This window comes from Sapajus apella, unplaced genomic scaffold, assembly GCF_009761245.1.
Source record: "Sapajus apella isolate SASKATOON/1434 unplaced genomic scaffold, GSC_monkey_1.0 scaffold15, whole genome shotgun sequence".
NCBI lineage: Eukaryota > Metazoa > Chordata > Mammalia > Primates > Cebidae > Sapajus > Sapajus apella.
In genome coordinates, this window is record NW_022436955.1 from 5,262,813 (window position 1) to 5,334,901 (window position 72,089).

The following is a 72,089-nucleotide window of genomic DNA, read 5'->3' on the forward strand; positions in this document are numbered from 1 at the left end:
GACTCATGAAAATAAGTTTCTACCTGTTCCATTTACAGAGCTTTTAAAACATTTTGGGGCATATATATATATATATATATATATCTCAAATATATGTTATTTAATATATACAATATATATTTTTAAATATTAAATATATATATTAAATATATTATATGTAATAACTTAATAAAGATTTCAGATATGACATCATCTACATTTTATTGTGATATGTTTTGATTATCTAGTATTGCCTAGAAAATTTCCTAAAGTTTAGGTGCTGAAAACAACATTAATTATCTCCGCTAAAAGACCAAGGCTGGAATTCTGCAACATAGAAGTCATGAAGCGTCATGCAAGAAGTCCAGCTATCCTGAAGCCATAAAGTTGGAGAGTTCACATGGAGATGTTTTTTAGAGACAGTGGAAAGTGCCCAAGGGGCAGCAGCTATTCCAGTTTCAGTCAACTGAGTCTTTTTGCACTGGCAGCACAAATATGAATGAGCTATTCTTCTGATAATTCTATCTCCAGCCTTCAAGCTACCTCAGACAATATCTAATGCAGCAGAGACTAACTAATCTCTACTAATTCCTGTCCAATTTATAGATTCCTTGACAAAATACATGTTGTTTTGAGCCACCACACCTTGTGGTGATTTGTTACACAATATTAAATGTTAGAAAGATTTTTTTGTACCTGGAACTAAGGTGGTGCCATAATAAAATCCAAAATGTGTGGTTTAAGCTCTGAGCGGTAAACAGAAACTAGAGGAATCTTAAAGACAGTTAATACAAGTGTAAAAGTCTTGAAAAAGACTGTCAATGAAAGCCCAAATGTCCCCCTAGAAGGCCTAGGAGTGGAGGAGGAGCAATTACTTAATCAAAAACTTGATAGTAAGTGCCAAGGCATGTGTCCATTGACTCTTGACCAGATAAAATTAATAGGGCTTAATTAAGAATACAGATTTTATTCTAAGTTCAGCATGTAATCATGAACTAGTCCAAAGAATGAAGTCACATGATGTGATTTGTATGCTAGATAAGATGACTCTAGCTTCATGCAGAAAATATGTTTAAGTGATTCAAATTGAAATAGACCAGTTAGGGGACGTGTGGTAGTCCAGTTGTGCAGTGAGGGAGCCTGGAGCTAAGACGGTATTCATGGAGACAGAAAGTGGATAGGCTTAGGATGTTGTCTGCAGATAAAGAACAAGAGCCAGAACTTGATGATAAAATGAAATAAATGTGTAGCAGAAATAAGTTTCCACTTTATTTGGGGATTCTTAAGGTCACATGAAATGAGTCTGTAAGTGTTTTATAAATATAAAGCTTTTAAAATTTTTTCATGACATTTTATGTCTATCAGTATATCAAGAACTCTAAGCAGGTTTGCTTGACTTGGTTTCAACTCCGTCCTCTACAGCACAATGCATCTTGTTCAGTAGTCTTCATGCACACATGAATACCATATGATGCTTTGCCCGCTTTATGAATGAACGCTGACTGTATCTAAATGGTATCTATATTTCCTTTGAATACTGTAAACTGGTATTTGATCATTTCATTTTCCTACAGAAGATGAAACATTATGATTTTCGGTAATCCATAAAGACAGACATTTGTTTCCTTTGTGAAACTGTACCCTTCAATGATTATTCTTCACATTAATCATAGTAAAAGCAATGCTTAAGGTAATCTCTCTCCTCTTGCAGATAATAAATGTCTGCTGTTGACAGAAAAAGTGTGGAAAGGTGAAAGGCAGGGTGAGCTCTGTGTGTTTGTGAGATAAACAACTGTCATAGTCTTCTAAGAGCACTGTGATCATGCAAGGCCAAAGTTGCCTCTTTACATAATATTGAAAATAAAACTAATTTTTCTCTAACTGATGAATCAGAAGATTTCACTGAGGATATCTAAGCTATAATTTCTATCCAGAAGTCTAACTTTATAAAGTGTTTATAAATTCATGGTTTATATTGTTAAACACTGAAGAAATTAGCATCTGAAATTGCATTCACAGCCACTCTCCTCTCTAAAATTGTTGGTGACTTATTGGTCCACAGAAACATAAGATAACCTAGTGATTTCCTGCTCAGAAATGATCAAGACCATAACTGGATGTGAGATCTTGAATGTGAATCTAATCAAGGACATAAATGGTATGAAGCACAATCGAATAAGAAAAATTACAAAAAGAAAAGTAACAAACAATAGCACTTATTTTCAAGCAAAGTTCCTAAGGATACATTTCCAAGGGTGTATAGCCATGAATTTTACTTGACAGTGGTGCAGGCAATGAAGACAAGGGAATGACATTTATTTAATACCCATTTTGACATTGCGCTTTATGAATGGTTTCCTTAGATTGCCTCATTTAATTCTGGTGAAATCCAAGCAAGTAAGGTGTCACTACAAAGCCTATTGCCAGATTTTTACAAATGAGGCTCAGATAGGGAAAATGTGACTCATGTAGGTCAAAAACATTTCTCAAGTTTTTATAAATGCTACTATCACGAAAGGTAGCTATGTCTGACTCCAGGCTTATGCTTTCTCTTTTATGTAAAGCTAGATATGCAGGGTGATTTCAAATTATTTTAAATGATGTCTTAAAGTGATGTGAAGTTTTAAAAATAATGTTTTCTTCAAGTACCATACCAAGCCACAACATTCCTAAACTCTATGACGTTTTTATGTGTAATCTCCTTTTTAAGAATATTTTGCCTGTCTAGAAAACTCTCATGCATTTAAGACTCAATTCTTGTGCTCTAGGCCAAACATGCTCCCTTTGCAGATGACTTCCCAGATCATGACAAGAAGAGATTATTACCGTTCCACCCACACACCCACCGCAGGCACTTAACACACTGCATTCAATTAGCTAATTGTATGACAACCTGTTTTTATCCCCAGGAATCCTGGGAGACACTTCACAGAAATACCCATGTATTACTCAACTTTGAATCTTCAGTTCCAATTAAGGTGCCAGGCCCATAGTTTTCATTAAATTAACATTTTCTTAATTAATAAACAAGCACATACTAAAAGTAAAATATCATATAGTGTTTATTATAAACCTCATATAAATATATTTATATATCTGCATCTCTAGTTGAGAAAAAAAGACAATTCAATCATAACCAAAGAGAAAATGTCAATTTTCAAATAATTAATGTACATAATATGAAGTTTATATGCATTATGTATTTCACCATAGTGCTGTCATTAGTATGTTGACTTAGCTCCTTTTATAGCCAAAGGATATGGATATTTTAGTACTTTAAAAATATGTCTGTAAGTCAAAATATTAATTACAGTATTTTACCCTGCCAAAATACAGGAATTCCTTTTGATATATATGAGTGAATGATGGATGGATAGATGAATAAATAAAAAATGAATGAATGAATTTCACAAATATGGCAAAATAAGTAGCTTAGTTCTAGTGACCTCAGATATTAGACTTACATAAGGTATATCACTCTTTTCTTTGAAAAAAGTGAATAATATACAAGGGTCAAGTACTATGACTTGATTAATCACTACTGCTTAATATATGCTTAACTACAGCCAGGAGGAAGGCCATGTTTCTTTTACAATATGCGAAATATTAAAACTAAAACTTTCCTAAATTTTAAATTCTTTCAGGAGATATGAATAGTTAAATGCTTGTATGATTTTGGAGGTAAAATGAGTTTCAAGGGAGACCTAGAGGAATTCAATAATAATGGCTAATCTTTAATTCACCAGAATTCCACACTAATAAATGATCTCTCTATATCACGGATGCCTTGCTTGATGGTTAAATGCACAATCTATGATCCTTAAATAAATTAAGCCAAATTAAACTAAGTGACTCGCTTATATCTACACAACTAATAAAAGACAGAAGTCTGTGTAGATATAACAATAAAGACAAGAAAGATAGATACATAAAGAGGCAAATAAGAGAGAAAGAAAATGAGAGATTTATGTCTGTGTTCAACACAGCAAAATACTTCACAGTGGACAAGCATTTTGCATGGGGTGAATTCTCAAGGATAAGAAGGAATTCAAAAGGCAAACAAGAGAATTCAAGGCAGAAAAATTATCCTGTGAAAAGTCATGAAAGCTTAAGAACAAGGACAGCTGAGAAACTTCTGGAGTTCTGTCACCTTGTCCCTAGATGGGGCTAATAAATGATGTGGAATGAGGCTGGAGAGGTAGCCTAGAGTTTAGTCTCCAAGAAAGCCTTTGATGCCATGTTAATCTTCTCATGTTTTACTCCGTTAGCAAAGAAGAGTCAGTGAAAGATTTTGAGCTAATTTTATTGATATATAAGAAAGCCTACTCTGGTTGCCTGGTGGCCTAGATGGAGGAGTGGTCGTGAATTCGGCTATAAGCAGATCAGCTATGAGGATATTTTAGAAGACGAGGTAAAAACATTAAAAGGAGAGGATAATGGCGATCTGTACTAGGAAAGTGACTGTGGGATAAAGGAGGACAAATGAAAAATATCTTTAGGCAGCAAATTAAATATGAAATAATAATCTCTTTTATGTGGTTATGTAACGGAAAGAGAAATTTAGTATGTACTCTGAGTTCTCACATGAGAACAGTGAACCCTCGTTATCAGGGCATGAATCAGTATAAAAAGTACCTAAGTTAAGAGTTAAAATGTCTCTGCATTCAGACAAAGTTTCAAAGTGCACATTTATTTTAGTTTTAAAACGTGTAAGATAGTCCATGCAATTTTGTCAGTGTGCTTCGGCATCTCTACAGAAGAGGAATGATAAACTGAAACTCTTTCTAATTCTTGTCTTTTATTCTGAAACTTAAATGCTATAGTTCTTTGAATTTTGTTTTCAAAAATAAATTTTTATGTTTAACTCATATGAGTTGATAGTCTGAATTGTGCACATGAGAGATGATTTCGATCTTCCAGCATTGTTCTCGTGATTGTGCCCCTTAATTTATAACTCACGGGCTACTAATTATTTTCTCTAATTTAATCCATCCTATCTTTAAAACATCCTCCTCCTTCTATCAACTCGATAGTGTATTCAAGTCTAGACACAAAATAAGTATTTTGCAAGTTAAATTTAAGTGTTGAACGGACAACACTTTGATTATGTTTGAAGAATTTTCAATGAGAAAAGGAAGAGATGAGAAAAAGAGGTATGGCTTCTATAATCTCATGGAGCAGTTACCAGAAATTTATACCATGAGCTTTATTAATACCTTTTGTTATGTGACCTCATTTTTTAAATTATATATCAACCAATAAGCGTTGACTGGGAAATGATATATTTGGACGCAATTATACCCTTTACTTCTTTTTTTAATTTTTGGTGATAGGTACACCTGGTTGCTTGATTGGAGTTTTTAGTGAGATTATTGCCTTGGGTTTAGGTTGGTTGGCTTGTGTCTCTATAATGAACAATTTGCTTGCTGGAAGACACTATTTGTTGTTAAGTTATATGGAACTTGATGGATAGAGATTTGCAAGATTGCTTGAAACACATTTATGCTACACTTCATGAAACAGTGTGGGCCATTAATTGAAAATCTAACTCATTTCACTTTATTTATTTGAAAATATACCAATGTTCTTTACAATTTGACATTTTAGTAATCACTTAGAAAAAAAATCTTGGGCAAATCGTACGGGAAGATAGTTATCTTCTGTCCTTAACAAATTTGACTGCTTTGGAAATAATCAACTCATAAACATTTAGCTAATATACACCCAGAGCAATAGATTGCACAAAATTAAATGCCTCATTGAAACAATTAATTTCAAATGCTACGATTTATTGAGCATACTTTACTGGAAATTTAATAGAAATATGGACTCAAAGTAATTTGAGCAGAGGATGTTTGCACTGTCTTTGGTTTCTGGCCAACATATATTCTTTCTTACCCTGCAGGTGAACCTCATGAAAGAGCAAACTTCCAGGAAAGCTCTCTAATTGAATTTGTGGGTCAGAGTTTGATGAGAGGAGGTGATGACCACAGATTGTAAAAAGACTAAATAAATAAATAAACAAAATGAAGTAATCCTTTTACATTTCACATACCTCCTGCAGTTAAGCCCTCCGGGAAGAAAATGCCACTTCACTAAAAGCTGTTGTCATCATCTGTCCATTTCAAAAGAATACAGCTCATGCTTCTCAGAGCATCAATAACCAAATATATCCTCGAGGCATCTGAAACATTCAGTCCTGCAATTTCCCGTAAGCGAACTTGTACTTGGGTTTTAAGCAAGTTTCACGCAGCAGTAGAAGGCAGCATGAATAACCAAAAGGGTGGGATGGGAAGTTGAAGAGGTGATAATGGAGTGGAGGTGGTGAAGGAGAGGAGGGTGATGAAAAAAATACCAACTTAGAGTCTTGGGTTAATTGAGTCTATCTGCATTTGTAGCAGAAAGGACACTGAAGTAGAACTCTGAAGACCTAGATTCTAGATCCAATCTGTTAATGTCCTCAAGAAAATCACTCTGTTGTTTGTTAGACTAATTTTCTTACCTGTAGAGTGAAATCAGACAAATAGGCAAGATAAATGCTAAGATTTCTTTCAATTTAGGCATTCATTAACTTTTAAACTTTATCTTATAGGTTTCTTTCTTTGATTTTGCAGAAGTCAGATATCTTCCAAAAACAATTAAGCTTGAACACTGCTGAATTTTAATTTCCAAATACTTACTAATGATCAGTGAAGAACCAGGTGTGTGTTGTTTTAGATAAATGTCTCTTTGTGTTCATAATTCAAAATGTTTCCTAATTAAACCAAGCTTTTTTATTTTTATTATAATTTCTAAAATGTGTTATAATATATCATTTCCCAAGACATTTTAAATCACACTTTCAAAACTAAACTTGGGCTTCTAGGTGGGTATGAATTTTGTTGTCATTTAGTATTTTTATTCTCTCTAAAATATTCTGTATCTAGGGAGAAACCCATTCTTGTCTTTTTTCAGCCCAATAACCTAAGTATAATACATAATACAATCTATCTTATTTGATATTTAATGACTACCTTCTTTCCAGCTGTGGGATAGATGGTCTGGCCACGCTGATTTCAGAATGTATGCTTGGATTTGAACAGAAGATTATTTCCAGTGACCTCTGAACTTCCAAAAAGTTAGTAAACATAAACTAAATCTGGGCTCCTTCATGTTTTAATGATTCTTTCATGACTTAATGATGCTATAGTCTCATCTTTTTTTAGCTCAACAACTTAATGATTCCTTCATGACTTAATGATTTCCTCATGACGTAATGGTTCCTTCATGACTTAATGATACAACATTTAGGCTGGTCATGTTGACTCATGCCTGTAATCCTAGCACTTTGGGATGCCGAGGTGGGTTGATCACCTGAGGTTAGGAGTTCAAGATCAGCCTGGCCAACATGGCGAAACCCATCTCTGCTAAAATTACAAAAATTATGTGGGTATGGTGGTCCAGCTACTCAAGAGGCTGAGGCAGGAGAATCGCTTGAACTCGGGAGGTAAAGGTTGCAGTGAGCCAAGACCATGCCACTGCACTCCAGCCTGCATGACAGAGCAAGACCCCATCTCAATTAAAAAAAAAAGAAAGAAAGAAAGAAAAAAGAAAATGATAGTACATTTCAACATACTCAAGAAGAAACTTATATTTTTAATGCCACCCTTTCAGCATATGGAAAAATAACTCATTCCAATCACAATGTAAGATAGAAAATATACAAATAATTACACGAATCAGAGTGAAAAATGGAAAACATGCTTTTTTAAAAAACCACTGGCTTACTAGTTGTGTGTGTGTGTGTGTGCATGCACACGTGTTTTCAGTTTTGTATGACACTTAATATAGGCTCTTTCGCGAGTACCCATACCTTGAGTTCCTCAGTTTTCTTTCATTAGGAAAGCATAAAAGACTTCATAATATAAGCATGAGACATTGCACTATTGCCATCAGCAATGTCACAGCATCTTGCTGGTAGTTCACTGTTCAAGACACTTCAGTGAGCTGAATTCTAATATGGTGAAAAGACAATGGTAAAGCTTTGTTTTCTTTGTTTGTTTTAGTGTTTATTTTGTTTGTTTAATTTTCCACAAAGATTCTTGAGGTAATGATCTTTGTACAGGTAGATTTTATTTGAGAAGTGGTTCCAAGGAACAATGGGAGAGGAAAAGAATGAGATAACAGATGAGGAAAATCTAATCCAAAGATGTTTTATTAAGCTGGCCCACGCTATGGGCAAATAGGGCTCAGTTTTGAGGTTGAAATTCTTTGCATCTGAGCAGAATATGCTTCCAATTGTCTGCCCAAGAGACTGACTAATAATTTTACTCCTTATAATTCAAAGTCTGTTCAACGGTTGTTTAAATCTTTTGCACTTTCAGGCTGCTACATGCAGCTGGCTGTAGCCAAGACTTGAATTAAAAGGCTCACTGAGAGGATGTGAGCCAGGAATAAGTCGTGTTCAATACACAGGCCACATTAAATGGCATAAGGTAAGCGCTCAATAAGTGTTCATTATTTTGTGTGCCAGAAACTATGGTATGATTTGTAGTGATGATCTCAGGACTGAATATTACTATTTTCATTTAGTAGACCATGATTTCATGAAAAGAAGAAGAAAAGAGGAGAAGGGCAAGGAGAGGGAGAAAAACTTAGATAACTTGTTCTAACTTTTTCTGTGAACAGAACTTTTTCTGTGAACATGAACTTTTTTTGTGACGTTGGAAGTCACAAAACTACGAAGTAGCTGAGTCAGGTGTTATACTCAAATCATCTGATTCCAGAAATCACCTGGTTTGTTGATTAAGAGAAGTGGTATATCACAATGAAAAAATATTACTATCAGTCAGAAGTAGTGTGTGTGCACGCACATGTGCTGCATCACAGATAAAATATAAGTTGTTAAGCCAGAAAATGGGCTCCAGTGATGACTCTATAATTTATCTGCTTGTCTTTGGTCAAATCAAACTATTTATTTTGATGTCATACATTTTTCTGAATTATATTTCTGCACTCCAATTTTTTAATTTATATTATATTCTGTATAATTTTTTTTTTTTTTTGAAATAGAGTCTTGCTCTGTTGCCCAGGCTGGCATGCAGTGACATGATCTTTGCTCACTGAAACCTCCACCTCCCAGGTTCAGGTGATTCTGCTGCCTCAGCCTCCTGAGTAGCTGGGATTATAGGTGTGTGCCACCACACCCAGCTAGTTTTTGTATTTTTAGTAGAGACGGGGTTTCACCATGTTGGCCAGGCTGGTCTTGAACTCCTGAGCTTAGGTGATCTGTCCACCTCAGTCTCCTAAAGTGCTGGGATTACGGGCTTGTGCCTGTACCATATTTTAAATTAGATCACAGTACCTTAGACTCAGAACTGGGGAAGGCTATCCTGTGCATTGTAGAATATTTTAGCAATATTCTTGGTTTCTATCTACTGAAGACCAGTACAACTTCACCCTCAGTTGTTACTACCAAAAATGTTTCCAGACATCATCATACGTCTCTTCGGGGAGTGGGGGGTGTAAATACCACCCTCCCATTCCCATTAAGAACTGCTAACCATTGAACTGGGTGATTGTTGGAAATAGATGCTTGGTGCCACAAAGAAAATTTATCACTGAGACAAGGGCTCTTTCAGCAATGCAATTTTTACATCCTGGGCTGCAGGAAGGGTACTCTCGCTAGCCATTTTGCCACTAGAGTACAATGAATAAAGGCAAACACAGAAATTTATCCCTTACACGTTTGGGTTTGTCCTTACTTCTGTGTCTAATCTCTGTTGGTTGGAGTCAGACCTCACAATCTAATAAAACTTGACTGGCTAAGAACTTAAAACTTTTCTAAGCAGGTAAAAGCGATGGAGAGCTGGGACATGCCTGTGAACATGTCCAGCAAAGATATTTTAGTTAACGTACAAGGACATAGAATGTACTATGTGCCTGTAAGCATGGCATGTCTAACAGCTACATAAGATAAGGCTTAATGAAGTTATTAGTACACTTACTCTTTAACAAGAAAGGAAGCTTTAGAAACGGACTTTTCTACTTCTCACAGCGATACTGGAGACATAGGTATGATTTACATGTGTTTCATGAATCTTATTCCCAAGAAGATTAATAAAATTTTTTGGAATATAGTCTACAATCAAAGTTTTGTATAAAATTTTATCTCATAAGATATTAAAAATCAGATGTCTCTTTTTGGATCTCAGAAACTGTTACCACAGAGTATTTTGTGCTGAAGGAGACAGGAGGGCCTCAGAAGCAAGAAGATTTCTCTGACCTCCTCTTGCCTTTCTGTCTCCTGCTGCTCTTTCTCCCCCAAATCTAGCCATAGAAACCAGAATTCCTCTCTACCAAGGTGGGTCATAAAAACTAGAATTCCTCTCCCAGTGCAAGCCATAAAACACAGAAAGGTCACTCTCTGACTTTTTCCCTTCACCTTTGAAGAACTTCAGGTGTTTTTACCTATACCTGGAGGAAAGAAATGCACAAAGAGGCCAAGAAGAATCTGAAAATGAAAACCATCCTTGCTAAGCTCTCCCCAGTTTATTACCATGGATCATAACTTTTTTGTTCAATCATGTTTCTCCACAATTATTCACTTCTTTCTTCATAATTAGCATAAAAACAGTTTTCTCTGGTTCTTAAGGTCTTCGTCTCTGAAAGCTCCTGCATCATGTAAAACATTGTTAAACTATGTTCTATGCTTTTCCCTTGTTAATTTGTCTTTTGTTACAGGGATGTCAGATGGGACCTAACTGTAAGTGAGGAAAATATGTTACTTTTGGCCATACATTTTCAAGAGGTTTGAAATAATACCAACTATTGATCTGTCAAGCTAGTGAAATTTCCTTTGATGCACTCAGATTTTGACCATTTTATTATTTAACTTTTCAAATTAAGCAAGATCCTGACTGTGTCATTTCACTTTGATTTTTAACAAGTAGCAAAAATAATAACATTTCTCTCAATAAACTAACAATAAAACCCTATCATATAAAACACCTGTGTTTAACATACTGCTTAGTAAATAATGGCTATTAATACTCATAATCACTATGCTTCTTAAGAGAATCAAGTATGTTTCAAAACCATGTCTTTTGCAGAAGAATTTTCGATATTTTCTGCCTTTTCTACCATTTTGATGGGTTGCTTGCAGTTTGCTTTTATCCCATGACAAACTCAAGAGAAATCAATTTAATTTGAAACAAGTAGTCATTAGTCATTTTCTGTTGTAAAGATAAAATGAGCTTGCATCAAACTCTGTGCTGAATAAAGCTTTGCATACACTAAGTAAATCTGGACAAAATAGCAATGATTATTTGCCTGCTTCTCCATGCTTTCCCCTTCCATCACAGGTCAGACATTTGATAAGCATTTTTGGAGATTCATAGTTAGATTTTTTACCTGAAAGAGTTGATAGTATAGAAAAGTAATACTTCTCAAACTCTAATCTGCATATGGATCAACTAGGACACTGATAAAATGCAGATTCTGATTTTGTAGATCTAAGTTGGGGTCTGAGACTCTGAATTTCTATCAGTTTCAAAATGATGCCAATCATTCTGATACAAGGACAGCTCTTTGAGTTGTGAGGTAAGAGGGGATGGTTGTCACTTTATGAGAATAGATGTCAATTCTTTCTAGCTGAAGAGATTTAAGAATGACTTGGTTGGTAATCTATTTTCCCTGAGGCTATAGGCCAAACTCAGTGTCTGGCACAGAGTAAAATCTCAGTAAATACTAGACAGATGCGTGAAGGAAGCATTTTAATGTGTGTCAGTCCATGTGTTTATTTGAAAGTGTTTAAACGGAGTTCAAAGGTATTTCAGATGGGGAGCATAAGTTGCAGAGGCAATAGAGGTCAAAACAGTGGTTCTCAAAATGCAGTCCCCTGGACCAGCAGCATTCGCATCTTCTAGAAATTTGTGAGAAATAAAATCTGAGATCCCACCCAAGTGTACTGAAGAAGAACATCTGGGGGAAAGGCCCAGCAATCTGTATTTTAGCAAACCCACCTGGTGATTCTGATGCACATTTGAGAACCACTGACTGAAAATGCAGATGCACATTCAGAGTACTTGGAGTGTAGGATCTATGAAGAAGAATGACAGAAAACCTAAATAGATTACATCAAGGATGTGATTGGTATATCTAGCATTTCATTGATTATAATCACAAGACTGACAGGGCCAAAAACCATTCCTCCCACTCAACCCATTCTCAATACCCAAAGCAATTAACATATGGATACATCTTGCCTCATCACAGAAGTACAGGAGTAAGGATGACTAGGAGGGAAAGGGAATTTAGAAAGAGCAGAAGCTGCAGAAAAGAGAAGGCAAGAATAGGCTTAGAGGAAATACTGTGAGCCAGCTATGATTTAGAGGTGAGGGAAGGTCGAATGAACCAAAAAATTTGTGTTGGAGAGAGAGAATGCAAATATTAGCCCAAATCAAGGAAACTAAATAAAACATTAGAGAAGGGCTAAAATGAGAAGAGACTGAAGCTCTGCAATAATTGAAAGGGACAGAGTGGCCATGAGAAGAGGACTCTTCCTGATCTTAAAGAGACTTTAAGTTATGGAGGCACAAGTTGAACATCGTAATTCTGCACACCAATGCCAGAATTGCCTCTCCCAATGACAAATTTGTCAGCTGAGCACACAGAGTCTTTTTGTAATAGATGATAAAACACCTGTTAACTACTTTTTAAAGTATAAATGGGGTTTTCTTGTTGTTTTTGTTGAATTCTGAATAATTTCTTTAATAAAAGCCAAGACAACAGAGTCTTACTACTTAAACTATTTAAATTTGTGGAAACAAAATATTTCTCAAACTCAGCAGATGGCCAAAATTGACACTTTCCAAAGAACTTGGGAGGAAGCGGGAGGAAAGGCCCAGCAATGGTGAAGGGAAAAGAGCCCCATTTTAAATAAAAGAAATTCAGAGTTGTAGCCCCAAGTGCTGCCACTATATCTGTGACTTTTGGTGAGTTGCTTTCCCACTGTCTGTTTCTGTTTCCTTATTTACTGCAGAACAAGTCCTTACCTTTCCTACCAAACCTTAGTGTTAAATGTAATAATCCTTGAGAAAATTATTTTAAGATTGCAAAGGACTATGTACAATATCGACAAAACTTACCAATAGCAAATCTTGCCTCTTTTCTCTCTCCTGGCCCTTCAGGCCTCTGATTCTCTGAATTCTTGCAAAAATTCATGAATTAGCCATGTGTATATACATGCTTATAAATTATCATTTGTTTTACAGTTATTCCTTTTGAAATATCTAACTGCAATTTTCTCCCAAATTTTCAGAATATGAGAATCATCAATATCATCAAATAAAAAATAAATTTTTGCCAACCTGGGAAAAATGTATCATTTATTAATGAAACTGCAGGCTCTCAATTATTCATATTTTTTATTTCTTTGCTTATCCTATGCATTTATTATTTATTGATAAATAAAAGGACAGGCACTTTATCTTTGCTATACACTATTTGCATTGGAAAAAGTCACTGAGCCTTTGTTTTTGAATCTACATTATTAGCAAAGTGTTCATCATAATAAAAACTGATTATATGAGCATTGACATGTGTAATTATTTAAATAAATAAAAATATAATACTTTCTAAAATCATCAGATGGTTGAGTCCGGCACTTTCCAAATAGCTTGTGTAAATACGTAATCCAGGTGGTTTACCTGAATTGTTTTATTTGTTCCTCATAGTGCCCCTAAGTGCTCTTCTGCTTTCACTTTTGATGAAGAATTTCAGCTTCTTTTTCAGAAGTATGATTCCAGAGTCTTTGCTCTTGGCCACTACCCTGTGGTCTGTATGGAATTAACCTTATCATGATTCTTGCATGTGAAGTTGGGCGTTGTTTCCTTTCTAAAACATGATGCATGTTTTCTCCAGCATCTGGCACACATAGTTTGTAGTAATCCATAGGTACTTAGTAAATGATTATTACATAAATTTATTAAACTTTTATATACGGTCCTTTGTAGGGACATGGATGAACCTGGAAACCATCATTCTCAGCAAGCTGACAGAAGAGCAGAAGATCAAACACCGCATGTTCTCACTCATAGGTGGGTGTTGAACAATGAGAACACATGGGCACAGGGAGGGGAGCACTACACACTGGGGTCAGTTGGGGGGAAATAGGGGAGGGACAGTGGGGGGTGGGGAGCTGGGGAGAGATAGCAAGGGGAGAAATGCCAGATGTAGGTGATGGGGAGGAAGGCAGCAAATCACACTGCCACGTGTGTACCTATGCAACAATTTTGCATGCTCTTCACATGTACCCCAAAACCTAAAATGCAATAAAATAAATAAATGGGAAAAAAAAAAACTTTTATATGGAAGTTTCTGAGTTTAAGGGGAGTGACCAATTAGGTAACAGGTCAACAACACCCATTAAAACAAACAAACAAACAAACAAACAAAAATCACATAGACTTGGCAGTACACATACACTTGGCATTCGGTAATTCAAGGTGAACACAAATGTCTTTTCTTCATTCAATCAACGTACATTTGAGTTTTGAGACATGAGTTAGAATTAGCCAGAATAGGGAAGGGAAGTCTAAGCAGACAGAAGCACTGGTGCATAGGTGGGAGTTTTCTGTAACAGTTAAGTTTTGAAAGTAATGGGAACAAAAGTGAAGAATGAGATTGCAGTTTTAAGCAAGATGTAACATGTCATTGTAAAACATTTGGAAAATATTCTGGCATTCCAGAAGAAGAGTAACAAATTCATGAGTCCACAAGTGGAAGATCATTCTAGTGTCTGTATGGGAAATGGATGGAAGAAGGCTAGACTTGCTATGTGATATACAAGAAAAAGGCCATTAAATCTGTCCAGGGGAGAGAGGATGGGCTTAGAATGAAGGCAGCGACCTCAGGGGGAAGGGAGAAAAGGTGTGAGAATGAATAAAAATATATACATTATTTTAAAAAGAAAAAAAATAGACATGGTCAGAGGTAGGAAGAAAATTGGTTTACCAAACAGCCAGCTATGCCCCCCAAAATGCTGAAGAATCACTGCTTAGTAGCACACTACTTGGCTTGTCTCCAAATTAAATTTTGTAGTCTTTCTTATTGCCTTATTAATTGCCCCTGCTCTTTTCTTAGCAGCATAAGGCAACATGAATTTCAGACACTAAAATTCAAAATCCAGATGTGTAGAAGAAATATCACCAACTAGAGCTTCAACAAGTATTAAACTCCTACTAAACATATTTAATTTAGAATTAATAAGGTGATAGTATGGAAATTAAATCCCCTATGATTGTCAGGGAAGAGCACCTATTGAGGTATAAATATATGAAAGATAAATCTACTTGCAATGTAATTAATTCAAATCTGCAGAACCAATAAGTGTGTGATGGTGTTCTTATTATTACATTACACTTGTGAGAAATGCTCAGGAATTTAATTACCATTTACCCATACAACTAAAGAAAATGAGATATTAAGCATGCTATCTAATTAACTAGCTATAGATTGCTTGTTAAATAAATATTAAATGTATAAACACTTGAGACTAGCTTGAAAGTGTTGCCCTAAGTAGATATCCATTTACTTATGAGTTTTCCCACCCAAAATAATGTAATTTTACACAGTAAAAATACACAGATGCTTCCAATGGAGGTTACAGTGTTTCCCATATGACTGTTTTCCTTTTCGGCTCAATTAGGCCTTTGTCCTCACCTTTTCGAAATTTAAGCTGTAGTTTAAACTATGAGATCACATGTATTATTCAAGTCAGTTTTTACAACACTCTGGTCAGTTATCTTAGGGTGTCAATATCTCCATTTTTACAGATATGGCTACTGAAATGTGGACATGTTAATTTGTTCCTATGTCACACAGCAAGTCAATGTTGCATGCTTTATTATTGCAGCATTTCTAATACCCTCTATCCCTACGAAGCAGTCATAATGATCTTGATGTAAATCAAACATAATTCCTCTATTCAAGACTCCTCAATGACCTTCCATATCATGAAGAGCAAGTGCTTTAGCTTTTAAGGCTCTTCATGAGGTGCCAAATGCTACCATTCTCTCCAACTTCAGATCCATCACACATTTGGCCTCGTCTCCTACCAGCTCTCCCCTTTACTTTATCTATGCCTGATGCCCATGTTTTCACTGTTCCTGGACCATTGTAGGCGTGCTCCAGCATCGAGACATTCATTCATGCTGTTTTTTCTTATTCCCTCAGTTGCTTCCTATCTCTGCTCAAATATGACCTTATCAATAAAAGGGAGTTCAAAAAAGTGGGGTCTTATTTTTACCATCCCCCTCCCTCTAACTTGCTTTATTCTTCTTTGATCATAGCATCTATTACAAATTTGGCATATTTATTTGTCACTTGTGTGGCACCCCCACTGAGCTATAAATCCACAAGAGGAGAAATTCACATTTGTTCATTTCTATATCCCTAGCACATAAAGTAATGATGCCCAGATATGGCTTATTTAATGAAAAATAAAAGAACACTTCGTTAACAATGGCATCTATGCCACACGAGAAGGTTCCAATTTGGTCACAATATCCCAATTTCTACATTTTTCAAAGTTCATGTTGAGCATGAAATGGGACTGGCTCTTTGCTTAATCTTTTTCTTGGATCTTCACATAGACCCTGATGCACATTAATGATAATTTATATATTCCTCGAATCAAGTTTTTGTGCATTCTGTTAACCAACTATTTTTTGAGATTTTCATTACATACTCTCTCCAATTCAAGAGAGTACAAATTCAACCAATTACTTTAAATACCATCTGAGATTGCTTAAAAAGAAATTCTACTAGTCTAGGATTTATTTATGATGTACCACTATGTTTTTGACTCTGAAAATTTATGTCATCTTTTTAGGATAGATCTCAGAATCTTTCTTGTTAAGATGGAGAATTGGAATGTGTGATCACTAAGATCACTTCCAGGAAATGGACAGATAATTTGCAAACCAATATTTAACTTCATGGATGTTTCTAAAGTATTGCCTAATATCTTAAAACATCTAATATCTTATTAATATGTTTCCCATTCTGTAAAATAGAGGTGATTAATCCTCTAGGAAAAAAGTGACAAGGTCTATAAAAATGCAGGGTTTTGTTTTGTTTGTTTTGTCTTATCTCAGTGTGTTGATTAGCATCTTTGAATGATATGGGTTGGTAGCAGCAGGATAGTCTTGAAGGCTTAAATAAAAAGGAATTCAAGATGTTAAAGAGATTAAATCAAGTGTTAGACATTTTTGTGGTAATTAGATTAAAAGCGAATGTAAATGGGACTAACAGTTGTTTCCATATATCTGAAAGGCTGTCTTAGTTAAGAAAGTTGTGTTTGTTTTTGTTTTTTTCTTCATTCCAAGACAGTAGAAGAAGTACCAATGAGAACTCAGATGGCATATGGAGAGTCTACCTTGGCATAAATACAATAAACATATTTGTCTGTATATAACAGTTTAAACATAAAACTGAATTAATTCTACTTAAAACTTAGACAATAAGGTAAGAACAAAAAGGCTCACCATTTTCTAAAGATGTAGAAAAACACATGGATGGAAATATAACAAGAATTTGTAATTATGTTGCAGAGTTAACAATGAGAAACAAAAGCAGACCATAAATAGGAAATTGTTTATAAATAATTATAACATGTAGAACCACAGGCAGATGAAGTGAGAGATGAATCAAGCCTTAGTGAATTTCACATATCTAGAGGATATTTAAATGAAAGTTGAATGATATTTACTTGTGATTCTGTGAAGATTATTTGAGCCGAAAACAAGATTTATTGCCTATAAAGTTTCATCTAGCCCTGGTTTTCAATGAAATTACAATTACAATTGATTTTACTTGAGAAATAATGAATGCCTAAAATTTACTCTCAAATAGTGTAGCAAATAAATATGAACATGAGGATAAATAAAAATAGACATATAACTTCTTTTTAATAATCTCAGATGATATTTGAAGTAATTTGGTTACATTTAAACTATCTTGAATTGGAGAGAGTATGTAATGAAAATCTTAAAAGTAGTTGGGTGATAGAATGCACAGTAAACTTCATTCAAGGAATACATAAATTATCATTAATATGTATGAGGGACTATGTTAAGATCCAAGAAAAGAAAATAAGCAAAGATCTAGATGCATTTCTAACCATGTATTATGTTATACTATTCAACATAAACTTTGAAAAATGTACAAATTGTGGTTATTGTGATCAATTGGAACCTTCCAGTGTGGTATGGGTGCCATTTTTGACAGAGCATTAATTTATTTGTTCACTAAATAAGCCATGTGCCAGCCATTGTTACTTTATTTGTTGGTGATATAGTAATGAACAAATGTGAATAGAAAGAGAAGATAGGGATACAATAACAATACAGTAAAATTTTAATTGGCCTATCTAGGTGAAGTGTGTAAAGATAGTCACTGCACTATTCTTTCAACTTTTCTCTAGTAGAAGTTTCCTTATAATTTTTGCAAAATAAATAATAAATTAAAACAGTGTGTTTAGGGATGGCCTTCCTAGATAGCAATAGAGAAGGAAACATGGGGATATTGAGCATCTATTAATTCTCAGTGTATTTTTACTGAAATTTAAACAAACTTTATATTGATAATTAATGTCCCTTTCCCTCAAAGATCCCCAGAACTTGTTTAGTTTCTATTTTTTTCTCAAAACAGGACTTCTCTATTAGTTCCACATGTACATTTTCCATATTTTTCCAACTCTGTCATTAAGAATCCTAAAGAATTGTTTCCTTTTTAGTTCATTTTTAAATTGTGAACAATGTAAATTTTGGTTGAAAAAATAAAAAAAACTGATTGACTCGGGGCTTCACTCTTGTAAATAAGAATATAACAAAGAAGGAATAAATAACATCATGTTCATACAGCATACTGAGGGTAAAGTTAGTTGGAACTTAGGATCATTCCAAGGTGACACAATGAGGTCTTTCAGTAGCTAAACTATGTAAGACAGTATAGGGAGATTATATTTAAATTTCTCTACCTTCGGTTGTATGATTGTGGCCTTCATTCTTTATCGACTTGGTTAACTAAAACTGTCATCTCAGAATCATTTTCTCTGTGTAGTTTCAAGTTAAGGTTGGTAAGAAGAGAAATTTATAAAAATGATTTTGTCATTTTTTGAAACTTTTTATTTTAGAATAACTTTGGATTTGCAGAAAAGTTGCGAAGATACTATAGCGGGTCATCATATACTTTTTACCTGGCTTTTTCCTATTGTTATCATCTTATAAAGCCATGGTACATATGTCAAATCTAAGAATGAATACTTGGTATAATACTATTAACTATTTGGTGCAATAATCTTCACTAACCTATAAGCTTTTTTTTTTTTTTTTTTCGATGGGGGAGATCAGTTTTTTGTCCCTGTTCCAACTTGCCACCCAAGATACCATATTACATTTAGTTGGCATATCTCCTTAGACTCCTGTGATCTGTAACAGTGTCTCAATTTTTCTTGTTTTTTATGAACTTAATAGTTTTGAGGAGTAGTAGTCAGGTGTTTTGTAGAACACCCCCCAAACCGAGTTGATGTTTTCTTATTATTTGACTTGGGTTATAATTTTTTGCGAACAAGAAACATAGAGGCAGGGTGCCTTTCTTATTATATTATAGCAAGGGGTATATGCTTATTACTGATATTTTGAAATGTTTCATCTGTTTAAAATGGTGTTGGAAAGTTTTTTTACACCAAAAAGTAATTATTTGTCTCTTTTCATACTCTGTTCTGCGCATGTGAGTCAACAATCCCAACCCACACTCAAGAGGAAGGAAACTAAGCTCTGCTTCATAGAATAGGAAGAACTACATATTACTTGGAAATTTTCTGATAAAAAAGACTTTTACTTTCTCATTAATTTGTTTATTTATTTAATCATTTATTTCTATGAGCATGGACTTATGAATATTTATCTTAATTTTGGATTTAAATTCAATATTTTCATAACATTTTATTCCTTGGATATCCCAGAATTCACCATTGGTGACTCCTCTGTTTGGTTTCTCTCTCTTTTTGACAAACTACTATCTGTTTGTTGTTGTTGTTGTGTTTTTGTCATTTTGGCACCTCTTTGCTTTCTAGTAGTCCAAGATGTTGCAGGTTTGTCTTGCTTGTATCTTTCCAGTTCCCAGTCTAGAGTCAGCCATTTTTCTAAGAATCTCTGGTTCCTCTTATTTTATTTTAGAGAGCATACCATTTTGAATGCTAAAATGAAACAGAGGCCATTATTTTCTGAAATTCATTGTAGTCAGATGCAATAATGCACAGATCTCAAGAGGTGGACAAAAAGTTCCAGATTATTCTTCTTCTCCTCTCTCCTAATTTTTTTTTTTTTCTGACTGATTATCCTGTTGCACAACAGCAGCTTCAGGACCAACAAATCCCCACAGATCTTCCAGCAAGATTTCCGTTTGCTGTCCCACCTCAGAAACTGAACATAGCCAATGACTCTTTCTCTGATTCAATTCCCTTTTTGACCTTTCACTTCTCCAGTTCCTTTCCCAGCTGGAAAATATTCTATTTTTGTGATAATAAAACCTATTCCATAATACTCATAATGATCCTGCTCCTAGAAAGAGTTCAGGCTAGAGAAGCGAAAGTTTATCTAAAGTTGTTTCTCTCATCTGACTAAATATAAAGGTATTGATTACCCTGAAGCCAATATAACATTGGACACTAGTAGTACATAGAATGTGGTGGAAAAACAGGTACTTAAATTGCCGTCTGTAGTCACGTGCATTTGAATGCTAATAAAATATTTTAGTGGAAATAAATAGTATCATAGGATTGGTTGATTTCCTCTATGTGTGCGTAGAAAGCTTGAAAGAAGAAAATGATGATTTTAAATGGCCAGGTCAACATCTAAATAAGGAACAAGAAATTTTCTGTGTTTGCCCTAAATGCAACTCTTATATTCTATAGCAAATGGTTTAGAATTTCAGGAAATTAAACCCAAATTCTAATCATTCGAGGACCAAATTTACAACATAAATTAAAATTACAACTTGATGGAGTCTCATGCTAAAATTATGGCATTGATTGTCTGATACCTTGAACACTGGAATGGACATGATATAAAATTTTAAAGAAACTAAGGACTTTGCCTCCCATGTTTTGATTAGTGTTCCCCTGTTTAAGAAATTAGTTCACCGTTTTCTAAAGGAATAAAGCAATTTTTCTGCAGGCAGGGGACTCTGGCTCTTCCTTAAAATCAGTGCTTACCAGATCTCCTTGCTTCCAAAAATACAAATAGGCTCAATTTCCATCAGGCCCTAAGGGTTTGTACACAAAGTATGACTCACGGGACAGCAGCATACCTACCAAAATAATTGCATAATTTTGTCTATTCATCTATGAAGAAACTTGGGGTTTCCTCAGTTCTGAAATGCATAGTTGAAATGCCACTAGCTAATTCTCCACATTGATGTCTCTGAAATGCAAGATATTATAGCAGAAAAGGGTAAGTTGAAGTCTTTAGAACTATCTTTTTTCTATTTTAATATTAAAGCAAAAGCAAACACGCATTTCTGGAAGGATTGCAGAGATTAGAGCCACACACACACACACACACACACACACACACACACGCACAAATACCCACAAACACAAACTTGAAGACTCCTGCCATGTCTATTCACCATGACTATTTGGCCTGCGTAGACCACAGATGGATCTTACAAACTAACAACAGATGACCCTAAAACTTATCAGGTGGTTATTCTCACCCTAGCTGCTTTTAAAGCTGGCTTCTTTGCTGGAGTCAATGTCATTCTATGTCTCAAAGTTTTAACCATACCAGTCTTCATCTTCATGAGATCAAGCTCTCATTTCAGTCTGCTTTACCAACTGTTCACCCTTCCTAGAAAATGTCTCCAGATGTTATGTAGTTTTCTGCCTTAAAAATCACTGTTGTATTCCACTTCTTTGTAATATGCAGCAGATGATACCAACCTGTTTTCCTCTGTTGGAATGCTGGTTTTTCTGACTCATTGTTCCACACTCTCACTCTTTTTACTATTGCATTTCTGTGCCTCAGCTTACCTACAAAATGGGTGCTTGGCACTGATTCTGATAGGAAACATCAAGAAAAAAAAAGTCAAGGCAATAAAACATGTCCAGTTCTGTCTCAGAACCAGAAATTATATGATATCATATCACCAAAACCTCAGACCAAACTTATGTGTTATTACTAGTACCTTTCTACAGGTAAGAATACTGTGGTACCAAGACTTTGAATGACTTGGTCAGAAGCGACAGCTAGCTACAAAGGATGCTCATTTGTTTGATGCCAGAGTTTGCTTCTTAAGCACCATTTTCTCCTTTTTAATATTGTGGGTTATTCAGTCTTTAAACTCACAAAATACTTCTTGAAAACGTATTTTCCCTTGTACTGTTAGGTTTTATTACGAAAATTGAGTTGAATACAAATAGGTTTAAATCCCTGCGTTGAGTCACATTGAATAGAATAAAAAATAAAGGGCCGGGTGCGGTGGCTCAAGCCTGTAATCCCAGCACTTTGGGAGGCTGAGGCAGGCAGATCATGAGGTCAAGAGATCGAGACCATCCTGGCCAACATGATGAAACCCCATCTCTACTAAAATACAAAAATCAGCTGGGCACGATGATGTGCACCTGTAGTCCTAGCTCCTTGGGAGGCTAAGGCAGGAGAATTGCTTGTACCTGGGAGGCGGAGGTTGCAGTGAGCCGAGATCGCGACACTGTACTCCAGCCTGGCACCTGGCAACAGAGCGAGACTCTGTCTTAAAAAAATAAAATAAATGCAACAAAAGTGGAAATTCCACTTTTCTTCACTGCTGATATTATATTGAAAAGAGAAATAAGCCTATTTTTTAGAATTTCTTGGAAAAAGTAGATTACATACTTGACCTATATTTCCTTGGCCACCACATCTGACAAAAAACCTAGATTATAATAAAGTCAGAATTCTTTTCTCCCCTCCCAGTCCTAACATTGTGAATCCAATTTGCTCTGGGAAACTGGGTAGCTTCTTTTCTGCCAACAATATATTATAATTTCACCAGCTTCTTCTTTATCGGAAAAAGGATTTGAAAGCAAATGTAACTGTTTATCAGGTAAATAATTCCAAATTATGAGAAAGTGCTCTAATAAAATAGTAGAAAATCCCTTCATGCTACATGTATAACAGCATCATGTAGAGCACATTCCACTCTCCACCATTTCTACCACCCCCTTACCATGGCATACACGCATGAACACACACACACACACACACACACACACACACACAACACAGAGAGAGAGAGAGAGAGAGAGATTTCCATGGTATGGAGGTGAAGTCTTTCATTCAGAGTAATGACATAAAAGATGGAGCCATTGAAGTTTGAAAGGGAAGGTTATTTCATTACTATTAATTGCTTCGGCCACTTAATTGTATTCATTTTGGACTTGCTGGTGGCAGTGCTGTTGATTTTGTCAATGTCTATGGGCTGTCCGTTTTGCACCAAAATTATTGATATCTTCATTTTGACTTGTGTGATTCTCTTTCCCCAGCGTGGATGAAGCATGCACAGTTTAAGTCTTAGCTGTGGTGCTAAATGCTTGGCATTCATGATCTCATTTAATTATGGCAATTAATCCCCAGAATGTACATGCTACTTAGCTACTCTTATTATCATTTTGATGATGAGTATACATGGGCCAAATATACTGAACTCTTTGCTCAAGATTCAGTATTTAGTAACTGTTGGAAAGTGGATTGAAACTTGGGCCTGTTTGTGCTTGTAATTACTGCCCTTCATTCATGTAACTTTTCTCTATTATTTTAACTAATTATTATCTTTTTACTGCTGCTTTACTCCCTAACACTCATCTATCTTAACTATGTATTATCATGTGAGACCCTTCACCTAAGAATTCAATTAGTATTTTGTTTGCTAACACACAACCAGTGTGAGATGACATGTCTGAAACAGGGAATACTCTAAGTAGTAAGTCCTTGTATTTATTGGCAAGAATTACATAAAGGAGATATGTAGAACTAAAATGTTTAGCAATGACATAGGAGTGATTGATCTTCATTTGCTGTGGGGAAATTGGGGAAAGCTTTTCAAAGCAGGTGGCATTGGAAATGAGCCTTGAAGAATAGATAATGATAATAGCAACAACAATTTGTAATGCTCAGGAAGGTGTAAAAGGTGGATAGATGAAACAGAGATAGGATGTGTTTAAAAGGGCATTACAGTGCCCTTCTAAACGAATAAACACACAGAAATATTCTCACAATGCTGAGTTTCCCAATATGTTTGTTATTTAACTTCAGGTCTTTGCAAGTTCGTTTTTATAAAGTTAAATGCTGAAAATCAGAAAGCTGTCAGGAGTGAGGAAGAGAAACAGTGACATCTCTCCTGACCCAGCCTATGCTTGAACACACAGATGGGAGAAAGGACATGCCGATTGTTGGCTTGAATGCTGTGCAATGAACCAGAGAGGATGATCCAGTGGGACAGCCTGGAATGTGTCAGAGGGGATTAGGGACAGAGGTCAAAGGTGGCTCGGAGTGCCTCACCAGCTGACAGTTCTGGAACAAAGGTCTCTAGCACACAGCCCCATGAGATGCCCAAGAGGCAGTGGGCTCTGCAGGATAGCCAGTGACTGCCACAGCAGATGGGGAGGCCCTGGCAGTGGATTCCCAAATGTGCTTAGTGTGTCTGACTAAAGGCATAAGCATGTTGGTATCACCGGCTTTTGTTTTTTTTTAAGGGGAGTTATCAGTTGCTCTAAATTAGCTAGACCTATTTTCACATCCAAACTGTGAAGCAAGACTCCTCCCAGAAAAACCTAGTGTCTTTTGGTTGAATTTTAAAAAGTTAGTTTCAAATACTGATCATCTCACCTTATACAACCTAAGCTGCTTATGGAACAAAAAAAAAAAAAAAAAAAAAATTTGTGGAGGAGGAGACAGAATTTTTGGCACATTCTGGGGGTGGCAAATGGTGAGTACTTAGATTTGAATGCCATCACAGCAACCTGTCTATATTTGGCTACTCTTCAACAATTTGTCTTTATCAACTTTGTGCTTGCACTGAGGTGGAAACATTCCTTTCTCTCCAGCATCCATACACACTGTGATTCTCTCCCTCTCACTCAAATGCTCCAGAATTTAGGAAAATATTCCTTACCAAGTTAATGTTTATGCTTGGTGAGTTTCTTTTTAATTTTAGAAAGGGGTGAATGGTCTCTGATCTAAGAAAAATAGAGTAAGGCAACCAGTACAACAAAACAGAAGTAGAGAGGAACATGCCTCCCCACACAGGCTGTCTTAACCCTGAAATAAACTGCGTGGTGCTTCAGCCTCACACAGATTCTAAATTACTGGTGCCTGCACAGACAAAATGTCAAGATCTGCCCTTGCTTTCCAACTCAGTTTAGTTATAGGTGCAGCCGTTTCTGAAGGTTTATTTTTGTTTTCTTTTAATGTATACTTTTTGTTCATTTTGCTGCTTTTTAACAAGGAAATAAGAAAAGCAAAGACTCAATTTAGCAATTCACTATTAGATGCCATTAATTATTAAGCATTTTGTAAGTGTTATCTAACTCGTTTCACTGAAGTCTTTGGTGTTAAAAAAATTAGTTATGTTGAATGTTTCATGTGATTAATTATGAAATAGAACATTTATGAGTTGACAAAGGACCTCTCTTTATCTATATATACATAACAAAAATAAAGCAAACTTTTGTAAATGTAGGAAATGTATACAAATGCATTCACACATACCCATGCCTTTCTCATATACACATGACTTTACAAAGTTATATGGGACATATCTGTAGTCTTAGATTTCTTCAATATGGACTGCACATTCATTATAAGTAAAATAATTAGAGATTATATAACTCAATTCAGGATCCCTTCATGAAGTAATGGCCTAAAATTAAAAGTCCCAAACTCTCAAGGCATGACATTTTGGTTATCCTGATGTACAGCTAGAGTCTAAAAACAACAACAAGTGCTGGGTGCAGTGGTTCATGCCTGTAATCCCTTTGGATTAAAGCACTTCAGGAGGCTGAGGCAGGTGGATCACCTGAGGTTGGGAATTTGAGACCAACCTGACCTACATGGAGAAACACCTTCTCTGCTAAAAATACAAAATTAGTGGGGCATGGTGGCACATGTCTGTAATCCCAGCACAGCTACTCTGGAGGCTGAAGCAGGAAAATCACTTGAACCTAAGAGGAGGAGGTTGCGGTGAGCCGAGGTACCACCATTGCACTCCAGCCTGGGCAACGAGAGCAAAACTTCATCTCAAAACGAGAACAATAACAAGTGAAAACAGAGGCAGAGAGTGGAAGGGGTGCACCAATGTGTATGTGTACCTACACTTAATCAAGGTACTAGGTGCTTGTATCATCATATTCTTTTTCTAAACCTCACAACATCTAATTTTAAACATATTTCTTACACACGAGGATACTGAAACAAAGGGGATTTAGGTTAATGACCACACACAGAGTTTGTAGGTAACTGGGATTCAAATTCCCACAACAACTGTCATGGGCTTATTGACCCTTGCTATTTTCCCAGTGATTGGAAAAGTCCTTGAGATATGAAGCTAATGAGAATTAGCCACTATTGTCAAGACTTGTAGCATCTAGCATAGCTGAAAAACCAATCATGTTAACAGTATCTGTTTAAACCTTTATTATTGGACTTCAGCAGGGAAAATTCAAAGGAAATTCCTTTGAATTCAAAGTACATAGTAATTACTGTTAGGAAAAATGTTTATGAGTAGGTAACGGATTTCGGGGGGGAGGGAAAAACGTATGGGAAGAAGGAATTCCAAAGAAGAGAAAATACAGCTTTATGCCTTGGCTGTGGAATAAATATTTCTATGAATTCTCTAGCCCTGTAGAGATGGCTACAGAATTCTTTTCTTCACTTTGCTTGGCATCTCTTCTTTCTCATTTTGCCAAACTCTAGCATAGTAATTAAGCCCACAGAGCCCTTCAGTGTGTTACATATGTACCCCTTCACACAGAGCTAGACAGCGTTGCATACCAGGGAGCCAGTGGTTCATAACTGGAGGAAACATCTCTGCTGTTGTGCCTTGTGCTGGGCACAGACAAGAGTCTCCATTCCCTTTTACATTTGCTGGCACAATATAAGCTCTGGCATATAATGGATTATGTTACGTATATCAAATTATGAAATGCACAATTCTTTTTAAATTTCTCTAAAGGGTGCCCTCTTATTTTTTATTCATTCTATGGCTATGCTAGATATAAGTTTATCATTTGAAATTCAAATGGTTATAGTTATAAACCTGCTGACTCATAAAAACAGGAAATGTAGCATATATCAGAATCTGAAAGCAATGCCTGATTTGCTGAACTTTTATGATAATTTCAATAAGTTATTGAATTAACTCTGTAGTTTTACAAATATGCTTAAAAATGTTCAAATAGTTACAGCAAAGAATAACACTTTTTTTGGTCCTTTTACCCTACTTGGAAAATAAATTTCAGTTGACAAGCAAGTTTGAGACACATAGCCACTCATCAAAGAACAATAAAATTTGATTATTTACATTTTTGCAAGGTCCACTGGAAAACTAACTTAAACAGTTATTACCAATGTAGCTCTTACAGCTTTTCCATATTCAAAATGTCTATTGACCAGCATTTTTTCATGAGAAATCTTTGGAATTAAATCTAAAATTTATGCAAAATGTTTCAGATTGATATAATTTTACAGGATTTCATTCTGACCATTAGAAAATGGAATTGGAAGGAGACCCGGGATTCCAATGAGAACTGAAATAGAAATGCATGTCAAAGACTATTTAGTATTTTGCTGACATCTGCACCACCACTGATTCTATTTATGTAAATACGAACCAATTGGATCACCATACAAAATTGCATTGAATTTGTCCCCCCTCATCTTGATGTGTAAGCAGTTTGCTAGGTTTTGCTATCATTTTTAAATGTAGACGACTCAGGATCTCAGATTAAATTATTCCCTCCTTCAAAATTTATTACTTTTTTTGTTGTCCAGGTTTTAATAGAAACAATGAGCTAATTCTGTATACCAGAATTAGGAACCACAAATTTTTACTTTATCTATAGGTTTGAATTTACTGGTTAACCACTAGTATGTACATCATTCGACAGATATCTCACTCTGCACCTCTTAGTTAATGCATCTCTTAGTTGATACATATGAATATCACAAGACAAATCCCTACAAAATACCTCCTTTGCTCAAGGCACTTTTCTTTACTTTTTTGGTGGAAGGGTGGGGGGTAGGGGGAACAAGTCTCACTCTGTTGCCCAGTCTGGAGTGCAGTGGTGCAGTCTTTCCCTCTTGGGTTCAAGCAATTCTCCTATCTCGGCCTTCTGAGTAGCTGGGATTACAGGCACCCACCACCATGTGCGACTAATTTTTGTAGTTTTAGTAGAGACCAGGTTTCACCATATGGTCAGGCTGATCTTGAACTCTTGACCTCAGGTGATCCATCCACCTTGGCCTCCCAAAGTGCTGGGATTACAGGCGTGAGCCACTGTACCCATGCAAGAAACTATTTTAAGAGGCAGAAGTAATTTGAGACCACCCTTTACCACTTAAACCCACTAGTATTTGTCATCTGTAAAGGCTGAGTATCCTTCTAATCCAATTTTTACTCTTTTAGATGCATCTAATAATAATATGTAAGTGAACAATGTAGAAATATTTATCTAAAATAAGTGGAAAGTTATATCAGCTGGACAAAGAATGTCATAGTCAAGAGAAAGGATTATTTAATGTATTATTTAACATAATGGGACATTAAGTTTATTTAAATAAGTTCAAAATTTGTCAACATGGCCCCCGAAACAAATGACTGAAATTGATATGGTTTGTACATTTGTTTTCTAACTTAATCCTCACAACAAGTGTGTGAAGCAGGCGAGAAATTATTATTTATCTACATTATTCAGTGGAAAACATTTGGGTCCAGAAACTTTCACAAATTCACATTTAGCAAATAAAAGCAGAGAATGTCCATTTAAATCTGAATTTAAGATAAGCAATTAATAATAACTTAGTATATGTGTGTTCTATACCATATCAATATTTTGTTGTAACTAAAGCAAGCAAACAAAAATATCAAATATTTAAAAAGGATTTCTGTATTTCACATGGTGACCATCCACATAGTTAAATTAGAGTTATAAAATTCATAATCATATGTTTTTATTTAAATCTCTGCACACTTTCTGTCGTGCCACCCTGGCTTAAAATTGTGATCTTAAGTCCTAACAACTTCCAGCCTCAAGGTTATATCAATGTCTGTGATTTAGATAATTAGCAAAGCAGAAACCGCGGGTATTAGACAACCAATACTGTCTTTATCCAGCGCAGAATTAAACATTCAAAGGGACATCTTTTCAAAATGGTCTCTTTAAGACATAATCAGATTACATTTTTCATTTCTAATTATCCTGTGTATGCTGTATGTACATTGTCGTTAACTAATATATTTGATTGGATTAGTACAGAATGTGAGTAAAAGAATTGGAGTCTGGGGGGAAACCCACAATTACCTTAAACCCACCCTTATTTCTTATACTGATTTATTATTTTTAATTTTATTCTATTTACTTATTATAATACAGTTTATTGACATTTAAGATATCCCATTTACAGCTGAAATAAAATATTACATCCTGAGCTACATGACAAAAGATTCTCTTATAATGGCATATTAATCATATTTTACCACCATGTTTTATTTGAAGAAAAAAAAGATTCATTTTCAGTAAAGCATTCAAAAGGACTATTCATAGAATGTGACTTTGATTATGTAATAAATGCTTCCACTTTATGTTTAGTATGAGTTTCTCATCTTTTCCCATATCATTTGCTCTAATATAAAGATACAAACCATTGTACCCTTAAAATATACCTTGATGAGACACATGAGCATTGGAAGGAAAGCAGTATTGTTTGGTGATAGCAATTACGGCTGTGGAGTAAGAATACTTGCCATCTGCATCCCTCTGATTTCTTCTTGTGTGCCTTTGGCAAGCTAGCAGCTTCTCTAAGTGTTATATGTTTCATATATGAAACAGCCATAGAGACAACACTCAGTACAGATTGTCTCTTACAGTCTCCACAACAACCCTAAAGGCAAACTATCTGGTATATAGTGAGCTAGTTATGATTGTGATTATTACTACCATGCTTTTATAGAGCAATGTTTTGTTTTTGTACTTTCTGGAACTTCTTTGTTAAATTCTTTTGTGAACATTTCATTTATTTACTTACATTGTTTCTTCCTTCTTCCATTCCTTCCTTCCTTCTTATTTTTTTCTTTCCTTTCTTTTCTCTCTCCTTCCTTTTTTCTTTCCTTCCTTTCTTCTTTCCTTCCTTCCTTCCTCCATTTTCTTTCTTTCCTTCCTTCCTTCCTTCTTTCCTTCCTTCCTTCCTTCCTTTCCTTCCTTCCTTCCCTCCCTCCCTCCTTCCTTCCTTCCTTCCTTCCATCCTTCCTTCCTTCCTTCCTTCTTTCTTTTTCTTTCTTTCTTTCTTTCTCTCTTTCTCTCTTTCTCCTTCCTTCCTTCCTTCCTTCCTTCCTTCCTTCCTTCCTTTCTTTCTTTCTTTACCCCGTCTTTCTTTCTCCCTCTCTTTCTTTCTTTCTCACTCCTTTTTTTTCTCATTTTTTTTGGGGGGTTTGAGATGTCCAGATCATTTTTTTTCAATTTATTTATTTTATTGCATTTTAGGTTTTGGGGTACATGTGAAGAACATGCAAAATTGTTGCATAGGTACACAAGTGGCAGTGTGAGTTGCTGCCTTCCTCCCCATAACCTACATCTGGCATCTTTCCCCTTGCGATCCCTTCCCAGCTCCCCACCCCCCACCGTCCCTCCCCTATTTCCCCCAACTGACCCCAGGGTGTAATGCTCCCCTCCCTGTGTCCATATGTACTCATTGTTCAACACCCACCTATGAGTGAGAACATGCGGTGTTTGATCTTCTGCTCTTCTGTCAGTTTGCTGAGAATGATGGTTTCCAGGTTCATCCATGTCCCTACAAAGGACACAAACTCATCGTTTGTGATGGCTGCATAATATTCCATGGTGTATATGTGCCACTTTTTCCCTATCCAGTCTATCATCGATGGGCATTTGGGTTGGTTCCAGGTCTTTGCTATTGTAAACAGTGCTACAATGAACATTTGTGTGCACGTGTCCTTATAGTAGAACGATTTATAAACCTTTGGATATATACTCAGTAATGGGATTGCTGGGTCAAATGGAATTTCTATTTCTAGGTCCTTGAGGAATTGCCACACTGTCTTCCACAATGGTTGAACTAATTTACACTCCCACCAACAGTGTTAAAGTGTTCCTATTTCTCCACATCCTCTCCAGCATCTGTTGTCTCTAGATTTTTTAATGATCGCCATTCTAACTGGCATGAGATGGTATCTCAATGTAGTTTTGATTTGCATTTCTCAGCATGGTACTGGTACCAAAAGAGAGATATAGACCAATGGAACAGAACAGAGGCCTCGGAGGCAACACAACATATCTACAACCATCCGATCTCTGACAAACCTGACAAAAACAAGCAATGGGGAAAGGATTCCCTGATTAATAAATGGTGTTGGGAAAACTGGCTAGCCATGTGCAGAAAGCAGAAACTGGACCCCTTCCTGACACCTCACACTAAAATTAACTCCAGATGGATTAAAGACTTAAACATAAGACCTAACACCATAAAAACCCTGGAAGAAAATCTAGGTAAAACCATTCAGGACATAGGCATAGGCAAGGACTTCATGACCAAAACACCAAAAGCATTGACAACAAAAGCCAAAATAGACAAATGGGACCTAATCAAACTCCACAGCTTTTTTTCTCTTTCTCTGTTCTCTCTTCCTCTCTTTCTCTCTTTCTTTCTTTTCTTTATTTCTCTTTCTCTCTTTTCTCTCTCTCCTTTCTCTCTCCTTTCTTTCTTTATCTCTCTCTTTCTCTTCCTCTTTGTCTCACTCTCTTTTTTATTTCTCTTTCATCTATCCATCCTTTAACTTTATCAGAATATTTTATTTCTGGTTTCATTCTTTTTTAGATCAAATTCTGGCTTTATCTCTTCTGATTATAAATACTACTAATAAAAGCCGATGAACATAGTGAACAGGGTTCTTTGTTTGGAATCAGAAAACAGACAAACATTTTGCAGGTTCTAAATCTACTATTGATTACCTATTATTATGGGACATTTACCTAAGTTCACATCCTATTTTGCCAACTGAGAAACTACACATGTTATCTTGAAGAGCTGACGTGAGGATTGAAGATAAACTATTCTGGACATGGTAGTACTCAACAAATGCTATTATTTAGCACACAATGAGAAGAGGATTTACTTTAAAATGCAGCCTTAGAATCACAGCACTTCCACTAATTTTTCTCAACCCTCCTCTCCACCAATAGCAGTCACACACCCGCAAACTTTGTTAGATGCATATTGAATAAGCTAATGCATAATAAGTATCAACTACATAAAAGGAACTCAGAAATGCCAGTTCCACTCGTATACCTTCATTTCAATCCTAGGTATTTTCTAAATCCACAGCTAGCATGATTTGCATGGGATTACTTCTCCCTCAAAGGGTTCATACATCTAAGCATCAGGAGAAATGGCTCACATTTAGAGTATGTCAGCAGCGGATTGTGCTTTTAGTAAGCAGAGGCAAACCACAGAATCTGCCTACAGTAGAAGCCTATGGTGTGGTGGTGACAACAATCACTCCTTCACTGGCATTCAGAGAAGAAAGCACTTGTCAAGATCAAAATGCTAATAAGAGCTTGCTGGGAAAGTTAGTTGTTCCCAGCTGCAGCCAAAGCAGCAGGTTGCTTGAAACAGCTGCATCATACTCTTAACTGGATTGTCTGTGCAAGAGTGATCAGAAAGTGTCAGAAATAAAACCAAGGAAGTAGGTGTAACATAAACAGGAGAATTATCACAATTAGTCCTAAAGAGTCCTAAATTCCCAGAAAACATTCAGGTATAATGGAAAGAATTAGGAAGGAGACAGACTGAACAGAGTTCAAATCTCAGTAACAGTTTTGCCTCTATGAGTCTCAGTAAATTATTCTGTAAAATGAAAATCTTAATATCTATAAGAAACATTTATAGGAATAAATTAAGCTAATGCATGTGTATTATTGCTATGTAAGTTGTTCCAGTGTTAACAGCTTAAGACTGCAAACATTTATTATCTTATACAACTTTTGAGGTTCAGAAGTCTAGGAGTGGCTTAACTAGTTTCTTCTAGCTTAGAATCTCCCATGAGGTTTGAGTTAAACTGGTGGTAAGGGCTGGAGTTATCTGAAGCTACAGACTGGGGCTAGATGGTCTGCTCCCAAGCCTAGCCACAGGACTGTTTGCAAGAAACTATTTCCTTTCTGACTCTTAGAAGGAGACCCCAGTTTGCCATTATGGCTTTTCATAAAGCTACTGACAACAGGGCAGCTGGATTCTCCCACAGTGGACAAGGAAATAGTAAAAGAAAGACTCAGAAAGTGAGAGTGAAGGCATAAAGTAAATGAGAAAGAAGCAAAAGTTTTTATATAACCCCATCTCAAAAATCACTTCTGCTATATTTTTTTATTCAACTTTTAAGTTCTGGGGTACACGTGCAGGATGTGCAGGTTTGTTACATAGGTAAACGTGCTCCATGGTGGTTTGTTTCACATATCAGCCCATCACCAAGCTATTAAGCCGAGAATTCACTAGCTATTCTTTCTGATGTCCTCCCTCTGCTTCTTCCCAACAACAAGCCCCAGTGTGTTGTTCTCTGCCATGTGTCCATGTGTATTCATTATTTGGCTCACACTTATTAGTGAGAACATTCTATTCATCACAAGTGTCACTAAGTCCATTCCCCACTTGAAGGGAGGAGAAATACAAGACCAAGATTGTCCTAGAGGTGGAAATTATTGGTCTACTTTAGAGGCTGTCAACACAAGGTGCCTAATACATAAGATAGTTTCAGTAATATCAATTGAAATCTAAAGGTAGCTTGCAAATGACTTCTTACAGTTTTAGTATAGAAAATAGCTACAATCAGTTTAAATTTTTGAGTTAATGTAAGTTTTTTATGGAAAGTTTAAGATTTATAGTAGATGATTGTTGAATGTTACTTTTACCTTTTTGCCCTTAAATCTCAATGTTTTTTGATGCTGAAATATTTTTGCAACACATTTCTTTGAATATTCAGTAATCTAACAATCTTAATGAACCTACTCATTCTCTATAACCAAAGAGAAAATAAACATTATTTTTATCTCACATGATGTTGGGAAAAAAATCAGTGTTATTCTAATGCACAAGTTTGAGGATGAAAAGAATGAAGATTGTCACAACAATAATGATTTTGACATTTAATGCTTGTTTCTATTTACACAAAAATCCTCACATTATAGCATAGTCTTTTTAACCCATGCATGTAGTAATATATATTGAAAACAGCAATTTTAAAGTTCAAATCCACATGCATGGATCTTTTAATATGTTTTCCTTTGTGGAATAGTTTTGGGTATGGATGCTGAGGCTGAAGGGCTGGATAAAATCTAATATAGTTGATTCCTTACAACCATGGTGTTCTTTATTTCAAGAAATGGCAGCACTTGTTTTTTTTTTTTACATTTTTTTTTCTTTTTTGAATAGAGATGGGGTATCGTCATGCTGCCCACACTGGTCTTGGACTCCTGGACTAAGATAATCCCCCTGGCTCAGTCTCTCAAAGTGCTGGGATTACAGGCATGAGCTACCAAGCCTGGCCAGGCAGCACCATTTTTTAAAAATTGTTTTTTAAATTATTTCTTAAAAATTTTGTGAGTATACAGTAGGTGCATATATTTGTGGGGTACATGAGTGTTTTGATACAGGCATGCACTGTGAAATAAGTACATCGTAGAGAATGAAGTATCTATTCCCTGAATCATTTATCCTTCGAGTTACAAACAACCCAATTACGTTCTTAAAATTATTCAAACATATACAACTAAGTTACTATTGACTTAAGTCACTCTACAGTAGGTCTTAGTCATTCTTCCTATTTTTTTTGTACCCAAGGCAACACCATTTTAACATGTCACTCAAACCAGTATATGGAACTACTAGGACTACTAATACTCTTTCATTTTTGTTTCTGGCATCCAATTAATTACCAGATTCTGTTGACTTCATGTTTAATATATTACTTAAGCCTACCAGTTTCTCTTTTCTTCTTCTGTGCTACTTCAGGAAGAAAGAAATCACAATAAACTATATGGAAAATTCTCTAATGATTTCCTTTTCCTCTAACTCCATCTTTCATCTAGCTTCCATAGAGGTGCCAATTAGAACATTCTGAGACACCAGTTATATAAAATCCTTTGTATGATATAAAAAAAATTCTAAATCTCATCCTAGACTATCTCTCTAGCTTCATGTTTTATAATTCCAAATTTAAACCCTCCCCACACACAGACACACACACACACACACACACACACACACACACACATACCCTCACACTCCTGGCTAATTGTGCAATAGCAAAAGAAAACTGGTTTTAATTTGATAAATTCACCTTGCTACCTTCTGCCTTCATTTGTTTGTATACGTTGTTTACTTTGGCTAGAATGTCATCTCCTTTTCCTCCTTGGTAAAATTGTATTCTTGTTTCAAAACCCCATTTTGATATTATTATTAAGAATTCTAAAAGTGCCTTCCCAAGACTGAAAGAGTAAGTAACTGTTTTCTCATTGCTAACGATATACCTTGTAAATGTTATACTACTGTTCTTTTCTTCTAATCCCATTCAATGGTAATATGTCAGCTCAAAGCCACTTTTCATATAAAAAAAATGAGCATCTAGGAGCCAATAGAGTGTTTAGCCTGACTTGAATATTTGAATGCAATAGATAGCCACACATATTACCAGTGCTACATTGAACTATGAGAAATTTTTGTCTTTAAAAGCAGTAAAAATGGTCAAATATTTGCAGTTTTATATATTTTTATGTAGTATTTGATGAAGCTTCCTTTCATGATACACTGGAGTGTAATCCAGAGATGAGAAGAAACGTAATTTGAAGAAGAGTTAGGAGGTGTCTGTTACATTTTATGTGTTATCTTGTGAAAGATAAAATTGACTTATTTTAATGAAATTAGAAAGTAAATTATTAAGATCAATAAGCATAGGTTACCTAGAGATATATTTTGGCAAATAAAATAAAGTTTAAAAATATTTTGAAATAATACATATTTTAAAATATATGATGTATATTATATATAATAAATATTCAAAATAAATATAGAAACATAAATATAATGTATGTATATAGTGAATACCTCAAATAAAATTAACAAAATACCTAAAAATACAACGTGCATGGTATGTGTATTTGTGTGTGTGTGTGTGTGTGTGTGTGTGTGTGTGTGTCACTGCGTGGGTGCGTGTGAACTGCATTCAATAAGGAGTTGGGTGGCACACGCCACTCAACTCTTACATATAATATACTATATTTTTATAATAAAGTGTAATGATCAGTATAATTTTCATTCTCTAAAAACGTCTGAAATACCTTAAGGTGAGGAAATTTTTTTTTTTAGGGCTTACTTAATTTCAAACAGAATTTGGGGTGACAAATAAAAGAAGACAAACACCTCAGTGAATTCCTGTTCCAGTAAGTTCCAAGAAATTTCTTGGTAACCATAAAAGATACTTCCTTGCAGTGTTCATTTTATGAACTTTAAATGTCAGTCTTTCTTATGATAACCATATTAAAAACCACAAATCATTCATGTACACTCCAATGTATGCTGATGACTTGTCTACAGAGAACTAGTCAATACTGGTATTGTCTATGTCTATATCTATAGATATAGCTATACCAATCTACATCTATATGTTTAATGAAATGTATATATTAATATAATTCTAGTCTTAGCTTTATCCTTGTCATTCATGCATCAGCAGACATGCAATCTGGTAAACCAAACTACTGGAAAGTAGCCCAGTCCTGTCATATGGATGGGAACGTGTATTTTGCTGGGAGGGTGGCCTTAAGAACTATTTCCTCTTATGCCATTAAGCCATTTGGCTGCCCATCCATCCATAAACTACCTTGAAAACATTATTTCTCCCTATCTTCCTTCCTGAGGAGACTCTCATGCTGCTCAAAATTTTCCCAAAGACCTCCACTCCTCCTCCCCTGCAGGAATGCTCAGATTTGGCCAGGTACTCAAATCAATTTGCCTTTGCTTAAACCTCCAGGGGAGATGTCAAGCAGTGAGTCACTTTCCTGATGCCTGAGATTTTCCCAAATGTGTGACACAGATTCAATATTTCTGAAAATGAAGCATGGGTTTTGGTCATAGTTTGTAGTAAATTTAATCTGTTCATTTCTTGTCAAGAGGTACCCTTGGGTTCCTTCAGGCTCAAGAATCACTTTGAAGCTGATGGATCATGCTTTGTCTATTCAATAAACATTAAGTTTCTAATATGTTTATTGCATGATATTAGAAGCTGTGGGCAATGCTTATATAAATAAGATATGCTCCATGATCTTAAGAAGCCCGTAAGCTCCGGTGGGTAATACAGTTTATTTACTGGTACTATAAGGCTTTATAACCTATTAACCTACTGCATAATGGACAGTAAATAACTGTTGAGTAAGTTAATGAAATACAGCAACAGAACTGTCATCATACTGTTGTGAAAATAGAGGAAGGGTGACGAATTTTAATGTTGTGGGGCAGAAAATACCCCTCTCTTGCAGTTCTTGAAATGTTAAAATCTTACTTACCTCAAGGCTCACGGTAACCATAAATATGAGAATGAAAAGTCCAAACAGGAGGCTTTGCCTGAGCACAGGAGAGAAGTGGAAAAGGCTGTGATACATTTGGAAAATGGTGAGCAGATTGTGGGATTAAGGGTATGTGTGTAGGGAGACATCAGGCTATTAGGCTAAATATAGAATCACAAGAGTACAACACCAACAAGAGAGACTAAAGATATTTTTTTAAAAAATGAAATAAAGCCCAGTTTCTTAGCTCTATTCAGGGTAGGATACATGTCATTTCAAGAAAATATGTCATCATGGTCATTTTTTCACCTTCTCTTAGTGACCTGCTTTACTAATTAGGTCATTATTTTCTTTAAAATTCTGATGCCTCACTGAAAAAATAGAATTCTTTTCTGCATTTGAATTCTGTTTCATGTAGGTTTATTTTATTTTATTTTATTTTCTCTTTTCCTTTCTTTTTTGAGATAGAGTCTCACTCTGTCCCCCAGGCTGGAGTGCAGTGAGACGATCTTGGATGACTGGAACATCTACTTCCCAGGTTCAAGCAATTCTCCTGCCTCAGCCTCCCGAGTAGCTGGGATTACAGGCATGCACCACCACACCAGGCTAATTTTTATATTTTTAGCAGAGACCGGGTTTCAACATGTTGGCCAGGCTGATCTCAAACTCCTGACCTCAAGTGATCTGCCCACCTTAGCCTCCTAAAGTATTGGGATTACAGGCATGAGCCATTGTACTCAGCCTCATTTAGATTTGTTTCAATTTTGCAATGGCTATATTTAATAAGAATAATACTTAGGAAAAAGCTGTGGACAAGTATTCAAGAGACATGAATCTGTTTGAAGATTTACCATCTAATATTTTTTGGGCAACCACTTCTGTTATCTGACACTCAGTCTTAAATAGAAATTGGTTCACTGGTACACAAAGGCTCTTCTGGATATAATTTTCCATTTATCTGTGATCATTTGATGCATTTATATATTTCTATAAAAAGACACTCAACCACCAGTAGCTTAATTTCTTTTCCTTGTTATGTTTCTCACCATCCTTGATGGTTCCCATCTCTGGGCCTTGTGTCTGTCACAAAGTTTGAGACATCATCATGGTGATCTCATATAGTCAATACTCTTCAAAGAAAGAAAGTATCAGAACTGAAATCTGTGTTCAACTAGTCATACCAATCCATCTTTAGCTTCCTCAAAATACAGTCAATTCCACCCTCTTTCTAGTTATAGCTGGTTGGACAAATGGATTTGTCATTTCCCTTTAAGGCTGTGCACTTCTTGAGGAAGGATTCCTTATTTAGCCAAATTAAGCAGTATCCAAATCAATCCCTTACATGCACAAAATCAGCATTTAGCTATTTGGATGAGTGGGTCTATCATGCAGATGAAAATTAGATCCATAGACTAATAATCCCCAAAATATTTAAGTTTTAACCTTAGTAAGACTTTCTGGGTTCCCCTTGTCTTATGTATGTAAATAGTCAAAAATAGGGTTTTTTTGCCATTGAAAATATTTAGATGTGCCTTTGGGTTTATGTATTCAGCTTAGTTACTTCATAGCTGTGCATACAAACTAATGAACACGAAGTGTTCAGTGGCTCAGAGAGTCAAAGTCACATACTTAACATGATCTAATGAGCAGAGTACTTCCATAAAATCAGGTAGAATTAAGAATTTACATGGAGAAATTCTTAGACAATTTAGTCCAATTTCTCACTTCATGTTGTTATCCCTATATAATTGTTTACTTGATATTTTGATTTGAAACTCAACATTTAGCTTTCTCTTGTGAATAGGCTTCAATATTAATGTAGCTGGGCTTGGATTGTTGAATCCAGATCCTACCTGAATCCTACCTGAGGCAGGTATGTGACAGCAGGAACCATGTAGATATAATTTGGTATGGAACAGATGAGGCAGAAGCCAGGTGAGGGTAATTCACTGCAAGGAGATGAAGGAGATGTTAATAAGGTTACTTCTAATGTTCATGTCATTTCTGCTTCTTTAGCAACTGACACATTTTATGTTTCACAAAGTTTCCAACAGCAACATTGGCTTGGGGGCTCAGGAAAATCATTAAGCACTGCCATTTGTGAAAATTATAAACGGTGCTAAATGTTGCGTAAGTACTTTCTTCATTTGGAAAATAAAGGTATTATTAGTACATTCTTCAGAGGGAAAGTGTGAAGATTAAATAAGCTAATCAATCTAAAATTTGCAGTGGCACTGGGAAGTACAATAATGTGCTCAATTTTTCCTGTTGTATTATGCCACTTCAAATTATTTATGGAACACTCATCTGTGTCAAACAATTTGCTGGCACGGAGGGCTCAGCATAGAACAAAAGATACAAGACCTCTGCATTTACAGAGATCATATTAAAGTGGATAAAGACAGACAATAAACAAAAAAGTGAGAAATAAAAATAAATAGGTAATGGTAAAGTCTATAAAAAGAAATTGAGATGATAGAATATAAGTAAGTGGCCATTCAAGGTCTTCCAGGAGAAATTAAACTTGATTTGAAATTTGATTGAACAGAAGTAAGTTATGTGATGTTAAAGGGGAAGAAGATTTCCAGTGATGAAATATCTGGACCAAAATTTCTAAAGGAAGACCATCCTTGCAGCATTCAAAAACCAAAATGAAGCCACTGTGACTCGAAAGTAGTAAAGGAGAAGAGGGAATGAGGGTGATATGTGGAATGATAGAATATGATGTTATGAGTCATATATGTAAAGTTGGAGACCACAGCAATGAACCTGGGTTTTACTGGAATATAAAGAGAAACTACAAAGGAAGATATCATGGTCAGATTTAAATGTCTGTCTTTCTTTCTTTCTCTCTTCTTTCTTCCTTTCTTTTTTCTTTTTTGTTTTTTGGAGACAAGGTCTCACTTTGCCGCCCAGGCTGCTATGGGAGTAGAGTAGGATGATCGTGGCTTACTGCAGTTTCCAACTCTTGGCCTCAAGGGATCCTCCCACCTTTGCTTTAGTTTAAATTTCAGAATGATGGCAATGGCTTCTGAGCAGAAATCACAGGAAAGCAAATGTAAAAGAAGGGAGATGACTGATCTAGCAAAGGTGGGTAATGAAGTTGGGTTTAACTATATAGAATGTTAGCCATGGAAGTGAAAGTGATTACTGTAGAATAGCATTGTTCAATGGAGCTTTCTGTGATGATAGAAATGTTCTGTATCTGAGCACTGGAAATATAATGATCATGACTATGGAACTATCACTCTTATCATTTTTATTTAATTTTAACTAATTTAAATTTAAATATCCACACATGACTACTGGTTTTTCGATTGAAGCAGACAACTCTAGAAAGTGACAGATTGGAGTCAAACTGACACACCTTCAGAGAAGTCCATGTTCTTAACCATATCCCTGTAACGCATTACTTAAAAGGTGCAAAATAATAATTTTGAGCTGCTTCTTTTATAACTCTCCCCAGGCTTCTTGTTCCACTTTAGAGGAGGCGCTCAGCAACACCTAGAGAGTGCAAATCATGCCACCCACCACTTTCCCACTGTGGGTGCTTCTGCAGAGCCCGTGCTACCTTGCAATTCCCCTCTTGTTCATAGCATGTGGCATGAGGTGAGAAGGAGAAATACATTGCTTTCTAGGAAAACTTAGAGATCCTGATAATGTGTTTAGTACGAAAGACCTGCTTTAAATGGTGAAGAGGTTGTATTTAAAACTGTCTCTTTCCAGTTGATTGTTAATTTATGGCCTCATTATAAGTGACAACAAATACCTTCTCTGGAATGGCAGAAATGCAATTAGATTGTCACAAACTGTCAGCAGTTGTATTTGGGTGTGATTTTTAATGCACTCTTTATGTAAGCCTCTACTGCTAATAATAATAATAGAAACACAACTTGTTCTTTTAAGGAAAGAGGAATAATGAGAATATTCTATTATATTAACAGTGGGAGTTGCAGCAAAGAAGGTGCTGTAAATATTGGGGTTCACAAGATTATCCTTGCTTAGTGCCTCCATTCACTAAGAGCTCAATAAATATTTTAAGTGAAAAAAGAGATGAATAACAAAATAAAAAAACTCCAGAATGAGTAAATATTCAAAGGGTACTCATTTACCTCAAGTAATCTCACTAGTTGATGCATGCTTATTTCAATATTTCTCTCAAAACATGTTTGAGACTGCTTCTGAAAAATTAGACTCTTCTAGATGATAGTTAAGGGTAGACACAGATGATCACCCAAGGTGGGTTCTTAGGGGCTCTGGAAATTTACATTAATACTGAATGACCATTGAACATCCATGGAGTGCAAACCTCACCCGTTTATAGGTGAACAAATTGCACATATTAGGGATCTGTGCAGCTGCCTTCTGAGTCTATGACCTTTTAAAATAAACACCCTCTCTAATGATGAGTAGTTAACTTGATAACCTTTGGAAAGAGCAAACATCCAGCTGCACATGGGTGAATAATGTGACTGTTGATCCATTTGGGGGATGCTTTTTTTTTGCTGAAAAGTGCAGTATGATTTTATACATATAAAACAAGCCCATAAACTAGAATGAGAAGAGATTTTCCAATGTTCTCTGAAACGTTGGCACTAAGCAAACGTTGTTTTGAGGTAACCTCTATAAAATCAAAAAACAACAACAACAACAAACAAACAAACAAAATATTTAACTTTGTTTTCTAAAGACCAATCATTTTGATAAAACTGAAATATCCAGGGGTTTCTTGGCAGAAACCAACAATAACTGGGAATTGTTCTTTTGCAGAGAGACACACTGAAGAAAACACAGGTCTAACCAGCTGTTCTCACCTTTACAGTGTTCAGGAAACCTGTAGCTCACCAGTCCAGGAGAATAGCTTTTGGCAATATTAGTTAGTAACCAGCAGTAGCCCTCTTATTTATTTATCTTACAGATTCTTTGGTGTTACTTCAAATAATCTTTGATATAAGAGGAAAAGGAGGATGACAAATGCTTACGTTAGTTTCACTACACTTCAAGCCAACATTTTTCCCCAGGAAAAGGAAAAACAATGGTGCAAACATCACTGCCTGCGCTTTGTTCATTTTCACATAATTTATTCCCTGAATACCTGCTGAGTAAGTGTGATGTGTCATGTCCTGAGCCAGATCTTGGCATGGCATCTGTATATGATAGACATGTTGGTCCTTGCCTGCATGTAGATTTTAATAGATATATTGTTTGGGAGGGGAGAGATACGATCTCATTTTAAGCACAATGCCGAGGAAAGTACCAGACTAAAAGCTTTTAATTCTCATAAGTAGTTTAGTCTTTATTATCATTCACTCAGGATTCATATACTGAATTCTACCCACACAGCTAGCAGCGTTCAGATGACACTGATTATGAAAAAAAAAAAAATCAAACAAGAAAACAAATTGTTCTCTAAAGACCAAGACTCATGTCCAACTCTGATATTTCTGCTGGATGCCTTCTTCCCTAAGATCTAAATGTAGCTATCCAGTAGGAAGCAGAACATAAAATGGTTATCTCAAAATCAATATACCTAAAGAAGTATTTGAGTTTTGTTCTCCAAGTGTCTTCTTCCTCAGCCCTTGCCCAATAAATGCTATCACCACTTACTTAATTCCTCAAGCCGTAATACATGATAATTACTCTTATTCCTTCCTTTCGTTACCTCCCCACATCCTATTCCTAAATCATATTTTGAAATAATCTATTCTTCTCCACTTTCATTGCTGCTATTCCAGTCCACACTGCCACTGTCATCAATCTGAACCCCATCATAGTCACCATATTGATCTTTCTCTCCTACCCTTGTCTTGCCATAAACCATTCAACATGTAGCAGATAAAGGGATAGTAATAAAATAAATTTTTCTGAAAATAATGTTTAATCATCTTCTCTTGAAGTTTTATTTAAAATTCTAAAACTCTTAGCCATGACTAAAATTACTATCTATTATCTGATCATCAAATACACAAACTGCTTTCTCACCTCAGTTAATTTACGGGTGGCCTGATGGCAACACTCATCCCAGGAGCTTCTCATCTGGTTGTCTGGCTTCTTTACAACATTCAGCTCTTCTCAGTACAGCTTTAATTGACAACTATATACAAAATGTGAAGTCTTTCTTACTATTCTATTGGATCACCTGGTTCATTTCCTTCCTTGCAATTCTTACTCTTAAAATTATTTTTTTCATTTGCATACTTCTGGGAACACAAATTCCATGGGGCAAGGATATAATATATTTTGATTTTGTTGTTTTCCCAGAACCTGGAAGATGGAGAGGCACATAATAGATGCGCAGTAAATATTTATTTAAAGAATAAGTGAAGAGACCTTTAACCATGAAGACCATGTTAGAGCCACTCTTTGACCTACTATTGAGATATGGCATTATTACTCAGGGATCTTTTCATTTATCTTCCCAGTGGAATTCCACAGGGAGGCAGTCCTTACTTCAGAAATAGACCTATTACTGCTGCTGAGCATTCAGAGACTCAACACACGTTCTAAATATAGTGCTTGTATTCAGTGATTTCACAATAGCTCTCCAGAGAATGCTTAAAGACTCACTCAAACAAGTCACCTCACAAATTAATTTGCCAGTTTTAAATCTTTATTAATGCAAATTGATTGGATACTGTAAACATATACAGATGAGTGTTCAGGTTCCCACTGTTCTTTCTGAATGCTGAGACAGTATGAAAAAAAAAAAGGCTTTGCAAATAGACACAACTTCAATAAAGAACATGGTTGAGCCATTGTTTCCAAGCTGAAAACCCTCCCTCTTGAGATTGGCCAATCTAGCTGTCTAAAAGGGATTCCACTTCTACCTTAAAAATGTGAAATTTCTTGCACACATTTTTGTTTCCCAGAAAGACAGAAAGTGACATGGTATTTTGGCAACCTAAGAATATTTCTGAATAATCAGACCTTAGTATCAATCATCTTGAGAAACATTCGGTACAGCCAAGTTGTTTAGTGTCAGATACTGTAAAGTGTAAAATTCATCCAGGGAATATGGAATCACTTTCTCTCTGTTCTCGCTGGGTGAAATATATCCATTCTTCCTAGTTCACAATGTCCAATGGAAAGCAAATTGAGGACAAAGGCAGAGGCTAGATATTTTTCTTGGTTTTCAAATGGCAGAACATATTTTTTCCAAGGATAAACCTCATCTTTGCACAACATTGAGCATGTCTAATAGAGTTTTCTATTGCACCTTCTCACTAAATCCTCCTACCAAATAGCGCCTTGCACTGTATCAGGAGAAAGTGTCATTATTTTCCTGTTAAATTCAAGTGGAGATAGACATAATGGCAAATGTCTCATAAATTTTAGGGAGAAAAAGTTAAAAAGGGGCTACAAGTGGGACGTTTTTAATCCTTAATCAAGATGCTAATAGACATTCGGTAAAAAAGTAAAAATTCAGGTTATGTACATTAAAAATGATGAATTCAAGACTATGATCATCCTCCCTCATAGGGAAGGAAATAAGCTCAGAGAAATGTAGTTTTGTAAAAATTAAGCATAAATGTGACATTGTATATACTGTTTCACAAACCTTTCTGTCAGCTAGACAGAAGCAACCACAATTTGTGAATACAAAAATGATAAGAAAATATAAGAATTAGATAACAGTGTGTGTCAAGCTATTGACATCAATAAGCACAAAATAAATAACATATTATATAGTCTACTATTTTTAGAATTGTTTTCAAATATTTTCTTTCTCCCCCATTTAAAAAAAGAAGCCTCATCTTTCTTTCTTCATTTTCAATCTTTAATTTTGCAAGTTCTAGAAAAATAATCGTAGACAACCACTGATATTTAGTGATATTTGTTCCTGACAGGCTAGTTTTTATTGAAAATCTAAACATATCTTTCTTAATTCCATGGTGATTCTAGATTGCCTTTGAACTTAATATTTTAGGATTTTATTTCGGCCTTCCACAGAGCTGTACGGTTTTGCTACTACAAAATATTTGCTAAATCAGGGAGCGATCTACATTATTAATATGAAATATTGTAATTATCTAAATAGTAATGTTATAAACAACCAAAAAACCACATCAGATTTGTATATATTTAAGATAAATTACTTTTATCAAATATTATGAAGCTGAACTTAGAGTATCACTTTCATTTGGTATAGATGACAGTTAAAATTAGATCTTAAGAAAGGATTATTTCTGAGAAGAAAACTCTGAAAGCCTCAGAAAATATTTGATTTCTTAAACTTCAAATTTTACTTTTGAAATAGAAGCATATTTTTTTCCATTAAATTGTTTTTTCCATGCAAAAAAATGTATATGTACACTGTCCAATATGGTAGCCACTAACTCCTTCTGGCTATTGAGCACTTGAATTGTGGCTAGCTCAAATTGAGATTTGTTATAAAGGTAAAATACACAATAGTATCCAAAGGCTTAGTACAAAAAAGTTACATTATTTTTTTTTATATTAACTACATGCCGACATAACAGAATGTTTAGGGCATTGGGTTAAAATATAATTACATTAATCAAGTCTGTTTTTTTTTGCTTTTTATACAGAGGCACTGAGAAATTTAGAAATTTATGTCACTTATATAAGCAATGCTGATTTAAACATTTAGAAGTGTTCTTAAAAACGATAAAACTGTAACTACTTGTATTTATTATATACAGAAACCCTTCCCACCTGACAAATGTTGAATATTAGTCTTTACTTTGCATTTACAGAAGCTTATTCTGCAATGCCTGCAATTTATCTTTTGTGTGACATTTATTTCAATAATTGTGGAGAAAAATGCTGATAAGGAGCCATCTTTTTGTTTCACAGAATTCTAGCGAATATAAAGATAATGAGGAAAAAATCTCCTAAATTTAATAAATAATTATGTTAAATGAAAATAATGCAGGGGTAGGTAAGGGATAGGGAAATTAAATTTGAAGATATCTTGGGGCACATCAACATACTTTTATTTCATAATTCTGTGAGTTGTCTGATATAGGGAAATGTTCATAAGATAAAATTGTCTAAAAAGAGAAAATTGTAAAACCCCATATGTGGCATGGTCTGAGAGAGGAAAGAGAAGACAAATATACTTTATTCTTTAGAAAAATAGTTATTTTGATGTAATTAGTCTTGTTAGATTCTTGGGTTATGAGTGATTTTCATTTTCTCTTTATGTTTTATATTTTTAAATAAAGGCTTATTTATTTTTGATATCATCAATAATGAAAATATATTAACTTTGTCCTGAAGTACCTTAATAATATTCTACAAAGCCTTTAATACTAGTCAGCAGCTAGTAGGATAACTTGACATGAGTTCATTTCGAAAACCCAGAGCCATCAAGGAAATAGTTTCCCAGTGAACATGGCCAAGGTAAAACACTATTGAAATTTTTTTTTGTAATTACACACACAATCCAGTCAGTACAGCCAACACAGCTTGTAGAAGCCTGAGGCTGTGTCCACACATCTGGTTTTCAGGTAATTTTTTAACTGCTTTTCCATTTTCAAGTATATACATTTAACATGTAGACTCTGACTAGTCATTCTTATGGGGAAAACGAATCTAAAACTTTGTAAGTTGGATTGCATTGCTTTAGGACAGTTCCCCCACGTAGGGGAACTATTGTAGGGCAAATACAACCTTTCTAACATATGATGAAAAATGCTGCAGTTAAATTTCAGCAAAGGCAGACCACAGAGGGTTAAGAATGTCTTTGTCACTTCTCAAGCAAAATAGATTGTTCCTTGTAGTGCTTTTGGCAAAAAGATTTCAGGAAAAAAAAAAAAATCAAAATCAGAATAAAAAGAAATGTGGTGCTTTCTTTGGGAGCTATAGAAATGTATTTTTATCTAAATGGATAAAATATATTTTCAAATGGAAAATATAGATTTCTCTGAGCATGTATGTAAGAAAATTGAAAGAGTAAATGAGAAGTCAAAGTCATCCCAAATAAGAAGGAGGTATTTCACTTGAAAAATGTTAATGGAGGTAAAATGTAGGGAATATATCAAAAATTGGTCTGCAAATTGACAACCAGAGCTGACAAAATATAGGCAGATGCCCGTTAAGGTGCCAAACATTGAAAATGCTAGAAATAGTACCTATCAGGGAATCAAGATTATTTTCAATGAAGCTAAAATGAAAGCTTCTGAGTGGCATTTACCAAGCAAAAATGTCTCTTTGTCTCTTAAAGATTGTCACAGTGGGAAATAGTTCCATAAAACAGAGGATTTTTTCTTTTTTTTTAGTGGGGGAGGGATATTGCCTTTAGAGCCCCCAAGTGGCCTTGAGAATTTATGAAGTTAAATCTCTCTAGTCAGTGCTTACAATTATTTTAAAGAAATCTTGCTAGTTAGTTAACCTACCTCTATTTTTAGTCATTCATTAATGCAACAAATGTTTACAAAGCAACCACTATGTCAGTTATTATGATGACTCTGAAAATACAGTGATAAACAAAACACAACTTTATCTTTTTTTATAGAGCTAGCAAGGAAAAAAACATATATAATAATGTAATAATTACTTATTTAATAATTACTGGCATGTTGATGTGAAGAAGTGCAGGAGACCTGTGGTAAAATGCTAAGGTTCAGGGAAAACTTCCCAAAGAAAGCGGCCTAGAAATTGAGATTAGAAGCATAAGTAGTAATTAACAAAGCAAGGAAAACAACTGGGGTGATGGGATGCTCTAGGCTGAAAGAAGACGAAATGTGAGGATGCTAAATCAGGAAGAAGTTAATGTGTTGTAGAGACATAAAGAATGCAATATGAAAGAGAAGACAGAAAGAGAAGGAAGGTGCATGGTGAAGAGGGAGGTGAGGCTAAACCACAGTTGAGGAGTATATGTTTTATACTTTGTGCGATGAAATCAGAATGATTAAACATGTTTGCAAAAGATAAAAATGTGGAGGCTATTATATAATAACAGTTATTGAGTACTAAGTAATTTTGCATATCATATCTCATTTAATGAGCTGATGGCCCATTAAGCCATAGAAACTAAGTTGTGGCTTAGTATCCTTGGAGTGTAAGACCAGGGTATATACTCTTATGAAGTCCCAAATAATATTCGGTGGTTCCTCATCATATTTCATTCTTTCTTCTTGGGTAATTATAAGGCATATTACTATGTTAAAGATTATATAAGATTACATAGGAAAATACTTTAACTTTTTAAATCCAATGCCTTGCAAATATTCCCTGAATTTTAAATCCTTTGTAATATTTTTTCTTAAGTGATGAGTTAGGGAGTTTTAGGAAACCCTAAAAATATGTGCTAAAGATGTTAAGTAAACTATCACTGGGTCCATGGTTCACAAAGATACTTTGACAATATTAAAAGGATGGATTTTGAATGAAAGTGATTGTAATCAGCAATAATACAGTATTATAAGCAGAATGAATTATACAAAATGTAAATAGATAACATACTCTTCAGTCCAAGGTTTAGAAGCACCATTATTCCTTAGCCATAAATATCAGATTAAGAAGTCTTAAACGAAACATTGGCTTCTGCATGATATATTTTGATGACAACTAACTGTCTTATTTAAACTCACAGGTAGTTGGTGATTATTTTGGGGAATGTGAACTATTTTAAACCCTTCTTGAAGCACGGTTGTGTACAGATGAATCTGATGCATGAAGCCACTTGACAGGAGCAGAGGAATGGCCTCTGCATATAATCTGGCCCCAGAACCTTTCTAATGTTGGTTTTCATTGAACCTATTGATTCTAGTTCCAGGAGCATCTTGAGAAGAAATCCTATCTATTCTGCCAAAATATGTCTCAGTGTTTGGAAATCTACAAGCACCCATGGCTACCAGCCTCATTTTTATGTTGGACCCATTTGAGGAGTAAAATTCATTGCTCCTCAAGGAATCTACAAGAGCACTAATTCACTGTGGTTCCTCAGGCTCCTGCCACAACCCAGATTCTCATGAGTGATAATCTTAAATTATGTTGTGAAGGGACTTGTGATTAAATGAATGAGAACCAGAGTTTGACTATAGTAAATCAGCAAATAATCACAAGCAGGGAAAAATATATGAGTGTAATTTCACAACGCCTCATATATCTGCATTCACCTTGGCAGGCTTTGATACTCCCTCCATTGAGATAGAAGTCATCTTTTATACCTAAGTCGCAGGGACAGGAATATTCAACTTTGTTTACTCTTGCACTCACTTATATCATAATGCCCACAACTTCCCACTTCAGATGCTTCTGATGTGCCTTGAGAGCCCTTCATACATAATTTTTTAAGGTTCTGTTCTATGAAAGATTGTCTACATTTTTAAAATTAAGGTCATATTTTGCAGATACCATTTTTAAACATGAAAAATTTTTGATATTAATTTTTTTAGAAAAAATCATTTATTCATTTGACAAGCTAATTATCTTTTGTAACATTTTAGCACTAAATTATATGTGAAGAATTCCATTAAAAAAGAGTAGTTTGCATAGATGATGCCATTTCTATTTCATAACTATATTTCATTGGTCCATTTTGTTTTACCAGGATAAAAAGTTTTAAGACATGTGCTAACTTCAAAACTATGAATGACTTCACTAAAAATAATCAGTTGCCTTACTTATAAGTGCACATTTAATAAACTCATGAGTAACCTTATGTTTTATTAACCTCACTTGAACAAATAGAACTCAAAACTGAGCCTACATTAAAGCTCTGTAACTCCTTAAATTTATTTGAGAATATTGCCACAACTGTTTATGATTTCTTTGTCAAAGAATGCACAAAGAAGTGTCCTCATCTCACTGACATTCCCTCCTACAGTATATGTTGTTGAGACAAGTTCATGAGAAAAATAGCAGGCCATTGTCTTAGTCATGTAGGATATTCATAAGATTGCTGCTGTCCTCCAAGGATTCTTAGAATTGCATGTATTTTTCATAATGAGAGATAGTCTTTGAAGATTTTTAAAGACATCTTTGCAGTTTATGGAAAGAGATATATGTATATATATCCAAATATATAAAATATATCTCCATATATAAAAATATATATTTATATATATCCAGAAAGAATGTATATTTATTAATATATGTATCTCCAGTAAGAAAAAAAATATATATATATATATATATATTTTTTGTTCTTTTCTGTAACACTACTGCTAACAAATGTAAATTTTATAATTTAGACCCTTAAACACTTGATTCTGTTTAAAGACAAGTGCTCACCATTAGCACATTTAGAAGGTAATTTGGCAGTTGGAGATCATCTGGGTTTTGTTTTATTTTGTTTCTGTCCTCATTACTGCTTCTTTATTTCAAATGCAACATTTAATGACTGTCATATATAATTTCAAATTTAGTTTTAAATTTGGAAATGTCAAATTTTATTCTACAACTTGTATATCCTTCAAAATTGTTTTGAGTATGTGTGATATGCAAGAAACTTTGCTAGCACTCAAGATTCCACAAGTGTGTGAAACAGATCTCTGTATCACACCGATCTGTGAAGCATATAATCTCTACTCTCAAGAAGCTATCCAAAGGAGAAGAAAGATTAGTACCTGCAGTGTTTACAAAGCAATACATGCTTTAAGAAATATACAAATCTGAAGATGTAGAAATTATTTTCTTCAGTGAATGCTCAGAAATGTCCTCATGTAGGAAGCCATTTGAACTTGTTGGTAAAAAAAAGGTATGGTTTGTGCCTATGGGTAGGAAATTGATGTAGATCAAGTAAAGGGAAAAAACATGTATAAAGAGATGGAGGATGGAAAGAATGGAATAATCAAACAATTTGTTTTTTATGAATCAAGTGCCTAGGGTTATGAGATGCTTAAAGGGCAGCAAATGGAAGGGAGCTTTTCTTTAAAAATTGAAATTCTGAAAAATGAAATGTGAGTTTTGACTGCAATGCTCTGACCACTCACCCTTCTACCTTATGTCTGAACACTCCTTCTTCTACTTTAAATCATCGGTGGTCTCCACAGACACACAGTTGTATGAAAACAGATTGGAATAAAGAGACAATGGAAGCCATATAAACAGAAGCGATAGGAGGGCTAACTAGGGACTATTCTAAGTTAAAAACTAGAGACAATGGGAGATTAAAATAGAAAGTTCTAAATGGAAGTAAGGGACCCATAATAACATGTAGAATTATTGTAGCAACAATGATATGGGTTTTCAGGATTTGTATGTAAGTCAAGACTTTTCTCCATGTTGTAACAAATATCCAGTGATGATGCTGAAGATCTGAACATAGGTCACAGGAACAAAATACATTCTGTTTAATATAAATTATAAAGTTGGAAAGAACAATAATTTTAAGAGGTTGAAGAGATTAGCCTAGTTTTGACAGTAGACTTAAAAATGTCTACAGGATTTCATTTACGTGTAACCTTTAAACAGGAAGCTGATAATCAGAAACTTGAATACGTGGTGGAAAAATAGTAAAGATATAGATTGAGGAGTGACTTGGGCAGGTTATCTAAGTAAAGCTATTAGAATAGGTAGAATGCATCATAACCCACTCTACTGAGTAGAGTAAAAAAGCCTGAATATAACTAGGATTCTAGCTTCAGCTTCAACAAGAGCTACCAAGAACTCAGGACGTATTACTCCTATCTTTACAGGAAAAACATGAACAAACTAAAAATCAACAAATGTTCTTGCACCCTTCAGAGATCTGAGGTTAAAAAGCAAGTTGCCAACCCAAAATCTAGAGATAAGGTGAATCCAGAGAAACACAGCTGAGATCTGTTTACTTCGGGCCGAGCTCACTGAAGCCATAAACTGGTAGGTACACTTTAATGGTAGTTTTGATGAATTTTTGTAGGTTAAGTGTGGATTAGTCTGTGGGTGAGAACTTCCTGAGGTCAGTCTTGAGTTCCATCCACCCTTTTATAGATTTTACCTACAGGACCCTCACCACTTTCTCACAGTGAAAAACCTGAGATAGATCCCCCTCATGGTTTCAACGATGAGAGCTAGAGAAGTGGAGGGTAGGACTAGGAAGAGAAATTCTGAATATGCCCAGATCCTTCTTTATATTAAAGGTCTATTGCCCAGGAAGTCAGGAGGTACTTTTGCCACAACCTTATCCAAGATAGAGGAAATTCAATTTTTCTATTTCATCACCCAAGACCTTTTCTATCTGGCCAAAGAGGGAAAAGAAAAATATAGTCAACAGGGATAAGAACATCAACAGAGTAAATGGGAAATGCTACAGCCAGGGAGTGAGCGGGAGAAAATAAACGGTATCATTGTTGAGATACTTGCTAAGGTCACAGCTGACAGACAGTTCCACTATAAGTTGGAAAATTTAATTTGACAATTACGTAACGTTTCCCATCTTCGTCACCTTACAACCGAAACAACAGGGATCCAGTACATTAATGGTGGATTGCAGATGAAAGAGCTGCAAGAAATAGAGTTTTCTCTGAGTAGGAGTATTTAGGAAAGTGCAGAGTAAATAGGAAACACAAAAAAACATCACTAGAGGAGTGTGAAGGCTTTGGAGCCTGTAGTTATAGCAAATGTCATACTTATCTCAACTCCTAGTTAGATGAAGATAAAAATACTAAAAGCCTGTGTTCCTCAGTTCCTATTACTGCGTATAATATGTCAGTTTTCAACAAAAATATTCAAAGACATGCCAAGGGCAAGAGACAACAGTCTGAAACGACAAAGCCATCAACAGAACCATGCCCAGATATAATACCATTGCTGTAGCTATCAGAGAAGAAATTTTAAATATCTCTGTTTAAAATGTTAAGGGCCCTAATGAATACAATGAACTTTCAATACTCAACAATAAACAAACAAACACCCAATTTAGAAACTGGGAAACATGTGAAGAAGCACCTCACCAAAGAAAATATAAAGATGGCAAATAAGCATATGAAAAGACTTTCAGCATCATAGCTCATTAGAGACATGCAAATTTTTAAAAATGACATATTACAGCACACCTACTAGAAAGGCTGTCTTTATTCAAATGGCAGTACCAATGCTTTGGAGGATATGAACAATGGGAACTCTTATTCATTGATGTTAAGAATGTAAAATGGCATGGCAACTGTGGGCATAGTTTGACAATTTCCTGCAAAATTAAGCATGGTTTTCTGTACAATCCAGCAATTACACTCATAGATCTTTGTCCATGCTATTTAAAATGTTATGTCCACACAAAACCTTCTTGTAAATATTTATAAGATCTTTTCCTCTAATCACCAAAAACTGTAAGCAATAAGATATTTTTCAATAGGTGAATCAATAAACAACTTTGGTGGGTTCTTATAATAAGAAAATGTGGATGAATTTTAATTGCATATTGCTATTTTGAAAGAAGCCAGTTTGGATAGGCTATCCACTGTAAAATTTAATTTACCTGACATTCAAGAAAAAGTAGCATTTTAGAGAAATTAAACGTCATACTAGGTGCCGGGGGTTGGGCAAATGTTTGAATTCATGAGGCACAAGGGATTAGTAGCGTGGCGAAACTATTCTATATGATATTGTAATAATAAAACATGATACAATGCTTTTATCAAAACATACAGAACTTTACATCACAAAGAGTGATCATTGATGTACAGAAATTTAAAAAAACTCAGGGGCCGGGTACAGTGGCTAAGCCTTTAATCCCAGCACTTTGGGAGGCCGAGGTGGGCGGATCCCGAGGGCAAGAGATCGAGACCATCCTGACCAACATGATGAAACCCCGTCTCTACTAAAAAATACAAAAATTAGCTGGGTGTGGTGGCGCGTGCCTGTAGTCTCAGCTACTTGGGAGGCTGAGGCAGGAGAATTGTTTGAACCCAGGAGACGGAGATTGCAGTAAGCTGAGATCGTGCCACTGCGCTCCAGCCTGGCGCCTAGTGACAGAGTGAGAACTGTCTCAAAAAAAAAAAAAAAAAAAAAAAAAAAAAAAAAAAAATTCAGGTGGTCAGAGGATTGGAAGGTAAAATGCAGAATGTGAAACAAATACCTAATTGAATGAAATATGTATGTGAAACCTCACTAAAGGGAGTGGTTGGAAAAAGTACTGGCCTAAGAAATTTTTAAGTGAATGGAATCTGTAAGACTAAAGCCGAAGGGACCGAAGAACTGTGTACAATCACTGTACTTGAGTTGATATAGCTGTTCTCATTGGAGTAGAGGTTCTGAAATCACTGTACATATATGCTATCATTGAATAACTAAGTAAATTGATGTAGGATGACGGGAGTAAAGTTTTTTACTTTCGGACTAGAACATTGAAAATATGCAAGAAATAGAGGCCAGCATGATCCATGTTATAATGAGTTACAGTTAGAGACATCATACTTAGCTTATAGATACAAATGGTTACATGGAGAACTACCTATACATAAGTATATCTATCAGATCAGTATTAACACACATATTTCTTTCCTCTGTCAGCTGAGAGGAATTAGAAATAATACCGCCCCAATAACAATGAGTACACCTAGCACACAGATCTTGTTTCCTTATACCATTATTGCATGAAGGAACTAAAGCTTTTTGGAAAGATGTGTTACTTTAGGTTTGGGGTCAGAAATATACAAATGAGACTGGAAGTTCTTGTAGTGCCAAAAGGAAAGAAATACTCCCAAACACCAACAATGATGGGGTTTTGTGAAAGGAACACAGGAGCCAACTGAAAGAGCTGTCAACAGCCAAACCTGGAAGCTTAAATTTGAGCAATATATATATTACTGTTGGATTATAAACCAACAATATATAAAACAATTTAAAGTATTAAATATTTATGATTAAAGTATAAAATGTATATACAAACATATGTGTATGTAGATACATGCGTAAAAATAAATATTCTTTAGCATACAGTAATATAAATAGGAGATTGAATAAAAATTTTCTCCAAGAGAAAAATATCCTATAAAAAATCATTTCAAACAATGTATGTAGATGTGCCACCATTGGGGAGGTAAAGCACAATTTTCGCTCCTTCAACTTGGACTATGCGTAGTAAATTATTTTTCAAAGAATATAATATAGAAAAATGGGTAAAAAGATTAACTTTATGAGGGAGAAATGCGATACATATCTCAACCAGGTGATCAAAGTTAATATTAATAATGATAATAAGTAGAATGTATGCTTGACATGATATGAAGAGCTGGTTTTCCTCCCCAAAACCTATAACCAGTGTGTAATCATGAGAAAAACATCTGATAAATTTCAATTAAGGGGCTTTTTATTATTAAAAATACCTGATCAGTGCTCCTTAAAACTGTCAAATTTTTCAGAAACAAGAGAAATCTTAGAAACTGTCACATCCAAGAGAAGCCTAAGAAGACTTGATAACTAAATTTAATGTCATATTCTGAATAAGATCCTCAAACAGAAAAAGGAAATTGAGTAAAAATGTATAGATATGAAAAAAGTATTTAATAATAATCTATCAATGTTGACTCAGTTGTGACAAATGTCATATATTAATGCAAAATATTACTTACACTTAGAACTAGGACCTGTAAGCATATGGGAACGCTTATCTTCTTAATCTTTCTGTAAATCTAAAATTATTGTAAAATAAAATAACTTGAAAGAGAGAGACAGAGAGATTAAGGGGGTTCATGAAAGTAGAAGTATTCCAGGAAGTCTCGTGCCACTAAGCGTAGGTAAGAAAACATTTCAAGAAGAAAGAGGTAAACCACTGCATGGAATATTGAAGAAAAATTAACATGCTGTGAAAGAAATGATTGATACATTTAATGCCAAGTAGTAAAACTTTTGCTGTCTTCAAACTCTTCTTCTCTTTAGGGCAGCTAAGTAGTTCTGCTTTCCAGGTGGGCACACCACCAAGTGAAAGATGTTTGAGTAAATTAATAACAAGCCTCTATCGCTTCAGTTCTATATGTTGCTTTTAACCATTTTCAACACTGAATTATTAATTGCTTGGAACCCAGGCGAGGTTCATTTGTGTGAATTTGTATGGGTGGCTAACAGCACAGCCAGTTTCACCGCTTGGGGAAAGCAGAAAGACAGCATAGCCTGTGCTTTCCAGCTGGCAAAATCTGGAGGAGCAGAGGAAGAGAACTGCTGGCAATGGACATGGGAAACCCCTGCCAATTCTTTGGTTGCACAGTTGAAAACTCCATGTGCTTCCTGTCACACAGCAATATTTTCACACCTCTTGTGCTGTTAATTAAGCTTTCTTTATCCTCCTGAATTCAGAGAAGAGACCCCCATCATTGAATGTTGAAATCCATTTATCATGGGGACAAGCATGGGATATATTCAATATTGGATGGTTTTTCCATTATCATTTCTGCACAGTAGAGCTGAGTTAGGTGTGAAACACCATATATATTTGCTAAAGCAATTGATCTTGTCAGAGAGTTAAATCTTTTGGGAACAATCATTCAGACCATCTGTCTAAGACTGGGTCATAAATTGCATACTTTTATTTCCATAGGATTTTATTCTGTAGCATTAGTATGAGCTGAATAGCTATTAACAGACCGTGACTTGAATAAATGAATTCTACTATATGTCAACAGCACTGTGGAATTTCAAAATTATAGCATGAATATGGATACATATGGTAATTTAGTTGATGTTAAATATGGACATTATCTGTAATCATCATTGAAGTTGGTTACCTAATCAAAGAAATTAACAATGAAAAGTAGAATTTATTTTTCTTAGTTCTTTGTTGTTTCACCCTTTTTAAAATGGGCAATTTCTATCTTGTGTTGCTTTCATTTTTTTATTTTGAAATAATTATTGATTGACAGAAGGATTTGAGACAAACTACAGAGAGGTCTTAGGTAACCTTTGCCCATTGGACACATCTTACAGTGCTTTAGAACAATATCTAAACCAGGAATTGTATATGCTTATAATCTAAAGAACTTATTCAGATTTCAACAGTTTACATATGTTTGTGTGTCTTTGTGTGTATTTATACATAATTTGACAGCATGTGCTGATTCCTGTAAATACCAACACGATCCAGACAAGCAACTCTTCCATCATACTGACCAGCCTTCTGTGACCCATTTTTAGGCATACCCACTCCTCTCCCACATTCACAAACCCTGGAAGTCATTAATTGTTTCTCCATCTCTATAATTGTGTTATTTCAAGATGGAAAAACATATGCTTTCATCAAAACCTATAGAACTTAACTTCACAAAGTGTGAACATTGCTACATACAAATTTTAAAATGTTATTTACAAGGTTAGAGGACTTAAGAATAAAATGCAAAATTTGACAAAAGTATCTAATTGAACTAAATATGTACGAGAAACTTCACTAAAGGAAGCAGTTAAAAAAGATGCTGGCCTAAGTAATTTTGGAAACAAGTTTATATATATTTAGAAATGAATTTATATTTATATATTTATATATTTTTATATATATATATATATACACACACACACACACACACACACATATAAATTATCCATTATGTAACCTCTTTAGATTGACTTCTTTCACTTAGCATTTCACTTAGCATAAATCCTTTGAAATTATTTTTTAATTAAAAATATAGTAACAAACTCAACTCATTATCAAAATCCCTTAAGTCACTTTAAAATTAGATTTCTGAGCCCAGACAGCAAGGATTTTGGAGATAAAGAATGTGATTTCAGCATCTATTGGCTGAAGATGTTCATATGTATGAGAAGACTAGACTCTTAAGGTAAGGTGGGAAGCTTGAGGTGTTCTCCGAAGACAATTTATCCTACTCTCTACTTACTAAATATTTTTGTTAGAGAGCAAGGTGTCAGGCCCAAGCTTTTAAATACCAAGGCAGCTGGTGATCAGGGCCAGTGGCTTACTGTTGCTGGGTCAAAACAGTATGGTAATGGCCAGAATATTGCTATAAGATGATAAGATTTGAACAGAATGACATGCTCTTCACTTGACCTGACTCTACCCTGTCTCACCAGTTCCTTTTTCTTGTCTCTTTGTATCTTCACATGAGCAGCTAGAGAAAGGCCAGGGGTCAGCCCACTTCAAGCTGGCCTGTGCTACATGGAAAGAGCACATGACAAATTTATTCCCTGATTCCAAGTCCACACTAGAGGTCTGGTCCACTCAACATAAATTAATTTTTATTGTTTCAAAAATCAAAAGGAATATGGGGCAAGGGAGGGAAGCATCTTATAAAAAAGACTAGCATGTATAATATATAATATGTTATTCTCTAGGTATCTATAAGGAGAATGAGACATACAATTTTTTTAATTCAGATGAAACCCCAACTCTCTAAGAAGAAGCAGGCAAAAGAAACAAAGTCTATTTGTGTCTAAAATATTTGCCACTTACTGTTGGACACTCTGTAAGTAAAATCTTGAGAGGCAGAAATCATATTAATCATATTAGTTTTATATAATTAGTGTATTCTAGAGCCTAGCATAGTGCCTGGCCCATAGCATGTGTTAATGTCTTTCAAATAGGTAACATTGTGAGGTAGTAATTTCTCCATTTATGGTAGAGAAACAAAGAAAATTGATTAACATTTGTTTACCTGAATGCCTTTCTTAGTTACCATCCAGACTTACCTGAAATCCACGAAGAATCATCAGAATACAGTTATTTCTCTATATTAACTGGCTACTGGTTCTAGGATTCCCCACAGATACCAATATGTGCATTTCTATACTTAAGTCCCTTATAGAAAATGGCATAGCATTTGCACATAAGCTATGCACATTTCACTGTATAATTTGAACCAGCAGTCCCCTACCTTTTTGACGCCAAGGACTCATTTAATGAAAGACAATTTTTCCATGGACCAGGTGGTGGAAGATGATTTCTGGATGACTCAAGAGCATTACATTTGTTGTGTGCTTTATTTCTATTATTATTAATACATTGTAATATATAGTGAAATTTTATACAACTCACCATAATGTAGAATCAGTGGGAACACTGAGCTTGTTTTCCTGCACCTAGATGGTCCCATCTGGGGGGGGATGGGAGACAGTGACAGATAATCAGGCATTAAATTCTCATAAGGAGTATGCAACCTAGATCCCTCACATGTGTAGTTCATAATAGGGTTTGTGCTGCTGTGAGTATCTAATGCTGCTGCCGATCTGACAGGAGGCGGAGCTCAGGGGGTAATGTGAGTGATGGGGAGTGGCTGTAAAGACAGATGAAACTTCACTCATTCACCAGCCCCTTACTTCCTGCTTTGCAGCACAGTTCCTAACAGGTGGGATCTGGTCCTTGGCCCAGGGGTTGGAGACTCCTGCTTTAGACTATTTCTAGATTACTTATAAAGCCTAAATGTAATGAGAATGCTTTGTAAAAACTTGTTATACTGTATTATTATGGGTATTATTTGTTTTGTGTTGTCATTCACTGTTGTTGTTTGTTTTCAGTGCGGTGGTGCGATCTTGACTCACTGCAACTTCCACCTCCCAGGTTCAAGTGATTCTCCTGCCTCCGCCTCCTGAGTAGCTGGGACTATGGCGCCCACCACTGTGCCTAGCTAATTTTTGTATTTTTAGTGGAGACAAGAGTTTCACTATCTGGGCCAGGCTGGTCTTGAGCTCCTCACCTCATGATCCACCCGCCTCAGTCTCCCAAAGTGCTGGGATTACAAACATGAGCCACCACTCCTGGCACTGTAGTGTCATTTTGTATTTTGCATTTTGTATATTTTTGATCTAAGGTTGACTGAATTCATGGATGCTGACTGTATTTAGAACTCCTCTTGAGTTACAGTTATTATTACATGTGATACTAAATATAGGGCATGCATGTCCCGGAAATAGCAATGAAACAAGCCTTTGGGAACACTGCTCTAAGTATGCCTTCTATGAGAATGTGAGCTACTTAATGAAGGAGGAAATACTTCATCTTCTTGTCATTCCCATTGACTAACATGTAGGCTGGTACATAGCACATTGTAAATAAAATATGCTGTCCTGATTTGAATTGCTCTAATCAAAGCCGGTCATTAGAACCTAGTGGGATTGGCTTTTAACATAGAAGCAAATTAAAGAGTTTGTTTGTATGGAAGACATTATTTTTGTTGTTGTTGCATCATGTCCTTATATATATATTTTTTTTTTTTTTTTTTTTGAGACGGAGTTTCACTCTTGTTACCCAGGCTGGAGTGCAATGGCGCGATCTTGGCTCACCGCAACCTCCGCCTCCTGGGTTCAGGCAATTCTCCTGCCTCAGCCTCCTGAGTAGCTGGGATTACAGGCACGCACCACCATGCCCAGCTAATGTTTTGTATTTTTAGTAGAGATGGGGTTTCACCATGTTGACCAGGATGGTCTCGATCTCTTGACCTCGTGATCCACCCGCCTCGGCCTCCCAAAGTGCTGGGATTACAGGCTTGAGCCACCGCGCCCGGCCAGATGTCCTTATTTTTTTAAGTTTAATTATCAGAAGAGACTATTTCATTCATTTTCTTTCCTCCATCATATTTTCTCTTTGTCCTGGAGGATGACCTTATAGACTTTTCCAAAGGCACTTTTTCATAAAATGTTTATGAATCACTAAATCCCATATTAGAAACATAAAACTAAAACCTATTTCTGTGGACACCAATTAAGTAATCCCTCCTACCCCTTCACAAGATAATAAATTTAATAAGTGGTGAGAAGCCGGGCATGAATTCTTGAGGCATTATTGACATAAGCCAGTCATTCAAATTATATTTCATATTTTTCTCTACATAAAGTGATAAAATATCTCATACTGGGGTGGAGTGTTAAGCGTCTTTTTTTGTTGTTATCCATTGATTTGAACCTGTGCTATTCTTTGAGTAAGAAACATTCATTAACAGATTGAAATATACCTTTTACATTATTTTATAGGTTTAAAGATTGAGGTAAGGCATATTTATGTCATGTTAAAGGGAGGGTACGTGTTGATATAAAGAGAAGGATTAATACACACAAAAGTAATTGTACCATCCTGGTATCACATAGAGACCTCCACTGAACAAATCCCCCACAGATTTAGTATCTTAAGTTATATCCTAGAAACTGCCCGGTAAACATGACTACAATTGCCATTGCTTTTTAGAAGAATATGAGCACACAATTTTATGAGACTACTTTTGTGCATCATTAATTTTAATGGTGCTCTGCATAGAGAAATATTTTTTAGGTATTGTATAATGCATAGAAAGACCTATGAATCCTAAATAATACAGATAATATTATTTTCCATGTAGGAATTAATAAAGAATTCCACATTATCATTTTAGTTGTTTCTGGCATCAAATCCCCCTCATTATCACCACCAAGGGCTTTCCTATCAAGCACAATAGAATTTTTAAGGTACAAAAATCATATACTATTTTGTTTCTTTTTCTCAAAGAAACACATTTCAGAGCGAGGGCGTAATAAAAAAGTTTCATTATTAAGAGATTACAAGTGAGCTCTGTGTGATTACTCATTTCATTGTTGAAGGAAAATTCATTCAGTTAACATTAAAAGGGATAATTGATTTAATTCCTTAGAAAGGGTAAGAAAACTACATCAAGTTAGTGCATAGAACTTAAGGAGAAGTGAGTTTGTAAAAGTGCTATGAGAAGCAGACTACTGGATTGATCATATAAGCTTCTCAAAATAAAAATTTCAGAACTTAATCTATGCATCTGTAATATATGAACTGCATTACATAGTGAGGTTGGCCATGGCAATGGGCCGGTTTTTGTAGGTTTGATTTGGATGTTAACATCTTATCATCACAAACTGGGGACTTATATTTAATTTGATGCTCATGGTCAGAAAAGAGTGCTGTATATTGGCATTTGACCATATCTGTCAAGTTTCTATACAGGAAATTTAAATATATTAGCTTTATTCATGTACAGTTAAGTAACTGGCAAAACTCTCCCTTCTATTGTTTTTTCCTCCAAATATTAAGATAAAAAGGTACCTGTTATGGAATAATCTCATTTTTCCTATTTTTCCTAGGAAATTATTCTTGTTTTTCTAACTTACTTGGATAGTAATACCAAGGAATTAGTCTTTATTCTACTTTCAATCCATTCCTTTGTTTCTAAGTATCATCTCAGGTGGGGAGGAGTAAAATAGACCAAGAAGGAATAGACAGGAGATTACATTTGTCAGGTACAACTTCTCTTAACTATACCTCCTTTTATATGTTATCTCCTCTTCCTCCTGAATAAATATGATTTCGTTGTTGTAATCCTCAGTAAAGAAAGTCACTATCTAATTTGTATTAAAGTTATATCTATGAGAGGAAAATAAGTTCTAGAGTTTTTAAGTACATTCTCAGTCTCTATCCTAGAACTTCACCACAGTATTAAGAATAAGATAATTCATATTAAAGTAAGCACATACATTTCCATATATATAGGCTTTATTTTGTGATGTTGATTTAAAATTCCTTCTTTACTTTATATGCTTTCAGCTGCCAAAACTAAAAAATTGGAGGGTTATGACATGCACGACTGGTTATTTAAACAGTAAGGTAATTCTATTCTTCTTGGCTTCCGTTTTCATTTAAAACCTTTTTAGTGTCTCATTATCAACATTAACTTGAGAAAAAGGTTTATTTAATGTTAGCCCTAAATTATGTCCTGTCCTTGGCATCATTTGATGCATTTATTTTGCTTAATCCTTGAATCATATAAATATTATTTATATTAATTTTCACCTATTTTTTATACTATGGATATAAAACTGTGTTTTTGGAATTATTGTTCGATATAGAAGTATCCATCACAATGATATGATAGATCTCGAAGATATGCAAATGAATAATGACATGCGTAAATGTTTCTGTACTGTTGGACTCCTACATTGCTTCTGAATAATCAACTGTTAGCAAAAGTGGAAGTAAATCTCACAAAACTGACATCTAGTCTAGTAGTCTGCTACTTATTAATTAAGTTTTAACACTAGCCACAGCCCTATAAGGTAGTTATGATAACTTATGCCTCGATCAAGTCATTAACTGCCTCTGAGCCTCCAATTCTCCATCTAAAACACTGGTAATAGCTTAACAAACATTTAGAAGGAAATTGCTTTATGCATCAAATCATCATTGTGGAGTTTATCCTCCAGGGTTTCATACTATTAACATTTCACATCTAAATTATTTTTATTATTCGTGCATTTTCTAACATTTAAGGGCCACCTAATTTAACTTCAAGTTTTATATTAAAGAGATAAAAATTAAGTGCCCTGGAAAGGTGAAGAGTATGGAATTGAAATCCTGCCTCTGGGTCTCAGTCTTGACTCCCATGAGAGCTAAGGCATTGCTATTAAAACCACAAAGATCTGGGAACTGAATGTGAACCATGGCACTAATAAAGCGAATCTATTTTTTCCATTATTCTGGTCCCATGCATTCAACCAATGGCTAGTACAGAGCCTGGCCATAAGATAATCTAGGTTCAACAAGTTATTCAGTTTTAGTATACGTGCTGCTGATGCGAGCACACCACATGTTATTTAAACAGTATTAACACAAAAAGATAAGTGATATACTCCTATAGCCTTTCAAAGAATCCTTCACCATATTCACTAAAAGACTGCTCTCTATATTAAGCATAATAATCCAACTTTGTCAACCACAGCACATGTCAAGCTCTCAAATCATCTTTATCCTGGGTTTAACAGGCTGATTTATCTAATAATATCCAGTGATACCCTTATAGGAGCTAATTAGAGCAATGCTGTAAAAAATGATCTGACAAAATTCTATAAAGTGATTTTCACTTAGTGTACCCATGTTGGTTTATATTGATCTCCACCATTAGTTGCATATTCTTACTGTTTAGAAATGCTCTCTAATTATTACAGGACCTTACGATGATTAGCTTCTGATTATATCTCCTCCAGACTACCTTCCTGATCTAGATTAACTTTTTTCTGTTATTAAATTGCTGACTTGAGAAACAAATTACACATGAATATAACAGTTCTAAAGACCAGCAATAGGGCCCATTGTAGAACAGATAATTATAACTCTGAGGCTCAGAAGACCTATTTGGAAAGTAGGAAGAAACCATTATCACATAACATTGCTTAAACCCTGGGGCACAGTGAGATTTGAATTTTTTAATTAATGTGACTCTGGCATGAAATCTGTAGGTGGAAGAAAGTGAAAACATAAAGAAGAGGTATAAAGACCAATTTTTTTCCAGGTAGGCTAACACAGTTGCAAATTATGAAATCTGAAAAACAACTTTTGGTTTAACTGATATAGTTTTAAAATAATACAAAGAAAGTAAAACATAAGGTAGCCAAAACAGTTGACTACAGGCAACTGGTACCGCCTCCAAAAAAGAGAACCGAAGTAGTGAAGAGATAATCACAATTCAAATCAATCATCTAAGACAAAATGCTGTAATTTAACAGAGAAGTGATAGGAAACACCTAAGACAAGGAAGCCAGGCAGACTCCAGTTGGGAGTCATTCAAACATGAAATATTGGAGTCAGAGTAACACACTCAAATTTGTGTATTTTAACTAAATTTGAAAGGCTCAGAATGCCAAAAGTTAGAATATGACATTAGTTTTAACATTAAACACAAGCATACCATGCAACATCCCATTATACATATTAATCTAAAATGTTATCATTTGCATTATGATATCAATATAGCTCATTGTAGGTTTACTAAGTCTTTTCATGGCAAGTGGTGATATTACAGTTTGTATACCATCAAAAACATTTGTAAAGGCAGGAAATAGTTCTTCTGAAGAGTTCAGCCTTCAAACCCATAGCAGGGAGCCTGTTATGCTATAATATGTGCTCAATAAATATTTGTTAGATTAATGAATCAGTATATTACAAGGTTCACAGCACTTCATTAATTAGCTAAATTTGATTGAAGCACTATGCCAAAATTAACTCATTTAATCATCAAAATTGTCCCATATGTTCTTATGCACACTATACAAATGAGACCAGTTTAACTGGAGAGGGCTAACTTTAAGAAGATTGTGTATGTCCCAAAAGCATGCATGTTGCATCAACCTTTAATTAAAACAGATTATGTTCATTATACAATATTCTTGGAATGTTCCAAAGCTTACTATGTGTTCATTGATTCATACATACATATTAATCTTTTGAATGAAAACAACATGCTATGTTCTATTTTATAATTACTGGAACTCATTTGTGGGTACAAATAGACATGATCTTTGTTTCCACTTAAGCTCACAATCTAATGGCAGAGGCATAATTTAATCAAATAGACACACATATAAATGTAAAGTTATAACTCTAATTACTACAAACGTGGTATGCATAGCACTCTGAGATTTACAATAAGGAATTCTGGCATTATGCGATTGGTCAAGAATGGCTTCCCTGTGAGAAGATAAATAAACTAATTTATTGGGAACAAAGGGCCAGTGCTTTCCAGGCAAAGGCAATATTAATACAAACGCTTTCTGTGGAGGAAATGTGCTTGTGAATAAGGCCTGAAGGAATCTGCAGCTGGAAAGCAGAGAGAGTATCAGCGTAGAGTGGTATGCAGGGGGTTAGAATAGGTCATTTTATAAGGTAAGTAATTATTTTCAACTTTATATTTGGCGAGATGGCAAGTCATTGGAAGATTTTTAAGCAGGGGAGTTACACGATCAGCTTCCTGTTTCTTCATATGTACCCCAAAACCTAAAATGCAAAAAAGAAAAAAAAGAGTTTGCATCATGCATTAAAAAAAAAATACAAAAATTAGCTGGACGTGCTCACTTGAACCCAGGATGCACAGGTTGCAGTGAGCTGAGATTGCACCACTGCACTCCAGCCTGGGTGGCAGAGCAAGACTCTGTCTCAAGTAAATAAATAAATAAATAAATATGGCTAAAAAAGAAAACAATGGCTAATAGTCTCCTCCCCACCAGATACAAACCTACTTAGATGTGGAAACTAATTAATGGTTAGGAGCACTCTTTTTACTGTAATTATTTCTGCCCTCCTTTTTACCCGTCAGAGGAGGAATTGAGAATTATCATCATCGGTGCTTTAATCACTGGAGAACTGTTCCACTTGATCAATCCTCAGATTTTGTTCAATGCTATTTACTTTAAAATAACAGGAAATTTCCCAAGCGTTGTTCTTTTGTTCTGGGTATAAATTTTAAAATTATTAACAAAAATTCTCCAATCCAGGTTCCATCTACCAAAACTGAAAAGTTGCTTTAAAAATATTAAACAACTATGAAGTTATCAGTGTAATCATTAATTAAATTACCTAATAGTAAAATTTAGGAATCAATTTCAAAAATAATAAAAGGAATGAGAGTAACAACATTTAGAAGATAGTATAAGGAGAACAATTGTGAGAAATAGCAATTTTCCCTGGACACACTTAATTATTACAAACACTTAAATGCATTATTGGTTCCAAAATGGCTCCAAGTGGAGTACAGAAGAGAAAGGATATTCATTCTCCAGATAGTAGTCGGAACTGTTTTCCAGAAGTAAGCTATGTGTGTTAGTTTACGCAATATATTAAACTTGAATCATGCAGATAAAATTATTGTTTTAAAACATGAAAGCACTATGTGTTTATAAAACAAATATGGGCAATTTCTTGGTCTTTGAACTTACCCAACTGAATCTAGTCATTGAACTGGCTAATCTCCAGCAATTTAAATCAGCTTTCTATACATTAGAAAAGAGAAATATGTTTTATATTGAACACGTGAAGTGCAGTGTTAAGTCACCCTGTGTTGCTATCAACCGTGCTAGTTTCATATTTCAACTCTGCACTCTTAGGAAGAAGATGACAGAAGTAAAAGTGCTTCGCCTTGCTTAAAAACGAGTACTTACTTAAAACTGTATAATAGACTTGATTTGAAAATTAAATGGAACAGTTTACACAAAGTACCTAGACCATAAAAATTATTGATATTGATTATTAACATATTCAGCACATCCCAATACTCATGCAAGGTATTTTAAAACTGTTAATCACATACAGTTTGATAAGGTATTTTTCATTCTTTAATCCATATTGTAACATAATTCATATCATAAAAATTTGTCTTGGTGACCTGATCTACTTCCTTTATTTTATGACAAAAGCCTTGTGTACCACCCTGTGTTCCTTTTGGCTTTGCCAGCCAGTGACTTCAAGGTAACAACTCATAAATCCCACCCACCATTCTTGACTCTTTTTTTTTCTACTATGTGAATCCTCTCTCCATCTTTGGTAATGACTAAGTTGAATACATTATTCTCATTTTGGTTGAGTTTTTTTTTTTTCAAATCCAGTTCCAGAAAGAATTTCATGTGGACTAAGATCATGTATATAAATAAAGGAATATAAATGCAATCAGACATGAGAATAGAGTGCCTGATCCTCATCTCTATCTCTAAATGCCTCCAAGGATGATCTACTTCAGCAGCCACAAATTCCACATAAACAGGCATATGTCGTCCTGACAGCGGCTCTCACTTCAGCTTGTTATCTCTCCTCCCAGGCTACTTTAACTTACAGATTAATTGACCATTTCTCCCTCTCTGGCTTTGCACATCCTTTCTTACTGTCCTTTTCCCAAATCTGGTAACTTTCTAATCTGGTTTACCTGTTTGCACCTGACACTATGTGTTCCCACTTCATTGGGTTGGGCATTCTATAATGTACTTGAGTTTACATTACATAAGGTTGAAGTGTACCTTACATAAGGTTGGATTGCTTGGGACAACCTATCAATTCTGAAGCCAAGTCCTGAAGGAGCCCCGCATCAAATTAAGAAGCTGGCTATGCCTACTGCAAAGAGTAGTACATCTTTTTGTGCTTTTGTCTGACTTTTAGTCAGAACAGACACACATCTACATTGATCTTAAATAAAATGAGACTCTCAAAAAATGAAAAAATATTCTCCATTTCTACCAACCAGCAGTATATTATTTGTATTGTATTGTAAGCTCCACAATTTAGAATACTCAAATAATAGAAATCTATTTCAATAACAAATTCATCCAGTTATTAGTAAAGACAAAAGGGATGCACTTTTTAAATAAAGATGTGACAGGATTAGAAACCAATAGAAATCATCAGAAATTTGAAGAAAAAATATATTTTCTTCTCTCAGTTAGCAATTAGACAGCTGTATTTTGCATAAGCTAAAATTGATACCAGGAATACTGTGCTCAAGTTGCTTGAGCTAGAAATAGAATTGAATATAAGTTAGGTTGAAAATATTCTTCCTGAATGACCATAAGACCCTCTCACCCATATCTGGCCTTTGTTTCTGTATTTATGACCAATTGATTTTTTTTTCCTTTATTTTAAATGGCTTGTCTAACTTTGTTTTCCATCTTTTCTTATTTCATTCTATTCTATTCTATTCTATTCTATTCTATTCTATTCTATTCTATTATTTCTTTCTTTCTTTCATTGCTTTATTTCCCTTTCTTCTTTCCTTCCTTATTTTTCTTTCTTTCCTTCTCCTTTCCTTTCTTTTTTGCTCTTCTTTCTTGTCTTATTCTTCCTTTTCTTCTTTGCTTTTACCTTTTTCTTAAATAAGACAAAACATTTTTTAAATCCAATTTTAAGTATTTAAAGCAAGAAAAATGAGCAAGGAGATCTATAAAGAGGTAGAGAAAGAGAACTACATTTCTTGAGTTAAGGATAATTCCTTAGATCTCTCCCGCTCTTTCACCATCTATCTAGTTTTTTTACTTATCAATATATCTATGCTTTCTAAATAAAATATATAGGGACCAAGTGAATCTAAACAATAGCCTTTAAATTACATTATTCACATTATTTTAATACAATGAAGTAGTCTGGCTCATGTTTTACTAATCTTATGTATCTTTGGAATCAATTAGTAGATAAAAATATTTTTATGGCAATTAGCAATACTCTCTAGAACTAATATTTGATATTATGCCTGATAAGAAGAAGGTATCAAGATAAGAGTTATTTAATTTATGTGGTAAATTTTTAGAAAAACAAAGGATGATAAGGAGTACTTATGTTGTTTGGCTTTCATTTCATGAGCTATTTTTGAAAATATAAATGCATGAGTAGAGAAATAATAGCATTTTCTGCCTTCTGAATTAGCTCATATTTTGAAGAAAGATGAGACTGTGATGAGCAATTGGGGGTCTGTATCTTGCATTAATGCAAAACCACTCTGAAATTTTGCAGAAAAATACACAGAGCATGTTGTATGACAAAACTTCCATTAGCATTTTATTGCTCCAATGATACAGTAATTACTCATGCATTCTCAAAGTCCTTTGAGTCTCTCCATTTTGAGAAATGTCTTAATAATATATGTAATAGCATTTTACCTGTGGTAGTAATATTATTGATCTTACACCATTAACGTTTGCAGCCTTTTTAAGACCCATTACCTGATTGTATAGTAGCCCTGCCTGGCAAAAGCACATCACTTTCTCTGTTAAAGTTTGGCAGGCAGCAACACAAAAAAAGCAATTTTACCTGCTACAGTGTCTGTCTGCTTGCTTGATAATGTCAATCAATAAGTGAATTCACTTTTCTACAGTCTCTGGTAAACAAGATGTCTGCTCCATTTCAGACGCAAACAAAAAGAAAAGAGCCAACGTGTGGACTGGGCCAGGGAGCGGGGTGGGCCGTCAAATAAAAATGTTTTGGATAATGTTTAAGGGGCATTTGGGGTGAGATTGGAGGATGAAGTGGGGAGTGAAGAAACTAAAACTTACTGATTAACCCATGGCAATAGTATGGTAGCCTGGAAAAAAATCTTAACAGAGATAGCAGGTTTATTTATTTCTTAATAAAGTTATCATAGAAAACCATTTGAATTGAAATATATTTTAAAATATTCAGAGAGAAAATAAACCACCTTACCTGGCTAACCAGCTTTCTATCACTTCATTATCCATATACTGTGAATCTTATTTCTGCCTAGTGAATATGGGGCATTCAGAGGCCAGGTACTATTTCAAAGAAACATTGGGATAATTTACAGCATTTTTTTAAAAAGTGCAAAGAATTGTAAGGCATTTTAATATAGTTATAGAGCCAAGAGGAACATGAGTAGTAATCCTCACCAAATTTGTACATTGGATCTGAATATGAGTAGACAGAGTTTGCCTTATGACCTGAGTCTGCTCAGATCCCCAATCTAGAGTTTATATGGATGCATGAGGAAGTTGGGCTTTAATCAAACTATTTCAATAGAGCATTTTTTTTAAAGCAGTATGTATTTACAAATCTTTCCCACCAATAATTTCAGATGTCATAGGGTCAACAACTCCATCTTTTTCTTTGAAGACAGACACTTCCCTTTGATTTCTTCCTTACACAGTTGTGTTTTACAAATTTGGTCTGTTTTTCTTTTCCTAATTTATATAAAATATCCAAGCATCCCCAAAAAGTAAACAAAAGAAAATGTTATAAAGAAGAAAAACACAAAGTCATGTTCAGAGGGTCACAAAATTATTTAACCAAATTTATTACAGTGATAATTATATGTGTTAACTGCTTTTACTGAATAATGTGTGACAGCCACCAGGCTGAGATTGAAAGCTTTAAAGGTCCTGTCAAGAGAACAGATGGAACACTCAAAAGGGTTCATCTAAAAATAAAGGAATAACTGTTTACAAAAGCTAAAGGTATTTAAACATTTGAAGGAATTAACAAGGGATGGTAAGACATGAGGGACTGACATAGTGAGAAGTCTTTAACACCCCTGAGACTGAAGAACAAAAGGTGCAGGTATTGGAGGCCAGCGTGAGCTGGAGTGATGAATAGAAGTTGCCTATCAGGAGTCTTAGCCTCAGATGAACTCAAACACTACTAGTGAAGAATAAACTGACCTCCCTTTCCTCCTACTCTACCATCCCCTGTAGATGTTTTCCATTATTGAACTCAACAAGAAGTAAATGGTATACTACACAATTGTACTGGTCAGTTTGCTGGGACACGGAGCAGTAAAAAGAAGGGCAGAGAATCAACTGCAGGCACTTAGGGGAAATGGAGAATAACCTGCATGATGTTTCACACCAGTTAAATCCTACAACACTCATAAGATTATCCGGTACTACAGCTGAAAAACATATTGACTCAGAGTAGAAGAGTGACAGCCAAGATCATCAAACTAGTAACTGGTAGTGATGGGTTTAGTCACAGCTCTGTTCGATCTCATTACCACACATACATCCCCACTCCCCCATATACTGTTTCTATTTAAAAGATTAAAAGGGATTGGAGAAACTTCAACTGGACAGAAAACATTCACTGAGTTTGGAAAAGTTTCAGAATAAATAATTTTATAGTTCGTAAACATTTTGAACAGTATTGTAACTGATTTTCACAGGAACA

At 35.1% G+C, this 72,089-nt stretch overlaps 1 long non-coding RNA gene across 1 annotated transcript; it reads right to left on the bottom strand.

The window, feature by feature from the left end:
* Positions 1–13,258: 13,258 nt before the first annotated feature.
* On the bottom strand, positions 13,259–44,245 carry LOC116555494. Its single transcript, XR_004270552.1, has 4 exons — positions 43,826–44,245; positions 39,708–39,792; positions 37,844–37,901; positions 13,259–13,328 (listed from the first exon to the last, which is right to left on the bottom strand). It is a non-coding gene; the product is annotated as an uncharacterized LOC116555494 (long non-coding RNA).
* Between the last annotated feature and the right edge of the window lie 27,844 nt (positions 44,246–72,089).